Source organism: Nicotiana tabacum, chromosome 21 (genome assembly GCF_000715075.1).
Source record: "Nicotiana tabacum cultivar K326 chromosome 21, ASM71507v2, whole genome shotgun sequence".
Taxonomy (NCBI): domain Eukaryota; kingdom Viridiplantae; phylum Streptophyta; class Magnoliopsida; order Solanales; family Solanaceae; genus Nicotiana; species Nicotiana tabacum.
Genome location: NC_134100.1, coordinates 5,635,369 through 5,707,457, shown reverse-complemented (window position 1 = coordinate 5,707,457; position 72,089 = coordinate 5,635,369). Strand labels below are relative to the sequence as shown.

General features: G+C 37.7%; 2 protein-coding genes across 3 annotated transcripts; one reads left to right on the top strand and one right to left on the bottom strand.

The window, feature by feature from the left end:
• The first annotated feature begins 25,493 nt into the window (after window positions 1-25,493).
• Window positions 25,494-32,273, top strand: LOC107803682 (sphingosine kinase 2). Of its 2 annotated transcripts, none has more exons than XM_075242010.1 (10): window positions 25,494-25,940; window positions 26,862-26,984; window positions 27,089-27,193; window positions 28,515-28,583; window positions 30,084-30,170; window positions 30,284-30,361; window positions 30,536-30,606; window positions 30,989-31,258; window positions 31,390-31,512; window positions 31,940-32,273. In XM_075242010.1, exons 1-10 carry the CDS (start codon window positions 25,619-25,621, stop codon window positions 32,135-32,137), a joined length of 1,446 nt encoding a protein of 481 aa, XP_075098111.1. In that variant the 5' UTR covers window positions 25,494-25,618; the 3' UTR covers window positions 32,138-32,273. The 2 variants fall into 2 exon arrangements, with proteins under 2 accessions (XP_075098111.1, XP_075098112.1); XM_075242011.1 differs by having other exon boundaries at window positions 25,604-26,276.
• Window positions 32,274-41,432: 9,159 nt separating this feature from the next.
• Window positions 41,433-43,091, bottom strand: LOC107803683 (uncharacterized). Its single transcript, XM_016627452.2, has 2 exons — window positions 42,388-43,091; window positions 41,433-42,057 (listed from the first exon to the last, which is right to left on the bottom strand). The coding sequence occupies exons 1-2, from the start codon at window positions 42,965-42,967 to the stop codon at window positions 41,753-41,755; spliced, it is 885 nt and encodes a 294-aa protein (XP_016482938.1). The 5' UTR covers window positions 42,968-43,091; the 3' UTR covers window positions 41,433-41,752.
• Window positions 43,092-72,089: the final 28,998 nt, after the last annotated feature.

Here is a 72,089-nt window from a genome sequence, read left to right as displayed (position 1 = left end):
TCCTCATTCTCCAGGTGGACGCCAGATTTCTTCAATTCTTCATCCTCATTCTCCAGGTGGACGCCTGACTTCTTCTTTTCTTTGTCCTCATTCTCCAGGTGGACGCCTGACTTCTTCTTTTCTCATCCTCATTTTCCAGGTGGACGCCTGAATTCTTTAATTCTTCATCCTCATTCTCCAGGGGGACGCCTGACTTCTTTAATTCTTCATCCTCATTCTTCAGGTGGACGCCTGACTTCTTCAATTCTCATCCTCATTCTCCAGGTGGACGCCTGACTTCTTTAATTCTTCTTCATCCTCATTCTCCAGGTGGACGCCTGACTTTTTTAATTCTTCATCCTCATTCTCCAGGTGGACGCCTGACTTCTTCTTTTCTTCATCCTCATTCTCCAGGTGGACGCCTGACTTCTTCTTTTCTCATCCTCATTCTCCAGGTGGACGCCTGACTTCTTTAATTCTCATCCTCATTCTCCAGGTGGACGCCTGACTTCTTTAATTCTTCATCCTCATTCTCCAGGTGGACGCCTGACTTCTTTAATTCTCATCCTCATTCTCCAGGTGGACGCCTGACTTCTTCTTTTCTTTGTCCTCATTCTCCAGGTGGACGCCTGACTTCTTTAATTCTCATCCTCATTCTCCAGGTGGACGCCTGACTTCTTTAATTCTTCATCCTCGTTCTCCAGGTGGACGCCTGACTTCTTCTTTTCTTTGTCCTCATTCTCCAGGTGGACGCCTGACTTCTTCTTTTCTCATCCTCATTCTCCAGGTGGACGCCTGACTTCTTCTTTTCTCATCCTCATTCTCCAGGTGGACGCCTGACTTCTTTAATTCTTCATCCTCATTCTCCAGGTGGACGCCTAACTTCTTCTTTTCTTTGTCCTCATTCTCCAGGTGGACGCCTGACTTCTTTAATTCTTCATCCTCGTTCTCCAGGTGGACGCCTGACTTCTTCTTTTCTTTGTCCTCATTCTCCAGGTGGACGCCTGACTTCTTCTTTTCTCATCCTCATTTTCCAGGTGGACGCCTGACTTCTTTAATTCTCATCCTCATTCTCCAGGTGGACGCCTGACTTCTTTAATTCTTATCCTCATTCTCCAGGTGGACGCCTGACTTCTTCTTTTCTCATCCTCATTCTCCAGGTGGACGCCTGACTTCTTCTTTCTTCATCCTCATTCTCCAGGTGGACGCCTGACTTCTTCTTTTCTTCATCCTCATTCTCCAGGTGGATGCCTGACTTCTTTTAATTCTCATCCTCATTCTCCAGGTGGACGCCTGACTTCTTTAATTCTCATCCTCATTCTCCAGGTGGATGTTTGACTTCTTTAATTTTCATCCTCATTCTCCAGGTGGACGCCTGACTTCTTTAATTCTTTGTCCTCATTCTTCAGGTGGACGCCTGACTTCTTCTTTTCTTTGTCCTCATTTTCCAGGTGGACGCCTGACTTCTTCTATTCTTACCAGGTATTTCCTGACACAAATATTGTATTTGCCCCTGTTTTAAATCAAAGAAAACTTCGTTAGTTTAAAGCAGGGTGGTTGACTGGGGTATTCTTGCCGATGGTGATGCTTCTCTTCGTCTCTCTTTATTGCCTTGGAATGGTTGAAAAGACTGTTTTGTCCTTGTAATTGATCCTTGACTATAGGATTCCCCTCTGTATATTTTCCTTCAAACCCTTTTAACTGTAATCATATGTCCCTTCTGACTTTGCTGATCCACTTTTGATTTCACCTTTCTTACACCCATATCTTTTATCTTCCACCTTTCATGGACGTATTTTGTAACCTTGAATCTTGGTAGTATACCTTGACATTCCTTCTTATTTGTTTGGAATAAAACTTATCTCAAAGCTTTTAGAAAAGTAAGATTATTAGTGACGAAACACGCTGATTTCGACAATTACAGAATGAAAAGAACAATCCAAGTTTGGATGACTGTTGGAGAAAGAATAAAAACTTATCTGATTGGAGTTACTGGCACCAATGATCAGGGTATGCATTTCGGATTAATCAACCCAGTCTTTTAATCAATCTCCTTTCAATTGTCTCATTTTTGTTTTCGCCAAAATTTCCGCAATCCAACTTCATTTTTCATTTCACAGGCCTGTTGGACTTTCAATATCTCAAAGAGTTTTCATCGATAAACTTTCCTCATTTTTTCACTTCCTTTTCGCCTTATGGTTCCTACGAAGGTTTTCACCAATAAGACTCTCTCATTTTACTTTTCTCTCAACTTCCGTCGCCTTATGGTGCCCGTGTGGGTTTTCACCTATAAGACTCTCTCATTTTTACTTTCTTTTTTTGTTTATACCAGAGTGTTATGAACCATCTTCATTTGCTTGACTCAACATTTTTCTAAGATTGATCGAAAGGTCTTTTTGGTATGGGGTTAGAAATGGAAAAGGTATTAAAAGCTAAATAGCTTTGGTATGGGTTTAAAATTACAACTCTTGGAATCTTTCTTATTTCCAATACAATTCCTGCCCCAGTCTCTTGATTGGGGTCTCTTAATGTTTCTTTTCGTGCACATTGTATATGTCGTGCACCCTATGACCGAGCCGTGAGGCGCCTACGTATCCTTCTTTGAGGAATCAGGTCAAACGTAGTTCACTTAATAATAGTGATGTTTTTTTTTTATATATTTTTTAGGAAAGAAACAAGTATGGCTCAAAGGGGAAACAAAGGGTATAATGTTTGGATAGCAGAATAAATTGCCTTTGTCATTCCAATCTTCGAAATAATGGTAAATACAAACATTCAAAAAGTTATGCGTAATATCTCTTTACCGCGTCAGAATTGATCGCCATGTCTCTGCATTTGCCTTCAATATCTGTTAAGCATAGTGCGCCATTCGACAATACTCTGGTCACAATGAATGGTCCTTGCCAATTCGGGGCAAATTTGCCTTTTGCTTCAACCTGATGTGGAAGAATACGTTTCAGCACATGCTGACCTACTTCAAACTTCCGAGGACGCACCTTTTTGTTGTATGCTCTTTCTATTCTTCTTTGATATAATTGACCATGGCATACTGCGGTCAATCATTTTTCATCAATCAAGTTTAACTGTTCTAGACGGGTTTTGACCCATTCATCATCATCAATCTTTGCTTCGGCGATGATCCGAAGGGAAGGAAATCTCAACTTCTGCAGGAATTACTGCTTCCGTGCCATATACCAACAAATAAGGAGTTGCTCCTACTGAAGTGCGAACAGTAGTGCGGTATCCCAATAATGCAAATGGTAATTTTTCATGCCATTGTTTTGAACCTTCTACCATTTTCCGAAGTATCTTCTTTATGTTTTTGTTGGCTGCTTCTACTGCTCCATTCGCCTTGGGCCGATATGGGGTAGAGTTGCGATGTGTAATCTTAAACTGTTGACATACTTCCTTCATTAAGTTGCTGTTAAGATTAGCACCGTTATCTGTGATGATCACCTTCGGGATTCCGAATCGACATATGATATTTGAGTGGACAAAATCGACCACAGCTTTCTTGGTCACTGATTTGAATGTCTTGGCCTCAACCCATTTGGTAAAATAATCAATAGCTACCAGAATGAACCTATGCCCATTGGATGCTGCCGGCTCAATTGGTCCAATCACATCCATGCCCCAGGCAACGAAGGGCCATGGTGCCGACATTGTGTGCAACTCGGATGGTGGAGAATGAATCAAATCTCCATGTATTTGGCATTGATGACACTTGCGCACAAAACTGATACAATCTCGCTCCATGGTAAGCCAATAGTAACCGGCTCGGAGGATTTTCTTTGCCAACACATATCCACTCATGTGGGGTCTGCAAATTCCTGAATGTACTTCGGACATGACAGTTGTAGCTTGTCTGGCATCTATGCATCTTAATAATCCAAGATCTGGTGTTCTTTGATACAAAACTCCTCCGCTTAAGAAGAATCCATTTGCCAATCGCCTAATGGTCCTCTTTTGATCTCCTATGGCTTGTGCGGGATATATCCCTATCCTGATATACTCCTTGATGTCGTGGAACCATGGTTCACCATCAAATTCTTCTTCAACCATATTGCAATAAGCGTGCTGATCGCGGACTTGAATATGTATCGGATCTACATAAGCTTTGTCCGGATGGTGCAACATTGATGCCAGGGTAGCCAATGTGTCGGCAACCTCATTATGGATTCTTGGAATATGTTGGAATTCTACTGATTGAAACCGCTGACAGAGATCATGTAGACATTGTCGGTATGGTATGAGCTTCAAGTCTCGGGTTTCCCATTCTCCTTGAATTTGATGTACCAAAAGATCCGAATCTCCCATGACTAAGATTTCTCGGATACCCATGTCTGCGGCTAGACTTAACCCCAAAATGCAAGCTTCGTATTCAGCCATATTATTGGTGCAATAAAATCGTAATTGAGCCGTAACAGGATAGTGATGCCCTGTTTCAGAAATGATTACAGCTCCTATCCCGACTCCTTTCATGTTAGCGGCTCCATCAAAGAAAAGTTTCCAGCCAGGCTTTTCAATTCGCTCCACCTCATCGATATGCATTGTTTCTTCATCAGGAAAATAAGTTTTCAACGGCTCATATTCCTCATCGACCGGGTTTTCGGCTAAATGATCGGCCAGTGCTTGAGCCTTCATTGCAGTTCGAGTCACATAGATGATGTCAAATTCTGTGAAGCAATATCTGCCACTTTGCAAGTCTTCCCGTTGGCATAGACTTTTGAAAAATGTATTTCAATGGATCCAACCGAGAAATGAGGTAAGTAGTGTAGGATGACAAATAGTGTTTCAATTTTTGAGCTACCCATGTTAGGGCGCAACATGTCTTTTCCAGATGAGTATACTTAACCTCATAAGCTGTGAACTTCTTGCTAAGGTAGTAGATGGCCTGTTCTTTTCTGCCAGTGAGGTCATGTTGCCCCAATACACAACCAAATGAATTTTCCAAAACCGTCAAATAAAGAATCAAAGGTCTTCCTGGCTCTGGCGGGACCAACACGGGTGGGTTTGACAAGTACCCTTTTATTTTATCGAACGCTCCTTGACACTCATCGGTCCATTTGACCGCAATATCCTTTTTTAACAATTTGAAAATTGGCTCACAGTGTTGTTGTGAGCTGAGCAATAAACCTGCTGATGTAATTTAATCTTCCCAACAAACTCATTACTTCTGTTTTGTTTCTTGGAGATGGTAGTTCTTGGATGGCTTTGATCTTTGATGGGTCTAGCTCGATGCCTCATCGACTGACTATGAATCCCAGCAACTTTCCAGATGGAACTCCAAATGCGCACTTGGCAGGGTTAAGCTTGAGGTTGTACCTGCGAAGTCTTAAGAAGAACTTCCTCAAATCCCCAACGTGGTCGGCCTGATGCTTTGATTTTATGATCACATCGTCCACGTATACCTCAATCTCCTTGTGTATCATATCATGAAACACTGTGGTCATTGCTCTCATATAGGTTGCTCCGGCGTTCTTTAAACCGAATGGCATTACCCGGTAGCAATAAGTTCCCCATGGTGTGATGAATGCCGTCTTTTCTGCATCTTCTTCATCCATTAGAATTTGATGATACCTGGCATAACAATCCACGAAAGACCCTATATCATGCTTGGCACAATTGTCGATCAAAATATGGATATTGGGTAATGGGAAATTATCCTTTGGACTTGCTTTGTTGAGATTGCGATAGTCGACGCATACTCTAATTTTGCCGTCTTTCTTTGGCACAGGAACGACATTAGCTAACCAAACAGGATATCGAGTGACTCGAATGACCTTTGCTTCCAATTGTTTGGTGATTTCTTCCTTAATTCTCACACTCATGTCGGGCTTGAATTTTCTCAACCTCTGCTTGACAGGAGGCACCGTTGGATCGGTGGGCAATTTGTGAACCACTAAATCAGTGCTCAGTCCCGGCATGTCGTCATACGACCATGCAAAAACATCTTTGAATTCTATGAGTGCTTTAATTAACTCCTCTCGGATCTTTGGTTCCAGATGGACACTTATTTTGGTTTCTCGAATATTACTCGTATCCCCTATACTGATGTCCTCGGTATCACTTAAGTTAGGTTTGACTTTTTCCTCAAAGTGAATTAACTCTTTACTAATCTCTTCAAAAACCTTATCTTCATCATATTCTGATTCATAATCACAATATATTTCTTGAATTATTACTTCGGAACCAGATTGATTTTTAAGACTGGGCTGAGGATTCCTCATGCATGCCATATCACTAGAGCCAGCGTAAAAGGAACAAGACTCCTTTCGAATTGGGAGAGGAGTGGCTTTCCAATTACTGAGCTTTGTTTCTGGCCCAACGAATTGAACTTCTGCGTTGCTACACCCTTCTCCGCTTTCCAACATATTCACATCACTAAACAATTTCTCGAATCTTTCAATTAATTCCTCCTCAGGATTGACCTGGGATTTAGGAATTGTTGTTATCGGGCGATTTTTAGCATCGGTCTTGACAAAAGACTTTGACAGATGTGGGACTAGTTTTGGAAGAACCCATGCTTGGTGTTTCAGCTTCCTAGCCCTTATCACGTCATTGGCAGTGGGTATGAACCCCAAACCGAATGTTCCCCAGTTCTTGGGGAGAGATACTGGTTGTATAATTCCTTGCAAAGATAAGCCCAGACCTTTGCCGGGTATAAAGCCATTCTTTAACATTTCATAAGCTACCATGACTGATGCAGAGGATATCTTTGGATTTGGAAGGTATTTCCCCTCTAGAATTTTCTCTATCGACACTGTGTCGGTCACTTGGTATACCCATGGTCCCTGGTCATTTTCTATTCCCTCGACCGGTACAATGGTACTGCTGCGAGCATTTAAACTTTCTTCCCCATGCACAACTATTTCTTGATGATCCCATTCAAACTTGACAACCTGATGTAGTGTTGACGGGACTGCTTTAGCAGCATGGATCCATGGTCGGCCCAACAACAAGTTATAAGAGACAGTTATGTCCAACACTTGGAATTCCATTGTGAATTCAACTGGCCCTATAGTTAACTCCAACACTATGTCGCCAAATGAATCTCTGCTTCCACCGTCAAACCCCCGTACGCAGATACTATTCTTCTGGATCCTCTCCTCTTTAATTTTTAATTTGTTTAAAGTGGAGAGAGGGCATATGTTTTCACTTGACCCATTGTCAACCAATACCCAAGTTACTACGGAGTTTTCACATTTCACGGTGAGGTAAAGAGCTCTGTTGTGCTCGGTACCTTCCACAGGTAATTCATCATCAACAAATGTAATTTTGTTTGTCTCAAAGATTCTGTTGGCTATTTTTCCCAAATGATTTACAGAGATCTTTTCAGGAACATGAGCCTCATTCAGGATTTTCATCAAAGCCAGACGGTGCTCCTCTGAATGGATCAGTAATGACAATAATGAAATTTGAGCGGGGGTCTTCTTTAATTGATCCACAACAGAATAATCATGGAGTTTCATTTTTCTTAAAAACTCTTCCACCTCTTCTTCCGTCACAGCTCTCTTTGTTGGCATTGGATTGTTTTTAGTTTTTCTTAAACCTTCGGGAGTAAAACATCTTCCCGAACGAGTCAAGCCTTGCACCTCACACACTTCTTCCTTGATTTCTTTGCCCTTGTACATTACAGTCACCCGTTCATAGTTCCATGGGATGGCTTTGTTGTTGATGACCGGCAGCTGGATTATAGGTGCAATAATAACCCGATCTGTACGGGCTCCTTCCATGAATACAATGGGTTTGTTAGCAACCTCTGGTACTATCACTTTCGGCCTTTCTTGTTTTGCGGCAACTTTGCTCGATGATCCCTCATCGACTATCATAGATGGTTCATCACCATTTCTGTTCTGCTTAGATACCGGCTTCTCCTCCGTTAACTGCTTATCTGGCTTGGTTTCATGAGACTTGATCATCATGACAGTTTGTGACGACTTCTTTGTCTCCCCATCAGCTTGTATGATTTCTATCATATTAGCCTCTTGATGGGCTGGCATTGGATTTCTATTGATATTTGGGGCTTCGGGGGTTTGAACCTCGATTTTATTAGTATTAATCAGCTCTTGTATTACATTTTTCAAATGCCAGCATTTCTCCGTATCATGGCCTGGTGCACCGGAGCAATATTCACAGCTAATGGTGTAATCCAGATTCTTTGGAGGAGGATTGGGTAGCTTGGATTGTATTGGTCTCAGCATGTCTAGCTGTCTCAGCCTGCGGAACAGACTAGTGTAAGACTCTCCCAATGGAGTGTAAGTTTTCTTTTTCTGTTCCCTTTCTCCCCTGAATGCTGGCCTAGGCCTGAAACCTGGTCCGGGATAGGCTCGTGGGTAAGTATTTGGTGTGACAGGAGCACACCAATTGGTGTGAACAGGTGGCTGATTGTATGCTTGAGCATGGTTAATGGAAAAATGAGGCTCTGAAGGGTGATAGTAGTGTTGGGATGAATCATGGTGGTAAGCTGATTGGCGAGGTCGTTGTTGATTATAGTAAAGCGGTGAACCTCTGGGTCCCGACCAAATTCCTGAATCAACTACTGCTGCTTCCTCCCTCTTCTTTCTTCCGATTCCTCCTACCCCGCCTTGAATAGCTTGAGTAGTTGCCTTAATTGCTGAATAGCTCATGATTTTATTTGTCTTGAGGCCTTCTTCCACCATACCTCCCATCTTTACTACTTCGTTGAATGATTTCCCAACCGCTGAAACCAAGTGGGCATAGTAAGTCGGTTCCAAGGCTTGGAGGAAGTAGTCTACCATTTCGCTCTCCTTCATAGGAGGATCCACTCTTGCTGCCTGTTCTCTCCACCGAAAACCATACTCTCTGAAACTTTCATTGTGTTTCTTCTCAAATTTTGTCAAAGATAATCGATCTGGGATGATTTCCAGATTGTATTGGAAATGGTATGCGAATGCCTGTGCTAGGTCATCCCAGGTGTACCATCTCCCATGGTCCTGGCGTGTATACCACTCCAAAGCTGATCCGCTTAAACTTTGACTGAAGTAAGCCATCAATAATTCATCCTTTCCCCCAGCTCCTCGCATCTTGCTACAGAAACCCCTTAAGTGGGCTACTGGGTCGCCGTGCCCGTTGTATAGGTCAAATTTGGGCATCTTGAAGCCAACTGGTAATTGTACATTGGGGAATAAGCACAAATCTTTGTATGCTACACTGACTTGCCCACCTAATCCTCGCATGTCTCTGAATAATTGTTCTAAACTCTTGACCTTCTTGAACATCTCTTCTTGCTCAGCATTTTTGACTGGCTTGTTAATTTCGGTTGGGAGATCAAAACGAGGAGTAATAGAATGAATTTCGGAGGCTTTGAGGGTGGGCTCCGGGGGGTAGTATTGGTTGTCTTGGGCCTGGAATGTAGGCTCACTAGGAGATTTGTGGAATGTAGCAGGGGGAGGTGCTACGAAAACAGGAGTCATAGGTGGAGGAAAATATGGAACGGGTTTTGGAGGTGGAGACTGCGGTGTCTGAGTGGTGGTGCCTCGGTAGTGCTGGTAAATGGGGAAATTTGGGGATAATTCAGTGGTGATATTATCCTGAGTTTGGGTCATTGATGGAGCAAGGTTATTTGGGTGAGATGGGGGTAATTGTCCTGCAGACCAGGCTTGGTATATCTCAGCCATTTGTTGTTTGAGTTTAAACATCTCTTCTTTCATTTTCCCGACATCCATCTCCTCTAGCTCCATACCTGTGTCAACATCTGGGATAGACATACTTTCGGGTATTGGTCCTTTTGATCTTGTGTGATAGTGATAATATGCCAGTATACTCTTTAGAGAAACTAACTGCTTGAATTCTGGAAATGAACAAACTTGTTAGTTTTGAGAGTTTAACACATATATAATCACACGTTGAGATGCAATGCTCCTAGACAAATAATCCCTTTCTATTATGCATTTGCTCGGCTGCTTGTGTCGTCCCAGCTTTCTTGAAATTTTTATTGTTATTCACTTTTATTTATTATATATATCTTTTATCATGGTGGTCGAATCTTAGAGATTGCCTACGTATCATGCCCTTACATGAATCAGACCTTGCGTAGTTCGGACTAAAGGCAATCACTTTTATTCATTACACAAAGATGGAATTACATTTGAAAACTTTAAGAAAATGGCTTGAAACACACACACTTAAATCAAAATAAAAGATACAATTCTTAACATCTCACAACGTGCCCCACTTTCCACTTGTGTTGTATATTATTAGACTATTTGCTCAATGTGGGGCTTGACCTGGATGACCCCCCAGCGTACGATACATCATTTCCAATTCCAATGCTAGATGACGGGCAAGAGTGGGTGCATGTTCTGTAAACCTTTCGTAGTCCATTCCCTGACAGTTTACGTAACTCTGAGAAGTGTAGACCGCCAAGTCGTGGATTTGTGCCCTGAAATCTTGGAGACATTGGTCTTGCTTCTGCAATTGCTGCTGACGAGTGGTGGCTATATCTCTAACACGATTTTCCCGATCTAGAGCTGATTCTGATAGAGCTCGGAGTCTGGCCTGCTCTAATCTTGCTTGCGCTCTTTCCCTATCGAGGTCTGCTTGTTGGTGTTCTCTGTTGCATCTTCTTGCCTCTTCTAGTTGTGCACGAAGCTGGTCTTCTGATTGCATCCAATAGTCTTTTTCCTTCTTGAATTGTGCCTTGTCTTTTTCAGATTGCCTATCTTGGCATTCCTTGTTAGATCTGGCTTCTTCGTTTAATTGTTGGATCCTTTCTTTTGCTTTGCTCAATGCCCTTTCGTTTTCCGCAAGAATGGAATCATAATCTTGCATTCTTTCAAAGAGATTGGCGATGGTTTTTTGATCCTTCCAGCTCCTCTTTGGCGTTTCAGAAACTCTTTTCATTTTTTGGAATCGGGCATGAAGACTTTCATTCTCACAAGCTAGACTCTTCTTCTCGCCTTCGACTTCTTGTGCTTGCAGATCTTTCTCCAAACTGAGGCTTCTTAGATTTTCTTTTAGGGCATGGATAGTTGCTTTGTACCCTTTTTCCTTTTCTCCCCAGATCAACCGCTCTTGGATTTTATCATTGAAGTTTTGAACATGGGGTCTTTTTGTTGGCCTTCTTAGCTCAGGCTCTGGTACATCATCCACGCGAGACCGTTTTTCAAACCACCTTGCATATCCAGGATTTATCTCACCCTTTGTAGCGTCTGGGACTTGAGTATCACTTTTCAAGTATCGGCACCCATTCCACATCTGCTGAAGTAGAGCCTCGGGAATAGTGGCTTCTGGGTGTAATTCGATTACTTGCACACTCAAATCTTCATCATCAGGAACTATTTGATATCTCCCTAATTGCCTTAGGACTCTCATTGGTGCATACGGCTGAATGATTCTCAATCCCAACAGTAGTAGATAACTAATTGAGGTTGACATGTGTATTACTTCCCTCATCGGGAGCCATCCCAGAGTCCATTCAATTTGATTTGCCGTTAAAGCCTTTAGATGAGATACCCATGCTTCTATCCCTTCTGGAGCCTGATAATTTTTTGTTCTTTCCTCATAGCTCTCGATGCAATTATCATTGTTTGACCCATACTGTATGATCTTGGGCTGTTGTTGGAGATGTTCCATCACCCACATTTGCAACAAAATTTTGCATCCTTCGAAGACTTTTGCTCCTGATTTACATAAAGTCAAAGCCCGATAAATATCTGATAGAATGATGGGGATAAGGGTGTGATTTTCTTTGGTGGTGAGGATTTGCACAACTTTCGCGGTGCGAATATCAATTGTTCGCTCTTTGTTTGGGAAGACCATGACTCCTAGAAAAGCCACCATGAAGGCAAAGCGACGGTGAATCTGCCAAGTGTCTTTGTTTTGCTTGTTGGTAAGGCCTTTCTCATGAATTTCGAACCCATCTGACTTTCCGAACCTTGAATACAAAAAGTTGAAGGAACAACATCCATTGATGACATTGTTTTTCCTGATTTGACTGCTGATGTTCAGAAGACCGAAGAATCGATGTACCGAAGGAGCCTTTGTGAATATCAAGCTTTGATTTCTTAGACTTCCGCCAAAACCAGCATATCCAGCTATCTCCTCTAATGTAGGAGTAAGCTCGAAGTCAGAGAAACGAAAAACATTGTGAACAGGGTCCCAAAAAGTTACTAACGCCACAATCAGATCATCACGGGGTTTAACTTTCATAATGTCCGTGAGATTTCCCAAATGCTTGACGACCCATTTTTGACCATCTTCGCCTATATCATACCACCACATTTGAAGCTGAAATAGAAATTCTTCTTTACTCGTGGATGAGGGGCTTTGTGTGGTGCTCATTTTGTATCTGAAATTTAATTTTAATAAAGTCAAAATTTATTTTGAAAATTTATACTAAAAAAATCATTTTCGAATTTTTTTTATTTATTAAATACCTTTATTTCAAGATTTAAAACTATTTTTCTTTTTTTGAAATTTTTAAAACAACCCATTTTATTCCTCTCTTCTCACCATGATTTCATTTAAGCTGGTCAACAAGCATGTTCGAGGCAAATGAATGCACAAGTAGCAAGTAGGATGCATCAGGATGGTCTTTTTGTTTCGGGTTCACCTGTCCTAGACAGACCCAACCCCTGTGTTGAGTCTCCAAGGCCAAATGTATATGATGCAAATAGACGTTCCTACTAGGGATCCGGTACATGGCTGAGTTATTCTAAGTGTAAAACCTGAGGTTGATTGTTCTAAACCTGGCTTACCCAAACGGACAGTTTGAGCCGAAGCGGGGGCAACGTACCGGGAGCACGAAAGTCTGCCCGGCCTAGTTACTTGTCCCAACTCCGTCTTATTTGGTATGACTTTAACAGAAAGGTGGGTCACGCACACGTGTACACCATAAATTCAGAAGACTCAGAAAGAAGGGGGTTTCGTAGCAGTTGTATATATTCATAATTCTAATAATATTAAAGCGGTAAAAAAAACATTTAGCATATTAGCATATAAACAGTTGAAAATCATATAAATAAATAAAGCCAATTAACACAGATATTTTAAGCTCGAATTCTTTAAACCCTGAACAAGAGATTCTGGGTTTTGTCCCCAGCAGAGTCGCCAGAGCTTTCGCACCTCCTTTTCACCGCGCCCGCGGGACACGTGGGGGAGTTTTCTCCAATTGAAAAACAGTCGAAACGGGATTTACTTAATTATTTCAGAGTCGCCACCTGGGATTTTTAAGGCGTCCCAAGTCACCTATTTTAATCCCTGAATCGAGGAGAATATGACTCTGTTTATTATTCTGCGAACCAGAAATCCTGAGTAAGGAATTCTGTTAATTCGGAAGAAGGTGTTAGGCATTTCCGAATTCCGTGGTTCTAGCACGGTCGCTTAACTGTTTTTTATTATTGGCCTAATTATCTTGCTTTTATTAAATACATTTTTTGCTACGTGATTTTTCTATCGCTTCTACTTATTGTGATTAAGGACCCTTCTTTGAATCGAATTACGCGTACGTATATTCGTGTTATAAATTTAAAAATGCGGAATTGTGTCACGCGTACGTGTACACAATAACTTTTGATAAATTATTTATTAAGCAATCATTTTTTTTTGTGTCGAATCAAGAATATTTATTTTTCTTAAATAGTGAACTGCACATCTCGGGTTTTTATGAAATTACTTTAACGTCCTCTAAGAAATCCCTTATATTAAATATTCGCTCGAAATTGCGCGTACGCATAATTCGAATTGCTTTTATTGGTATAATCAGATTACGCGAACGTATCCCTAATTACACCAAATATTCTTAATGGTATTATGAATTTTTCCACAAATTGTTTGTTATATCTACACATTTTATATGAAAATACTGAGAAATTCATATTCAAGGGATGTCATTAAATTCTTTTAAAAGAAATTCACAATTTATTAAATGTTGCCCGTCGATTATAATTTCCGGATATAAATTATATTCATTCCAACTATTCAAATTCAAAGAACAAAACAAAAATATGATTAATACTATTTTTAACAAATATAACATATTCAAATTCAAAGAACAGAATAAAAATATGATTAATACTATTTTTAACAAATATAACATATATATATATATATGCCAAAGAATGAATTGTATATGAAACTGAAAATGAATTATAAAGGAAAGAATATTTTTCAAGAACTTTTATTATTTTTATTTAGTGCAAGTTCTATTCATAATTACCATTGATATAAAGTTTTGCAATTTGTGTTCGTACATCTCATCTTATTCTCATATACTTGTTTTAATCTTCATAGACGAAATTAATTTAATCAATTATGCCTATGATTGAGTTAGGATAGATATATATATAATCAAACCAATTTGATTCTCAATCTATGTGAATTATTACTAACTATTAACTTTCACATTATAACATTCCTAAGCCATTTGTTATTTTAAGAAAGAGAACAAATCTACCTAATTAACTTAATAAAGTGATATTGCATATAACATTATTCACCATATTTTGATATTTGCAAGCATAGCAGAGGATACTAATGCAACTTCCGACTATTGATGTTAATCATAATCACTATTACACCATATATGAATAAAATGCAGCCAATCATCATCTAGCCTTAAACAACAATTAACTAATTGATAAAATAAACTAATAGCATATTTTTCTTGATATTTCCATATTATGTTATGCCTAGCTAACAATACCATAAAGTGTAAATAAAAGCCAACTTTCTGTCATGCTTCCTATTTACACCATTCAAAGATAACTAAACTCATGAAATTTTGACATGGAAAACATTATTACAAAGTTTTATATGAATTTCAAAACAAGACAATTAACTTGTAGCCATCAAGTCGAACTCACTACTGGTTAACCAACATGAAACCAAAGCTGAAATTTTCAACTAAAGAACTCAAATGAGTAGAAGACAGTATTACAATTCAAACTCTATTTATTTGTCATGTTGAATCTCTTTCCAACATAAAATTTAAAAGACATGTACCTGAAAATGAAGGTAGGAAGAGTAAATTTCAGCAGTAGCAGCAATAACAAATTCAGCAGAATATACCAATGTTCAACAGATTTGGTCAACAAAACAAGGCCCGAGGAACTCAGAAACACAGTACAAGACTTCTTTAAAGTTTCAGATTTTTAAACTGAACAATATGTCTGATTCTAAGACTTTAGAAAAGGAAAACTGAAAAGTTCTTAATTTCAAAAATCAGCCTTAATACTAGTGTCTGATGTAGAATTCTTTTTACTATTTCTGATTTTTCTTTCTTTCCTTCTATCCTCTATCTGATTCTGTTCTTCTCAATTTTTCAGATTTCTATTTCTGATTTTTCTCAATGTATCTCTCTCAATCTTTTTCTGAAAAGCTCTTAAATCAGATTTTTTTCTCTTTCAAATTCTGAGTCCCTCCTTAATCAGTCCCAATCCCCTCTATCTTATACAGGTCTGTCCTCCCCTTTATCTTTTAAAAAAAACAGAAAATTTCCATTAAAAATTTGTTTTCCACTTTAAATCTCATTAAGCTAACTTTTCCCTGATTTTCAGCAACCCATTACCCTTTGTTTCCCATTACCCCATTAAATTAAAAGCCACTAACACTCCACTATCAGCACACTACTATCCTCACTGTTTCATTACCAGTAGTACCCCTGAAAGCTTACTGTTATTACTGCCCTCAAGGAAATCAGAATCTGATACAAAATAGATTTTAAAAATTGTTCAACATCGATTATCCTTCTGAATTAAACAGCTATAACCAATCCTATCAAGTTCTGGACTGAATCTTGACTGAGAATGCACTTTTCTAACACAATGGTATCTAACCAACATTTGTGAAATTGAAATTAAACCTAATATCATAACAAATTATACTGAATTCAACATAGCAAGTCAAACTGAATTTCAGCATTGAACTAAGATCAAACATAACCAGGAGCATTGTCAATATACTGACAATGCCCTGTTTAGAAAACAACATATACAACATACATTTGAATTCACTGATTCGCAAACAAACATGATTTAATTGACGAGTATTAATCAGTTGATTATTTACAACATTTGTCCACAATCAGTCTAAAACAAAAAAAAACAGACTGTTTCAATCAGCATTATCATAAATGAGAATTCATAATATAACTAATCGATGAACTTAATCGAGTCGATTACTTACATTGTGAATAATCACAACCAACAGAAACAGTTTCATATTTTGATCATATAGACGAGTATGACACAGTATAACAACAAAAGATGGGAAAATTACAGACTAATGAAACAAACATAAAATACACGTAAAATACACAAAAGAAAAATAGAAAAAATACCTCTGAATCTTCAACGATGTTCACATTTCTTTTAAAAACAATAATAATAAAGCGGTTAAAAAGTTAAAATTGGCACATCAATTCACAATTGTATTAAAATCAGATAAATAAGCCGAATATGACAGTTGAGCGACCGTGCTAGAACCACGGAACTCGGGAATGCCTAACACCTTCTCCCGGGTTAACAGAATTCCTTATCCGGATTTCTGGTACGCAGACTGTAATATGGAGTCATTCTTTTCATCGATTTGGGATTAAAATTGGTGACTTGGGACACCCTAAATCTCCCAAGTGGCGACTCTGAAATAAATAAACCAATCCCATTTCGATTGTCCTTTAATTGGAAAAAACTCCCTTGTACCCTCGCGGGTACGGAAAAAGGAGGTGTGACATATTCCATCTCACATTTCATGCCTCTCTTTATACTATTACATATGAAGGTTACAAAATGATTATCTTAAACATGACATTAACAATTGAGATCATGGGGAGAGGTTATGGAGGTGTGTGAGTTACAATCATAATAGTGATGAATAGTGAGAGGTTATTCACATCATGGGTGAAAATAGTGGGAGTAGTGGACATCCACATTAACTATAGGTTTTACAACACTCCCGCTTGGATGTCCAAAAATAGATAATATACCTCGTTACCTTACTAAGAAAAAATCATGTGGGAAACAATATTAGTGAAGAAAAAAGAGTACACATATCTGTAATATGCTTTATTTGCTGCCTCGTTAAAAGCCTTACCAGGAAAACCCAGTGAGACAAAACCTAGACTAAGGAAAAAAGAGTACATCACGTATCTTACTCCCCCTCATGAAAACATCACTTTATTTCTTGAAGACGACGCATTCCAATCTTCTGTCTCAACTTCTCAAATGTTGAGGTTGGTAATGCCTTAGTGAACATATCAGCCAAATTTTCACATGAACGAATCTATTGAACATTAATTTCACCATTTTGTTGAAGATCATACGTAAAAAAGAACTTTGGTGAAATGTGCTTTGTTCTGTCTCCTTTGATGTATCCTCCTTTCAGTGGAGCAATGCAAGCATCATTGTCTTCATATAGTGTAGTTGGATTATCTATTTTCATAGGAAAACCACACATTTCCTGAATATGCTGAGTCATTGATCTCAACCCAATACATTCCCGACTAGCCTCATGAATGACTATTATCTCAGCATGATTTGAAGATGTGGCAGATATTGTTTGTTTCATTGAACGCCATGATATAGTTGTACCTCCATATGTAAACAAATAGCATGTTTGAGATCGGGCTTTATGTGGATCAGACAAATAACCTGCATCGGCATAGCCAATCATTTCTGACTTGAATTCATTAGAATAAAATAATCTCATATCTATAGTTCCTCAAAGATATCTAAATATATGCTTAACACCATTACAATGTCTTCTTGTTGGGGAGGAGCTCAATCTTGCTAATAAGCTTACTGCAAAAGCAATATCTGGTCGAGTATTGTTGGCAAGATACATCAGTGCCCCAATTGCACTAAGATATGGAGTTTCATCACCAACGAGCTCTTCATCATTTTCTTGAGGCCGAAATGGATCTTTATTTATGTCAAACGATCTCACAACCATTGGGGTACTCAATGAGTGTGCATTATCCATGTAAAATCGCTTTAAAACCTTTGGACAAAAATTCTATTTGGTACATGCTCAATGTGGAGGCCGAGATAAAATTTTGTCTTACCAAGATCTTTCATTTCAAATTCTTTCTTCAAGCACTCTACAGCCTTTGGAAGCTCTTTAGAAGTGCCAATTGTAACACCTCAAAATTTTAATAATATTTGCATTCTTGATTGGGCATTTTTATAATGAGGAGATATTTTACTTTGCACTTCCTAAACGTGAAATTGACAATATATGAAAATTTCTTACTTTAGGTTGTGTTAATATTGACAAAGAAGCTTCATGGTGTTGCTATGTATAACACTTAATATTATTTTGATGAATTGTTATTAAATATATTATATAATTAAGTTTTTGGGCTACCAACCTTTTGTATTTATCTAAAGATATTAGTAATTTGGGCAGTCACATTTTTTCATACTTATCCAAAGTTTAGATATAACTTTGGAAGACTTGCCTTTCCATATCCTTCTCTCTTGTTTCATTCTTGCAAGACAAAGAAACAAAACCACCTACCCTCTCTTCTTCTTAGCCTCTAAACATTTCATGAAACCACCATAAATTTCTAGTAAATCAATCAGCAAAATTCGTTTTTTTGGTGAAGATCAAGTTGCTCCACTCTTTTGTGGTAAATTTCTAAACTCGTTTTTATACTAGACAACTATTAGTATTTTCTACATATCCTTTTGTATGGAGCTCCTATTTAAGTGATCCAGGACTTTCTGGAAAGATATTTCATAGATATATAACTCTTATGAAGGAAACAAAATCTAGTTTTGCTGGTATTTACCCGAAAAGGGATCAGAAAGTACAGGGCAGGTGTTGCCCATATTTTCAGTTTTAGAAATACTCCATGTACTACTGTTAGTAATATTAGCATAACTTTATGTACAAAATAGATGTTGGGGTTATGAAAGATGTTATTAAACTCTAAGACATAGATCTACAACTTTTATGAAGATTATACAGTCTAGTTTGTCCGTTTAGATCTTCAAAATTAAGCCACAACACGAAACAATGATACTGTCCAGAATTTCTATTTCAAACATTTTTGGGTAATTTTCACCAATATCATGTTTAGTTTGACATGTTAAATTACTGAATTTATTTAGATATTTGATTATGTATTTAAGGTATATAAACCCTTGAAAAATCAAAGGAAAAGTGTTTGAGGAAGTGGACGGATTTGGTTATTTTACGGCGTAGACGATTCGAACGTCCCCAAGTTGTGATTGAATTGTTTTGTGGTAAAACACCAAGGTTTGTATATAAATTTTGTACTCTTTTTGCTTGCTGAAATATTTTGAAATAACCTAATATTTATTTATCTTATCTTCAATTTATATTGTTATATTCGTATTATATCAAGTATTGTCAGATATTTGCTAAATCGCCTATTCGTACGAATTGTTTGATCATTTTGCATTCTTGTTGGGGCTTTGTCCTTCTTGTGGCAGTGACTTTGTCATTCATCTTGGCATGCCTCTTGATTTGGATCTTTTGCCATCTTGACTTTGGATTTGTAGTTCGTCTTAAATTATGGAACTTGTCCGCGTTAAGTGCGAACTAGGAAGCCATTTTTAATATGGTTCTTGATTCTCTTGACTATTGGGTTTTGACCCTACTTGATTTGGGGCTTCAGTCCATCTTGATATCTGATTATGCTTAGTGTGATGGCATGACATACATATTGGGCGAAATATGGATATCTGGTAAACTCTCTTGGATTGATTGTATACACTTTCTCAACTCTTGAACATTGTTATTGATATTTGGAAACACTTCAAAGTTTGATATTTGATATGTTTGATATATTTGTTTACTTATTTTAAACTATGTTAAATTGAGCTAACAAAAGGGGAATTGGAGAATTTAATGACTCTAAGCCTAAAGTTTATACGCCACTAAGCTTTATGCTTAGCGATAGTTGTTTTCTATCGTAGGTAATGTACAGGATGAAATCTAAAGACGGTCATTATGAAGTAATCTTTTAGGAGCACTTATGGAGATCACATTTGCATATGCACCTTGGTTTTGCATAGTTTTGGGACTTATGGAGATCACATTTGCATATGCACCTTGGTTTTGTATAGTTTTGGGACATGTACATGATATATATATGTCACACTTATGTATGTTATTTGGAGGCTTGTTGGATCTTAAGACCAAAATCTTGTAACTTGAATTTAGTAACTTGTTTTGCTGTTTTAGGGTGTGTTAATAACTCAAGTCTTGTAATATGCTGAATTTACACTTTGTCTTGTAAATATGTACAAAGGAGAAAACTAGTTTCCTTTTTATATACCTGATAGTTTGAAATTTATGTACAATACAAACTTGCAGTGATGTTGAATGAAAGTATAAATTTGTTAGAAAGTTGCTTTAATCTGTTGATTGTTCAAGAAGGGTTATATCACCTTATGTTGATATTTTGACATTGTATTTCATTTAAAATAAAATTATGAAGTGTATTTTTTTTTAAAAAAAATATTGCACTTTGAACCTTTTCGCATGGGCCTATGTCCGCCACTAAATTATTCTGAATATTTTTAACTAATATCTTTTTAATATTTTATAAGTAGTAAATTAGATTTGTTTCCTAAGTAGCACCCTCCCAAAGGGGTTGCTACATCAATGATATTCAAGTCATCAACATACACAACTATGATGACAAATTCAGATCCAGACCTTTTAATAAAGACACAAGGGCAAATAGGGTCATTTTTGTATCCTTAATTTAGCAAATACTCGCTAAGACTATTGTACCATATCCTCCCTGATTGCTTCAATCTGTATAAGGATTTTTGAAGCTTTATTGAACAAGTTTCACTTGAACTTTTATGTGCTTCGGGAACTTTAAATCCTTCAGGGATTTTCATAAAAATTTCATTGTCCAGTAAGCCATATAAGTAGGTTGTGACAACATCTATCAACCGTATATCAAACTTTTCATGGACTGCTAGATTTATTAGATACCTGAAGATAATTGCATCTACCACATGAGAATATGTCTCCATATAATCAATGTCAGGCCTTTGCGAAGACCCTTGTGCCATAAGTCGTGCTTTATATCTTACGACTTCACATTTCTCATTTCATTTTCGCACAAAAACCCATTTGTTCCCCACTGGCTTGACACCTTAAGTCGTTTGGACTATTGGTCCGAAAACTTCACGTTTTTCGAGTGAAGCCAATTTTGCTTGAATTGCATTTTTCTATTTTGGCCAATTATTTCTCTGTCTATATTCATCGACAAATTTTGGCTCAAGATCCTCATCTTGTTGTATTACTTCAATTGCAACATTATATGCAAAATTATTTTCAACAATAACATTATTCCGGTTCCACCTTTTTTCCGTAGAGACATAACTTATTGAAATCTCTTCATTTTCATCATTTTCAGGTACTAGAACCTCCGGTGAGGTCTTATTAATTATTATGTCTTTATGCTCCTCTTGAGCAATTGCCTCCATGTTATGATCAATTTGATCATTTGCTCCTTTCCTTTTTCGGGGATTCTTATCCTTGGAACCGATTTTGTCTACCACGTTTAAGGCGTGGCCTATACTTATTTGCATTATCATACTATCCATCTGGGACATCAACTCGAATTGGAGCATTTACAACTGGAATATGCGATTTAGTAACCCATGAAAGGTTAATAAATGCATCTGGCAATTGATTTGCAACATTTTGCATATAAATGATCTTTTGAACTTCTTGTTCACATTGATTTGTACGAGGATCCAAATGAGATAGAGATAATACGTTCCAATCTATCTCTTTTTCCAGTTGTTTATTTTCTCTCCCTAATGTTGGAAAAACCGATTCATCAAAATGACAATCAACAAATCTGGATGTAAACAAATCTACTGACATAGGTTCTAGATATCTAATAATATAAGGAGATTCATAACCAACATATACTCCCAACCTTCTTTGGGGACCCATCATTATGCATTGTGGTGGAGCAATTAGAACATATACCGCACATCCAAAAATTCTTAGATGAGAAATATTTGGCTCCTGACCAAAAGCCAACTGTAGTGCGGAGACTTTATGATAACTGGTTGGCCTTATGCGCACAAGTGCCGCTGCATGCAAAATAGCATGTTCCCATACTGAAAGGGGAAGTTTTGTCCTCATTAGCAATGGTCTAGCTATTAGTTGGAGGCGTTTAATCAATGATTCTGCTAGACCATTTTGAGTATGAACATGAGCAACCGGATGCTCAACTTTTATTTCAGTGGCCATGCAATACTATGTAAAGGCCTAAGATGTAAATTCACCAGCATTATCAAGACGAATTGTCTTAATTACCTAATCTGGAAATTGTGTTCTTAACCTTATTATTTGGGCCAACAATCTGGCAAATGCCATATTACGAGTTGACGATAAGCACACATGTGACCATTTTGTAGATGCGTCTATCAAGACCATAAAATACTTCAATGGTCCATATGGAGGGTGTATTAGGTCCACATATATCACCCTCTATACGTTTCAGAAATGCAGGGGATTCAATCCCAACTTTAGCTGCTGATGGTTTAATAACCAATTTTCCTTGAGAACAAGCATCACAAGAGAATTCCTTAAATTGAAGAATCTTCTTCTTCTTCTATGTGTGCCTATTTGAATTCTCTATTATTCTGCGCATCATGTTAGAACCGGATGACCCAACCGGTCATGCCAAATGATAAAATTATTAGACGTAGTAAACTGTTTGTTTGCTATGGCATGTGATTCAACCACACCAATGTTTGTGTGGTACAACCCAGAAGAAAATGCAGGTAATTTTTTGTGCACATATTTTTTTCCCACTTTTATTGTAGTAATATAAATGTATTCAACCTTTCCTTCGTTTGATGTCTCAACATGGTAGCCATTTTGGCGAATAGCTTTGAAACTCAACAAGTTTCATTGAGATTTACTACAATATAATGCACTATCAATAGTTAATATTGTTCTTCCAGGTAGTAATAAGGCCGCTCTTCCAGAGTCTTCAATTAACTTTGTACTACCAGATAATTGTATTAACATAGGCCTTTTTCATAACCAAATAAGAGAAAAATTTCTTTTCTCTTTATATTGTGTAAGTTGTAGCACTATCAAAAATGCATAAATCTTCATTACTCATCTTGGATCCAATTGAAGACTGGAGAATTTTAATTTCTTCATAAAAAAAATAAAAGTACATCATGAGAAATACGGAAAAACTAACATCACCAACGACAACATAAGACAACTTAAGTACTACTTGAAAATAAAAACAACTTTAGACGAGATAAAAACATTGAAAATAAAAATAACAACATAATTGCATTCCCCAGTAAAATGATCAAACTTTAGTTTTGATCTCCAAAGAAATCTTCAACTTCCAAATGAGTAAGTTCATCGAGGTCTTGAAAATCATCATCATTCAAAGCAAGATTTGCCTCTGCTTTGTCATCATTTTTGTTTGAAGGCCCTGCCTCAAAATTATTTTTAAAGGTCAAGTGAGACTCCACTGGAACAGTAGCAGAAGATGCTCCAACATTATTTGTCTTTCTTTTGACGAAGTTTTGATAAAGTCTGACAAAATACTCAGGTGCACGACATTCAATTTTCCAATGACCTTTCATGCCACAGCGGTGGCAGTTACCGCTTTTGCCTCTTGAAGGATTGTTTTGAGAACCCATATTGTTCTCTCGTTTGCCATGACCACTACGATGACGACTATTATATCGTCTTACCATTGCCATGCCCACATACATTCATATGGGTATGATTATTATTCTGTCTTTTTCCAGACTTATCACGTCTAGCTGCCATATTCGCTTTAGGAATCGGAGTTGACCCTGTGGGATGAGCTTCAAGATTTTTCATCCAAAGGTATTATGTTGCTCAGCCACCAAAAGGCATGAGATCAATTCAGAATACTTTTTAAAACCCCTTTCACGGTATTGCTGCTGTAATACCATATTTGAGGCATGAAAAGTCGTAAGAGTCTTTTCCAACAAATCCTCATCATTCATAACATCCCCACATAATTTCAATTGGGAAGTGAGTTATACTCACTTACGGTCTTAAAATCTTGCAGTCGTAGGTGCATCTATTCATATCGAGCCTTTGGCAATACCGTATCCTTAAGGTGATCATACCTTTCCTTCAGGCCAGTCCACAATTCAAGTGGATCTTTCACTGTCAAATATTCAACTTTCAAACCTTCATCCAAATGATGACGAAGGAAAATCATGGCCTTCGCTTTGTCTTTGCTTGATGCCTCATTACCCTGGGTAATGGTGTTACCAAGGTCTTTAACGGCTAAGTGAAACTCAGCATCGAGAATCGATGATAGATCATTCTTTCCAGAAATGTCAAGTGCTACAAACTCAAGCTTTGACAAATTTGACATAGTAAAAATTATCAAAGAAAATAAATGAATTAAAAATAGTAAAAGGAAATAAACGAAAATATTATCATCAAAGGTCAATCTGATCATATCCCATAAAAATAATAACATCAATTGACCAGTTAATCACCATAAAAATGCATGAATTAGTTATCCCGCAATAATAAATATAAACATATAATTCTTCAAAATAAACAAAAATATTTTTTTCCCCGAAAGCCATTAGTCGTAATGAAAGAAATCGGGAAGTCATTTGATAGTATTAAAATAGTAAGAAAAACTATTTCAACTAATCTTAACTATTCTGACGAACATGTCAAGTATTGGCATTAAACATAATGCACTCAGTATAATTGTCATATTTCCCTTTTACGAGACAACACATAATTCTAATTGAGTCAATCCAAAAGAAGTAGATTGCACATAAAAGAAATGCGTAGCAACAATTTGATAATTTGGACACTGGGTTGTAGGTATATACCTTTGCAAGTGGAATTCAATCTTGAGGTTAGAGAGGTCGTGCTGATAACATATTAAGAAATGTAGCTCAAAGTAACAATATAAACTAAGAAGATAAGTAGACTAAGAGAAGAAGAGATAACTTTCTTATTTCATCAAGTGTATTCCATCTCACATTTCATGCCTTTTATACTATTACATATGAATGTTACAAAATGATGTCTTAAACATGACATTAACAATTGAGATCACGGGGGAAAGATCATGGGAAGAGGTCATGGAGATACGAGAGTTACAATCATAATAGTGATTAGTATTGGGAGGTTATTCACATCATGAGTGAAAATAGTGGGAGTAGTGGACATCCACGTTAAGTGAGAAGTTTTATTTTGTGTCTCATACAACTGACTCTAGTTGTATAAGACTCCTTTTTGTCTCACAAATTTGTGGATCCCGATCTTACACTTCTGGGTTTACAGAAATTTGGGTCCACAAAACTAACTAGTGTCAGTTGTACGAGACACATTAACTATAGGTTTTACAACATATACATATTTTTTCCGTTTATTATTTTGATAAAGTGTCATTTTCCAAAAAAGAATCCACCTCTGCTGGTCGCACTAATGGACCTTCATGGGTCATGTCAACGAATCTTAAAAAACATACTATAGCAGTCACCTTACAAAGCGTACAAAAAACAACCTCTGGCGTGCAATACGAGAGAAGCTTCGTCTAAACCCGTCTCTTGTTCCACACTAAAGCCGGCCCTATCATCATATATATAATGCTTCACCAACAGAGACGGAGACTAATTCACGGCAAAATATGGGTCACAAAGAGGCCGGTTCTTCTCCGGTTCTATCGGACCGGGTTCGGATTAACGGGGTTGTGACTCCGGTAACTTTAACGGCGGAAGGGAAACTCCGATGGCGGGAATATTGCTTGTCGATTAAGAAAGAGGTTCTCGGGTTTTTAATTAAAGGTTCTAAGATTAAAATCAGAGCTGTTAAGGAGAACGGAGGTGGAATTTCCTGCGGCGGGAACACGGGAGCTACGGTGAGGAGAAGGAGTTTTAGTTTTGAGCCGTTGACTGAGGATTCTCTTCGGCTTTGGAGTCAAAAACTTCAGGAGTTCATTGATTCACTTGGTAAGTTTTTTTTTAAAAAAAAAGTTTTTTAGAATGTTTAAGATGATCGTCTTGTATTTTAGTGTTGCAGGTTTATTTCAGTTGCTAGTGTAAAGCTTTTTACGCCCTTATTGTGAGGTGATCAACAACAACATGTACTAACTCTTATAATAAGAGTTTAAGTTGTTTGCATTTTTTACGCTCTCAGTATGAGACTGGCCCGGATGCCACGGTTATAAAAAAAAAATTGACTTACACCAATGGAGCCTTGGCGTAACTGGTAAAGTTGCCGCATGTGACTATGACTAAGAGGTCACGGGTTCGAGCCGTGGAAACAATCTCTTATAGAAATGCATGGTAAGACTTAATACAACAGACCCTTGTTGTCCGGTCTTTCCCCGACCCCATACTAGTGCACCGTGCTGCCTTTTAATATAAGTTGACTTACACAAAAGGTTCATTGCAAGACTGAAAAGGGAAGTTGAAAAGTTGTTTCTCCATTATCACTTTGTTGTTAGACATAATCAGAGGAGGATTCAAAATTTAAGGCTCAATTTTTAATATTCTCAACATTGAACTCAATGTACTTAAAATAATGGGTTCATATCTAATATTTGTTAAGATGTTAGTAGGTTTTTACATATATATATATATATATATATATATATATATTCTGTGTCGAAAGTTATGGGTTCAGTTATGGGTTCAGATGAACTCGTAGCTATAGGACTACATCCGCCCCTGGACATAGAGTGATCTTTTTAGCTAAGTTGCTTTCTCTCAGAAGAAAGAAGCATTTCAGGCATGCTTCATTATGGTTCTAGTTTAAAGTGATCAATTCTGTAAAATAGTTATTCTCCTTATCATGGTTCCCTTTGTAATATTTTATGCTTCCATGAATCTTTATGATGATATTGGGTACCTGACTTCATGGAATTTTAGGTCGGCCAAAGAGACTATTTGTATTTGTGAATCCTTATGGAGGAAAGAAATCTGCATCAAAGATTTTTATTGACAGTGTAAAGCCACTACTTGATGATGCACATATTGACTACACAGTGCAAGGTTAGCAGAGCTGAATCGTCTTGCTATCTGCGTTCTAGTTATTGTTTGTTAAATTATTTTTCTGTCTTTAGTCTAGATTTTTACTCTTTAACTTTGATCCTTAGAAACTAAATATCAACTACATGCAAAGGAAGTTGCTAAATCATTGGATATTCTGAGATATGATGGAGTTGTTTGTGTCAGTGGTGACGGCATTTTGGTTGAGGTAGGTTTGTCCTTCCTATTTTCATCTATTATTCTTTTAATGGTTGGTTAGGCCTATTGTTGTGTGTTCTTACAACAACAAAAACAACAAACCCAGTGTAGTCCCACAATTGGCGTCTGGGGAGGATGAAGTATACGCAGACCTTACCCCCGCCTCTAAAAGGCAGAGAGGCTGTTTCCTGTAGGCCCTTGGCTCAGGGAGGAAAAAGGGAAGGAGCAATAACAAGCACACCAATCGTACAACCAAAGCGAAAATACCAAACTAACACTAAGTAATGCAAACAGAAAACCTAAACAAGGCAGCAATAAGAAATAAGGGCAATCTAGGGCTTCTTTCATCATATACTTGACGAAGAAATGACTTTAATTGTTTGAGGATTGGCTAGTTATGCTCTCTAGTTATAAAGCTCAGTAGATTCTTTATTTAAAATACCATTCCCAGTGAAATATATCAAAGATGAAAGTATCATGGATACATTTAACACTTGTCCTTTCCAGTCATAACAGTTCTTAAGGCATTGATTGATTAACTGAGATTTCAAATTCGGGGCTCAAAAGTTATCCCAAAAAAATAAATGGGGCTCAAAACCTCTAAATTTGTCAATTAAGAGAAGGATATTACTGGATATTTAAGCAAATGGATGTGCAAGGTTTTTACAGGTTCAAAATGAAAGAGGAAAAGGCTAAGAGGATTTTCAGTTTTGCTTCCTGTATCAAGTATCCTGAAGCTATTTACTAGGGAACTTAACAAAAGAATTGGTGAATCTAAGTAAATAACTTTCACAGCGAAAAACAATCAAAAGATCAATTTTAGGGCACATGTATACGGCTATATAGTTTTTGTGTTTTATATGCGTAGTAACATTTGGGATGCACAAAATCGAAATATAACTAGTTAACGGTTAATCATGAAGGAACATGATTTGCTCAAGCTTCTTTTCACTGAAATATTTGAGAGATGAGACTTGGAACACCTTTAAGTTTGCTCCAGACGACATTTATGTCGTGAGTTCAAATGATTGAAACGGCCTCTTGTAGAAATGTAGGGTAAGGCTGCGTACGCTAGACCCTTGTGGTCCGGCCCTTCCCCGGACCCGGCGCATAGCGGGAGCTTAGTGCACCGGGCTGCCCTTTAGTTCAAATGATTGAAACAGTTACAAAGCTCAAACATCTGACCTCACTCAATCCTGCATTGCAGGAGGCGTTTGCTCCGTGACACTGTTTCACGGGTTTTCGGCTTTTATGTTCTGAGTTAATGGATCATAAACATACCCGTGATCCTCATGGTCACTTTCTTGTTTTTATTTTTCAATTTTTAGTAGGTAGTTAATGGACTACTTGAAAGGGAGGATTGGGACTCTGCAATAAAGATGCCTCTGGGAGTAATACCTGCAGGTTTGTCTCCTCTTTATTGCTATTTTCCTTTTGATAAGCACTGAGCTTGTTTTGTATATTTCAATTAGCTTTATAGGTGAAGATGTATGTATTTTGATATGTCGCGTAAACATCTTGTTTACATGTTTATACTGATAATTGCTAAACTGCTGGATTATTGCTCAAGTATAATTTTCTGACTAGTAGAAAATGGTATGAGGTGCTGACAAACATTTCGATTACCTGTAGATGTAGGATAGACATTCAGCACATGACGTATCTGCAACTTTTCTATTCTCCTTTTCCTGCTAAATGCATACGTATAGGATGCAGTCATGCACTTGTAAATTGTGATAAGCAAACATGATCATAAAAGAGCATAACTCCTGTCTGTCACCATGTGAGAGACCTATTAACCGACTCTGAGTAAGAGGACCCTCGAAGAAGGAAAGGGACCCTGACAAACTGATGAAACAAACATAAATGAAAATGGGGTGCACCTTAAGGACATTTAAGGATAAGTCAGACACTAGGCAACTTGTTCTAGTAAGAAAATGTCGAGGTACACAAGCTGGTCCGACACCACCATCATAAAAAAAAAAACTAGTGTCAACTAAACAATCATTCCACTTCAATGACATTTAAGGATAACTGAGATTCTATGCAACTTGTTCCAGCAAGAAAATGGTAGAGCCAACCAAAAAATCATATAAAGAGACTGAGAATGGATCAACCTTAAGCTTTAATCTGTTATTTCATTGTTTTAGTTTATGTGGTGACTGGTGAGAAACACAGGTTTTATCTCAATCACACCATGACTGCTATTGTTTAGTAGCGTTAGCTGAATTAAATCAGATTTGCCCCCTATTATCGCAGAACTACCGTCCTCCTTAATTGGGGAAATGGAATGGGATTTTTGTCAACAGAATAAGGAGTACAATTGCCTAGATATTGTAGGCTTTATGGGCAACTGTTGGCCCCCCTGCATTTGAATAACTTTTACCACTGGAATTCGACATTTTTTACTTTGGCATCAGGCCTAGTTTCTTTATTTGTCATAAGTTGCTAATGCCTTGGAAACCACATTCGAGAAAGATAATGCAATTGATATCTAGAGTTTTATAATGTGCTTAGTGATGGTTTTCAAAAGTATGTATAGTAGAATTAAATTTTGCAATCATAATATAGACAGTAATCTGTATACATATAATAGATGCACTGAATGTGCAACCAACAATATTTAAGCAAGGTCTATACTCTCAGCAAAAGGAACCCACCAAGGTAACTTGTCTTAAGTTCTGCAACACAGTATGTCTAATCTTGGTAAACTAGTTTTAACTGTATGAAGATATTTGGCTTCTAACTTGTGAACCCAGCAACCTCTTTATCTTAAGACTATAGCATTGTCTGTTGGTTGAAGTTTTACAGTGTGATGTGCATGGTCATTAGTTAAATCAAAAGCTTGGTACGTAGAAACCCTTTCGCTATTGTTATAATTGTCTGTCATATATGTTAATACAGGCACTGGAAACGGCATGGCGAAGTCTCTTCTAGATGCCGTTGGTCAATCTTGTACTGCATCCAATGCAACACTTGCTATTATTAGAGGTGGAGAATACTAAGCTTTTGAAAAAAAAACTGTGGTTTCTGCATGGTGAAGTTCTAATTACTCTTACTCAATAAGGGTAAGAAACTTTCTTTCTTTGCTTGGTTTCTTGCAGGGCACAAGCAATCACTAGATGTAGCTACTGTTTCACAGGGGCAGAACAGGTTTTTCAGTGTGCTGATGCTCGCCTGGGGTATTAAATCTTTCATTTATTCCTGTAGTTTCACTGAATAATTTGTGTTTTCACATGGTCCACTATTTAAGTACTTAACAAATTAGTATAGACATTTAAGCTTTATCTGACTCGTCTTGTTTTTCAGGTCTTATAGCTGATATTGATGTTGACTGAAGATTTCTTGATTTCCAGGTCTTATAGCTGATATTGATATCGAGTCTGAAAAGTATAGATGGATGGGTAGTGCTCGAATAGATTATTATGTACGTTTTCCAATCTGTTTTCTTTGAGTTATGTGATTATTTTTTATGTTTAGATATGTCACAAAATTGGATTTCGTCAGTCTTGCTTGCGAGATATTCGTTGTTCTCTCTCTCTCTCTCTCCCCTTTTTCTTTGGAAGGCGTGGTCTCACCAATAGAATATCTCAAATTCAGAAATTTGATCAGCTCTGTCTTGTTTATAATGTACATAAACGATTCTTCTGGATAACCTAGCAATCCACCCTTCTTCCCTCCAAAAACTATTATGCATCTTCAGTTAACAGCATGATTAGTGGTTCTAAACAATAGAAGCTAGCTGAGTTATTGCCTTTAAACCATCATCATTATGCTCCTTAATTTCTGGTCTGATACTATTGGTGCAGGCAATACAGCGAATATTCCGCCTTAGGAGGTACAATGGTTGTATAAAATTTGTGGCTGCACCAGGTTACGAAACTTTTGGAGAACCAATTGATGTGGAAGGTGAAACTATTGATGATGTAAAATCGAATTTCGTTCAGCACAAGGGATATTGTGGTCCCACTTTTCACATGAAGGATTTCAACCGTAAGATTGAGGGGCCTTTTGTATCAATCTGGCTTCATAATGTACCTTGGGGAGGTGAAGATGCTCTTGCAGCACCTGATGCCAAGGTTCGTCGTTGTTTCTTTGCACGCAACTTGATTATTACCTCTTTTGAATTTACTATTTCCAACTGTGCAGCTTTTAGAACTATACTCGGTAGAATGGCAATCTTAATTCCTTCTCTTGGGCTCATTTGCAGTTTTCAGATGGTTACTTGGACTTGGTTGTGATAAAGGACTGCCCAAAACTAACATTGCTATCGTTGATGACCGAGTTAAACAAAGGTGGCCATGTCAGATCACCATATGTCTTGTATTTCAAGGTAGAGTTTTTTAACCTTTAAGTTAGCTCCATCGCGCTCTTCCTCGAACCCTGCCTGACCGCGGGATGCTTTGGACACCGCGCTGCCTTTATATTTATTTTTTTTCCCTATAAGTTAGCTCCATCATGCAAACTCTCCATCTCTTTAAGCATACTCTTTTTAACTACTACATTTCTTATTACTTATAAAGGATATCCTGTGTTGCTCGGACTCTCCAAAAATGTCGCCACGTGCGTGTCAGATCCTCCAAAAGTAGTGCATTTTTTGAAGGATCTGACACGGGTGTGCAGCATTTTGGAACGTCCGCTTAACATAGAGAATATCAGTATTGTTTGTTCATTTTTGTTGGAAGTTCCTAAACCTTAAATTTGCATATGCATTGATCTGAATGTAAATAAGGCATCTGATTGTTGTAAAACAACCACAGGTTAAAGCTTTTGTTCTGGAGCCGGGTTCACGGTTAGATGATCCATCCAAAGAAGGGATTATAGATGTAGACGGCGAGGTCCTTGCCAGAGGTAAAGGAACTTATAAATCAGATCAGAAGACATTGATGACATATAACAAGCTCCATATAAGAGTAGATCAAGGGTTGGCTACTGTATTTTCTCCTACAATTCCTTAAATTTTTGCGTTTTTTTTTCCTTAAATTTTTGCATTTTGTTTTTCTGAAGGAGAAATTTATTTGGTTCATTGGATAAACAATCATGTATATACGATGACCAAAAAAGGGTAAATATAAAAAAGGATAAAGTATTAAGGTTGTGAATTCTTTTATTATGCATATGCTAAATTTTTTGGAGAACAAAACCAACACACACAAGCTGAAATATTGGCATTATTACATGGTTAGCCCTTGGTATTGTGAATATCGTTATAAACGTTTGGAAGGAACCTTGGTACATTGTACGCTTTGTGACTGAATTTTAGGAAAATTTTCACAATATGGTGGATCACAATTTTTTTTAAAAAATTAAAAGTGTAATACCAACGATTGTGGTACAAAAAATAAGGGGAACTTTCGCAAAGCACTACAATGTAGAGCATAATTATCATACATAATTATAGTTTGCCTAATTACCATTCATAACTGTTGTTCAATTGCTACTAGCTTATATTACTTGTATTTAAATGTGCGATGAATGCAAGCGCAATGAATACAACTTGTATCAGCTGTATTCATTCGCGCAACTGTATTTGATGCAAGCGAATACAATCTGTATCAACCGTATTCGTTTGCGCAACAAATACAATCAAGACGAAATACAAGAGTATATACAAAGGATGCAACCAAGACCCCTGCTTACTAAGTGGATGCTCTAGCCAACTGAGTTACGAGAGCTTGTTGCTCTCTTGTTTCAGTTCAAAACAATTAATCTTTTATTTCAATACTGTCGGTGGATTTGCTATAAATTCAAATATAGTTACAGATGGTAACTTTTTTAAAAGTATAGCTACGAATAGTAAATACAATATATATGTTTGCTGCGTAAATTTTCCAAAAAATAATAGCACAGTTGTGGTATAAATGATTCCGGAACTACTAACCCCGGAAATAAAAATTATACCAAACATGAAATAATACAATCTCATTTTTTCTTGCATCTCTCTCTCTCTCTCTCTCTCTCTCTCTCTCTCTCTTTTTTTTTTTTTTTTTTTTTTGGGTCTTTCTTACCATTTCTGACTCTGCCACTATTTGTATTCCCCTTAATTTTCTTTCTCACATCCAGACTGCACTAAAGAAGAGTTAGGAAAGGAGAAAGAAAGAACAAATTGGCAGCTTGCATAATTAGTGTTTGCTTTAGTTTTTCTGTTTTGGAAAGGATTGAGGTGATCCAATTGTTAGGAGGATAAGAAACAAATGTTTTTGGTGTGCTAGAAATTTTGACTTGAAAATCGACATACTATTAGAAGGTTGAAGTTCGAAGACTCATCCAAATTCACCGACAATTTTTGAACTCATAAAACGTACAACAACAACAATAAATAACAACCCAGTAAAATCCTATTAGTAGGGTCTGGGGAGGGTAGTGTGTGTGCAGAACTTACCCCTATCCCAAAGGAATAGAGAAGTTGTTTCCGAAATACCTTCGGCTCAAGAAAACAAAAAGACAAAAGAAGATAATATTAGTATTACCACAAAAATTATAGAAAAAATAGGAATAACATGAAAGCCAGAAAGATGCAAAACAAAAACGTAAACTTATGTAAAACGTGTGGAAATAAAATTAGTTAGATAGAGTACTTGTTTTCGGCTTCTCCTTATCCATACTTGTCTCTGAATCATATTCTTTGTATTTTCTCAAAAGGAAATAATTTATTTCATTTTAACAATTAGTTGTGCTGTATTAGTTGATTTCCTTAAGAGTGTCAAGACGAAATACTAAAATTAAGAGTTTTAAGTTATGTACATGAATAATACTTAATTTTTAATGTTACTAAATTAAGTTAATAATAACTTGCGACAATAGGTAGCGGTTCCTAAAAAATCTGAGATGAGAAATTTGAAAAATAAAATGATTTATTTGATATAACCAATTAAACTCCGTTAATAATATAAAATATTTTTTATATAATCGATGTGTACCACTTAAATTCTTTTAAAAATATTAAAGAAAAAGGGAGTTGGGATCGAGTGAAGATAGATAAGATAGTGTTTCGAGTGACAAATCTGCGGATATTGATCAACTTTTTCTTTCGAAAATTAATAGACAAATGTATCAACTGGATAAAAATATAGGAGCAAAAGTGATCCTAACATTGTTGATGATTGCAGATTATTAATATTATTTAAGCTCGATACTCAACCTTAATGTGTGCTCAAACAAACATACATAAGATTTAGCAAGATTTTTAAATTTAAAAGTTCTATATTTATGTCCGTTAATAAATGCAGAGTTATTTGATTTCCGTCAGTATATTTGTTCTTTTAGTAGATACTTGCAATCTGTACATACTCGTGCTTTATACGACCACTTGAAACATACATGTACTTTGCACGACCACTTGGAATCTATATGTATTCATCACTTGAAACCCTTATTATGCATGATCACCTGAAACATACCCGTACTCTGCGCGGCATTTGGGACCTAATTATGCTATGCACGCCCACTTGGAGATCCCCCGACGACATAACATATAGCCCATCTTCCATTAAGATAATAAACGGAAGATACAAACTTTCAACAAATATAATAGTATTAGCATTGTTTATAATCAATTTTTCAAGATCTGCTTATTTCGAACGTACAGCAAGCTATATATGGGTCGAAATATGACCAAACAGGAATCTGTGGGAAGAGGAATGACAGTCATTTGGGCCGAAGTCATATTCGTATAACGCTATAGCGACAAGCACCTCCGCCACGACCGAGGTCGTGTACTCAGAATCCTTGTACAGTGAATTGGTTGTTACAGTATTTCAGAGGGTTCAATCTGTAACACAGTTAAGGGACTTAGGCACTCTGGCTCATGACCGTTGTGTTAAGGAGAATACTTAGTATAGATACTAGGTGAGAGAACTAAGTAGGGGTGGGTGGGTGGGCGGATTCTCACAAATCACACACTTCTTTACTAACATGGGGAGTGAATAGGAGAACTCATCTCAAAGATGAGAGAAGATTCAGAGCTTTCTATTCATCTTCTGTAGCCATCGTTATGGAATAAGTAAAGAGATACCCCGTGGTCATTAACGGTGAATTCTTTATTTATTCTTTATTTTACATTATAGATTAACGATGTCAAGAATGAATATAAGTTCATCATATACATTAAATCTTTTTCCATTATCTTAATGATTTCATGAGCTTAACCTTACACAACTCTTCTTATTTATCATTCATTAATCTATAGTCAATTATCTTTGGCTAGGATTTACCCCTTATCCATTTATTTAAATTGATTTAACTAAAAAGAGTTTTAACACCTTTTCGGTCAAACAATTTGGCGCCGTCTGTGGGGATTTTCTAGCCAAAGCCTTAGTTCCCTCTAGATCCCAACATAGTCTTAGCTCTATCTCCCATTTGGTGTAGTTTCACCCTTTCATTACGAATGTCGACTTGCCAAACCGGTCGGTAAACCCCCGAAACCGCCAAACCTACCAAGGGTAAATCCTTACGCGAAACTGAAGTTGTACCTAGTGTGCACATGAAAGTTGCGCTGCGCCAAAGCAACAGCCCCGAGGCATTGTGAACATGAGCCGTCATAAGGGGTCTACAACTACGTATACCAAATGTGTCCGTAATCCCATTTCCAGGTTAGTACCTAATGCCTCCTACATCCTGCGCATATCGCCTTCCCTCCTACTACATGAGACGATGCTTGTTGTGTAATTTGCTGACTAAGATATTCCTCATCTGTATGTTTGTGGTATGACTTATATTTTTGCCATCTTTGCACGACCGAGACTGACAAACTAGGACTCAAACTCGAAACCCTAGTAGTAGAAAGGATCGTCCACCCATGAAATGCCAAAGCTCAACCAGTGACGAGGCCGAGCGTAAAGCCGAAGCCAATATCAGGCCAGAAACTAGTATCAGAATACAGAACAAGGCGAGCCGCCCTGCAGCGCGATCCCTAGTTCATTGCCAGACGAGGGAAACGTGGCCAATCCCCCTCTTTCATCATCTAAACAGTCGACCAAGGTAACATATTATTCCATGTACTTCTAACCCGCTATTCCTTCTTAAAAAAAGAGAGAAGTGGAACAGAGAACAAGGATGCCCTCCCAAATTGAACAAAGGCTAGCCGACATACAAGCTCTGAATTCCTCCTTACGGCGAGCAGCAAATCGGGAAAACCCTCCATACCGTATCATACTACAAATAACAGGCAAACGGCTCAGAGCAAGCCGACATCATTAAGAAACAATCTCCATAGCATGCAACTGGGCGATGAGCCCATGGAACGTATAATATCCCCAATACAGGCAGCACATGAACACAAAAAGCTTTCCTGTATGCTCGCCTTGGCAATGCTATGCCGATTCGGACGACTAAATACTATGAGTCACGACCGAACTTCGTTCAAATCAATCGAGCCCCAAGGTGCCCAGAAGTCCAAGAAATAAGTTCATCCTTTCCAGGCCGAGCAATAAAGGGACTAGATAGACTGGGGCTCACCTCGACATATGCATAAACGATGCAGCAACGAGTAATATTCTCCAATAAAAACAAGGCAGTATGCCACATTCTTACCACTCCACCGATCCCACACACCGCCAAACACAAGTAAAATTCGATCTCATCTGAATCAACAAGTTAAAGTTCGACCTCGCTCGAAGTTACACCCTAACGGCCCGCAGCCATTGCCAAGCAAAAGTAAAATTCGACTTTGTTCGAATCAATAAGTTAAAGTTCGACCTCGCTCAAACTCATAATGGGTTACAACTCGACCTCGCTTGAATTTACACCCTAACGGCCCCCGGCCATCGCCAATGGAAAGTAAAATTCGACCTCGTTCGAATCAACAAATTAAAGTTCGCTCGAATTTACACTATAACGGCCCCTGGCCATCACCAAGCGAAAGTAAAATCGACCTCGTTCGAATCAACAAGTTAAAATTCGACCTTGCTCGAACTCATAACGGGTTACAACTCAACCTCGCTCGAATTTACACCCTTACGGCCCCCGACCATCGCCAAACGAAAGTAAAATTCCACCTCGTTTGATTCAAGAAGTCAAAGTTCGACCTCGCTCGAACTAATAACAGGTTACAACTCAACCTCGCTCGAATTTACACCCTAACGGCCCCCGACCATCGCCAAAAATTCGACTTTCATTCAAGCTAATAAAGTTCAACCTCGCTCAAACTAACAAAATAAGGTTCGACCACATTAAACTAACGAAATGAGACCTGACCTCACTCGAATCAGCAAGCTAAATTCGACCTCATTCGAATTCCCAACTAAAATTAGGGACTCATCACGGGAAAATCTGAAGACCTTTTTCAGAAATGGATGAGAACGAGAGTCTGAGATATGCAACCAAAGTCAAACCAACTATCTTATTTAGATATATACACATACACGACAACGTCTTACAAAAGGCCGAAAGCGTGCCTCCCTAAACAGAAAAACAAGCAACAACAAATATATCACTCGACCTCATCTCTACCGCCGTCCTCGTCAACATTGTCATTATTAGAATAGAGCCCATCTTCAATCTCAGCACCCCCACCGGCCTCCGATGTCGCAGGGTCATAACTGCAGGCAAGACGAGCCTCGTGTGTCTTAATCCGAGCATCTTCAAAAGCGGCCTCAGGAACGCTCCCCGCCACCCACAAACCCTTATATATATCTCGTTGGGCCTTAGCATAGACCCATAGCTCGTACAAATGGCGGGGGACAGCAACAGAGGCTGATTCCTGAGAGGGGGCCTGAGCCAACAGCTACGCCTTCTCGACCTCGAGAGCCACAACTTGGTCTCCCAGGTTCGAGGTATCCCGCTCAAGCTCACCGATCCGCTCCTCGAGCCTTGCCTCCCTCAGTATGGTTGTCTCCCTCTCGGCTTCCCACTCAGACCTGAGGATACAAATAGTGTCTTCCAGCGCCGCTGCCCTCGCCAAAGCCGCCACTCGGGCCCCCTCGGCCACCTTCTTTTCTAGCTCAGCCACTTTCTCTGTCCACTTTGCACTTAGATCGACAACTCTAGTGGCAGTCTACTTAAGCTCGGCTCGCAAGGATAATACCTTCGCCTGAAGATCCTCGCATTCCGCCGCAACCCTTTTGCCCACCTCGAGCTCCTCGTCTTTGGCCCTAAGCAGCCCCTCAAGCTCGCTACATCTGCGGATAGACCGCATCAGATCCTCGTCCTTCATCTCCAACTCCTTCTTGAGGGATTGAGTACTATTGCCGCCCTAAGCTGCACGTGCATCTCACGGCACCTGTTGTGATACCGGCGGTACTTCGTGGCCATTTTCAGAAAGATGTCGGCCCGTCTCTCAGCCCGACAAGCACTCTCGATCTCCAACATGTAAGTCTGAGGAAAAAAGGAAGAATCAACAAATGTAAATGGCACAAAACAAAGAAAATAGCAAAAGGAAACTCACCCTAAAGGCCATCTCTGCCACGCCACGCAACAAACCGGAATCACTGATCTCTCGAAGAGATCTGCTTTCGGAGGCAGAGCACAGAAGGTCAAATTGGGGTACCAAGTCCACCGTGTCCTCCAGCAGGTTAAAATCTGATGGAATTTCGAGCACACGGGAAGGGCCTTCTACCCTCACATCGACTCTGGTAAAACCTTCCTCGAACATCCTCATGTCCTCATGATCGATATCAGAATCAAATTCATATTCATCTACTATAACGCACTTCAACCTCTCAGTAGCCGAATAGGGGATGTGGGCCTGCCAAGACATCGATGGACCGCTCGGAACAATCGCGGCAGCCTCCGAACTCTGTCCCCCTGCCATGGCAGCTTTTTCCATGCCCGAAATGGGTATCACCTCCACGCCCAGACTGGCATCACCGCCGGCTTCAGACACCGTCGAAATAGGGTCGGCCCTCGAGGGCGTTTCAATAAAAGACGTCCTCTCTGACATTAACCTCTACCTATTTGACGGGGCCTCTTCGCCACCACCATGAGAAGGTTCGTCTACCAAACGGAATGTGGAGACCGGAATGTCTGACCGAAGAGCAACCTCTGAATAAACGGGCTCGGGCGTGGACGCTGTCCGTAGAACAACCAGACTTTGTACGCCCTCATCCACAATTACCCTTGGTACAAGCGGGGCAGAAGAAGCCCGCTGACGAAAAGCAAGGACATGAGCCCTCGCCCTTCTCGCTCCTCTCCGACCTGCCAATGAAAGAAATTTCACCAAACGAATACGTAAGGTAAAGAAAAAGACGGAGAAAAGAACAAAGCAACTAAGGCCGAAATAAGCCGACTCACCAGTGGAAGGTTTGCGCCCAAACCTCTTATGGAAAGGCGCCCATTCGCAAATCCCCATCTTGTGGGGCAGAATCAAGCTCCCCTATTTGCGAATATTAGCAACTTGTGGAGGAGGTACTCTCTCGGCTGCGGAAACAGAAAACACTCGACGAAATCACTAAAAGGAGACGACCAACAACCATTTTCAAAAAATATATAATATAATAAAAGGAAAGGAAGACCTATGGGCGAAATTCCATGCCTCAGGAAACCCCGCAGGGTTCGTTACCACGTGTTCTGTTCGTACATAGAAGAAGTTCTCCCAAAAGCGACGATTGGACTTGTCATCTATCTTTACCACCAAACCCTTGGTTCCTCGGTGACGAAGGTGAATCATCGTGCCCCTATAAAAATGGGGGGCGAAGAGGTGAAGCATGTTTTGTAGAGTAATTCCTCGATCGGCCAGCTCCACGTACTTGATGAGCATAAGGAAGAGCTTATACACGTACGGAGAGATTTGAGCTAGACACACCTCATAGAAACGACAAAAATCCACCGCCAAGGAAGGAAGGGGAAGCGTGTATCCGATGACAAATGGATAGGCGTAAAATGCACAGTAGCCCGGGCGGTGTATATGCACTATGTCACAACCCGCCGTTCAATATGATCAGAGATTCGATCTCCATTTGGCTTTAAATGTCGTGAGCGCTGTAACATCCATAATAGAAATAACAGGTTCAAACTCATCCTTGGCAGGGTTCTTGAAGTCAGTCCTTGCCTTCCCTGGGCGAGGAACCACTTTATCCACGGTTGGAAACTTCTCATCCTCTACCGCAACTACATCCTCTTCATGTGGAGGCATGTCAATTTACGGCGCAAGGGCTCCAACAACTCTCTCTGGGTCAGAGGATGCACTAGCCATCTCTTCTTTGATTGCGAAAATTGGGAACGATAAAGGAAAAAGGTAGCGAACCACAAAAACTTTTAACAGAGGGAAATGTGAAACTGAAGGGGAAGAAGAAAAGTTGCGAAAGTCTCTCTTGAGCGATTGGGAAGCGCATCATTCAAATATAGGATTTCCCCCTATTTATAGGGATATAAGTACCCTGAGCAGGAAAATCAAACGCCGCCATTTTGAAAACGGAAAGGGCACAAGAAACGATGCAAATCATAGAAAACATGCGCCATAATGATGCATGAGGAGTTTTAATGACATTCTGAACTGACGTAACAGTCTGATGCAGCTCTCGAAACGTCACGTCGCTACCTCGCCACGAGGTACTCACCCATCGCCCAAAGCGCTCAGATTTCTCACAACTTTCGAATCGACAGATTCCGCCCATCGAGCTCGCCAAAAAACGACCATAATAGGCGGAGGGACTAACTATATGGGTTGAAATCTGACCAAATAGGAATATGCAGGAAGAGGAACGGTAGTCATTTGGGCCGAAGTTGTATTTGTATAACGCTATAGCAACAAGCACCTTGGCCACGACCGAGGTCGTGTACTCAGAATGCTTGTACGGTGAATTGATTGTTACAGCATTTCAGAGGGTCAATCTGTAACACAGTTAAGAGACTTACGCACTCTGGCTAATGACCGTTGTTTAAAGGAGAATACTTAGTATATATACTAGGTGAGAGAACAACAGGGGGGAGGAGGTTATCACAAATCACACACTTCTTCACTAACAAAGGAGGTGAATAGGAGAACCCATCTCAAAGATGAGAGAAGGTTCAGAGCTTTGCTATTCCTCTTCTGTAGCCATCGTTATGGAATAAATAAAGAGATACCCCGTGGTCATTAGTGATGAATTCTTTCTTTATTCTTTATTTTACATTATGGATTAACAATGTCAAGAATGAATGTAAGCTCATCATATACATTAGATCTTTTTCCATTATCTTAATGAGTTCATGAGCTTAACCTTACACAACTCTTCTTATTTTTCATTAATTTAGAGTCAATTATTTTTTTTACCCTTTATCCATTCATTTAAATTGATTTAACTAAAAAGAGTTTAACACTTTTTGAACCAAGCTATTGCATGAAATTCTAACCGAATAATTAATGAGACCCATACTTACAATAATTATATGTAAATCCATAATTGCATACGTGCACCTTTCTCTACTATTTTAACTAGTACACAGTATTATCTCATTTCTCGTTTATCCTAAACTTTAAACAATAAAAGAACATTTTACACTTCTATATACAACTTTAGCTCCTTTTCACTGCCTATACCTCTATTCAAACCCCACCAGTTCTTGCCAAAAAATTTTAAAAATACCTTTTGTCGAAAAAATAAAATTAAAAAACTCCTTTTTTAACCCAAAAAAATGGGAAATTGCTAAAATTAACTTTAAATCCCACGATTAATCATCTCCATATACTGCTGTAATGACTGTTCTCTCTGTAACCTCATTTCTTCATTAAACTTAGTTATAAACGCTTCTACTCGCCGGTTCAACTCGTCCTGACTCGGCGACGGTTCAAGTACGGTTTTCCTCTTGTTTTCAATTTGAACCGGAGATTGACTTCCATGATTCTGCTGCCACGTGTTCAGGTGCCTCGTGAGCGGCACGTGACGACCCTCTGTTATCTTCTTCCATGTACTCTCTAATGTCTCATGTCTCTTCACTCTTGCTACCCTCAGCGATTTCACCCCTGTAATTCCGAATATTTACAGAATTAACCTTAAAAGTGTTTGAACTCACATACAAAAGAAAAAGGATATTTTTAAAATATACTCATGACTTAAACATGCTAATATAATAATAAAGAGAATTATTCAAATATAAAAATATATATGATTCATTTGTACGGATGAGAAAATAATATAACATAAACTGGAAGAATATAGAAGAGTAATAAATAGGAGTATAAATTTTTTAGAACTATAAATTTGTAGCCGTTTTAAAAATAACAGCAATAAAATATATATTTTTGGTATAATATAATATACATATTTAATGAGAAATGTATAGTATTTGTTACCTTCAGGATTCATTCTCGTAAGCGGTTTCCGGTGACCGAACCGGGAAGAAACCAGCGGTTTCTCCGTCGCTAGCTGTTGAAGAAGCTCCGTTTCCACTTCAGGCAACGACGTAACAACGGAATTCGAAATCACAACCTGATCATCATTTTCAACTTCAACCACCTGCTGCGGTTCAATATTTACCGGTTCAGCCTTCACCTCAAACACCTCCGATTCATCCACCGGTTCAGGCGATAACTCAGACATCTCCGGTTCACTCATGTTAACGTTAGGCTGGGAAATTACTATCAAATCTGAGAGCGGAGTTGATCTGGCAGAAATCAACGGCTGTGATTCACCGCTAGAATGTTCCCTACGGTGTGATCGAGAAGTAGCGGCGATGATGATGATTATACAGTTGAGTACAACGTAAAGGTAAGGAGGCTTGAGCCAACTGGAAATAAAGCTACTCCAAATCGTAGGGAATTCATATAAAACCAATGGAACAGAGGATTTTACGAGCATAGCTGAAGATACAGCGCCAATTGAAATCAACAGAACTTTCATTGATAACATTAAACTGCTCGTTGATGGTGCCATTTTTGTAAATTCTTGGCTATGTTGTGTAATTTTGTAAGCTGAAATAGTTGTTATTTTTTGAGAATTGAGAGTAAAGAAGAGGAGGAGAAGATGGAAGTACGGACCGCAGAGATAAGTGTTGGAAGAGAGGAGTATAAATAAAAGATGGAGGGCTGAGGACGCGTGTTTGTGGGATAGGATGAAATCTGAGCCGTTCGATTAGGTAAAAGAAAGTAGGCAAGACGAGTTTTGCTTCTTTTCTTTTTTTCCTTTTTTGGGGTTTTAGTTTTCCAAGTGGTATGTATATAACCCAATGTTCGCAAGTTTATTTGAATTCATAACTTTTGAAGTATAAATATATATATATATATAAATTATTAAAATTTAACAAATTTTATAATTAAACTCATAATTTTAATAGTATAATAAATTTTATACTAAAAATTTTAAGAGTCGAACTCATTGAATTTTTAAATTTTTTATCCGCTTATGTATATTTGGTACTTATTTTGGGACCCAACTAATTTAAAATCAACTTAATAAATTTCACTTTGAATATAAAGTGTTTCGATTAAAGATAACTTCATGTGTAGTACTCAGGGCTCATTTAGTGTGAATGATAAGGGATAATTAATTACGGGATTAAATTTGAGATATATTTATTCTATTTTTGGTTGAAATAAAATGATAAATCGTAATATAACTAATTTTGAAATTAATTATTCCAAAATTAACTAATTCATTAATCATAAAATAATTTGTTTCCAACCAGACGATACCTTGGAAGGGGATTAAAAGTAGTACTTATCACCTTCTCATAACGTTTGAGTTTGAGTTTGACTTTGAACTGAGAGGGAGTAGAGTTGCCACGAAGCAATTATGGTAGCTGATTAACGATAATTATTACTTGTATGTTACTTCATGCATGGAATTTGGTGTACTAATTTTTTTATTACTAATATAGCTTACCTACTGTATCAAATTATGACACATAATTATCATTTAGATGATATGATACTATTATAAAGCCTGTACATTGTTGTAAGAGTAAAATTTGCATATACTTTTAAGTATTTCTAATTTATTAAAATGTGACTTATATAGTCTTATTTGGTTTTAAATAAGAAAAAAGCAAGTATAGTAGTTGATTAAGGATAAGTTTTACTTATATGTTAGTTCATGCATGGATTTTAGTGTATTTTCTTATTAAGCTAATATATAGCTTAACTATTATATTGTATCCAATCATGATATATAATTGCCTTTTTGATAATATGATAGTATGAAACATCACTAATACGTAAAAACAAATCTACACGCATATATGTACCTGTTAATGAATTGAACAATTATTATATTTTTAATTTTTAATTTTTTTCAAACTTTAAGCTTTTCGTTATACTTTCATGACATGATAGTATAGCCATACAAATTAAATCTTATATAATGTTCAAACTTACTAGTTTTAAAGTGTTTTTTTTTTAATTTAAATTTTCGTGAGCAGTCAAAAGGGAGTATGTCTTTCTTTTATAGAAGAATTAATAACTATTTTACGTAGCCTATTTTTGACTTTGTGAACTTTTTCGTTCAAGCTAATTTTTGTCTGGGGGAAATAATCTTCTATATTCACTTATAATTTAAATAGAGTAAAATGATCATATAAAAATTACATTTATTTTACTTATTGATCTCCTTTATTGCCTTAATTATTTCTTCTCGAAAAAAAGTCATACAAGTAAAATAATATTGGTGAAGACTAAAAATCAAATTTCCCTTTTTCTTTTGAGTGAAGTTAGGCAGATAGTGACAATATGCATATAACTCCAGAAGATTTCTTTGTGCGTACTTATGTGGAACAATAACAATTTCTAAAGATAAGAAATGGGAGATGTTGGGTTTATTAAGTCTTTAGAGTGAAAACGATGTTGTGATACTTCTCTGTCAAATAAGATTTGAACTTTTATTGTTGAGCTATATTTATTTATATTTTCTGACTAAGTCAAAACGAATATTATTGTGTTTTGTCATTAATTAGTTATATTATATCAATTGAAAAAGAATTATTAGAAGAAATCGATAATAAAAATTTAATAACTTCGCATCTCAAAAGGCAAATAAATAAACTAAGAAATATAGACAAAATTTTTTACTTTTTTTTTCTGAGATCACTCATGTAGTTTAGCTTTAGACCACAAATATTATTAAACCGACCATGAGTATGTAATACGTGGAAGTAGTTACATGTACAGTTTATTAAAGTAAATAATAATTCTCTTAACACAAACGTTGTTTTCCCCAATCATTCATTGAGTTGAAAAAGTTATTGAATCCTAAGTGATCAGCATAATGACAATTACTCCACTATTTTTACTGAATTTTCTGATTAAAAAAATTAAGGAGAACTTTTAGTTTAATTAAGCATGACATAGCCAAAACAAAACAGTTATGACATCTAGGGGAATAATTATGGTTGCTGAAATTATTACTTTAGACAAAAACTGAAAAGTTGTCCAAGAAAAAGAACGATTCACATTGACGTCAAGAATATGAAAAGCTTATAACTCTGTTTAAACTTTAACGTGCAAATATTGTATGTATCTTCTAATAGATTAGTTATTTCATTTTTTCTTTATTTGCATGAGAAGTTGAGGACCTTGACTCTTAGGGAAGAGATTTTTCCTAGTTGGTTCGTGGTGTTATTTGTTGAACATATGTTCTCTTTGATTTGATGCGTTAATTACAGGATAAAAAGATACTCCTTCGGTTCACTTTAACCTCACATTTGTACTAAAAATAAATTTTTATTTTTATTTGTCAATTTACCCATATCAAGAAAAAACAAAATTTTTTCCCGTTATACCCACAATATTTATTGCTCATTTCAAATCATTTTCTCAAATCCAATAATAATGCATCAATTAATATGTGTACCATAGTAAATTATGCGCTTCATTTATTATTTTTTAAGGAGCGTAAAAAGTCAAAACGTGCCAAGTGTGAACGAAGGGAATATTAGAGTGAAAATATATACTCTCTTTGTCTCGATTTATGTGATACGTTTTACTTTTCAAGATTCAATTTTTTTAATTTTGATTGTGCATTTGAACATAAAATCTTCTAACCTTTCGAAATAAAATTTACAATACTTCGTTTGAAAACTACGTAAAAGATACTATAAGTCACAATAATAAATAGTTTAGAATATTTAAAAGACATATAAAAAGATTACAATCAAAATATAATTTGTTGAATCTCAAAATTCGAGCACGATCACATAAATTGGGAGAAAGAAGTATTAATTGACAATAATAGTTTGAATTACAGTATGTTGGGAGAAAGAAGTACTTCCTCCCGTCCACTTTAATTGATCTTTTGGTTATTTTTATACATATTAAGGAATTCATCTTTTAGCATTAATTAACAATAAAATTGACCATATTAACCTGAATTTGTTCTTTGGGAATATAACAAATATCTTTACATCAAGAGCAACTTTGAAAAATTGAAGTTAATTCATTTTTGATATCTGAAAAAATTAAATATTATTGTATATGGGTAAAACCAGGGTTAATAAACACCCCGATTTTCTGGAGGGGCAAAAGAAACAAGGACATAACTACATGAAATCGGAGCTAGGAACCTCTCATACTAAGGTCCGAGGAAAGCGCTTACCACCGATGCCATCGAGACGACGCCTCCCGAATCTGGTTCGAGCTCCAAGACCTCAAAAAATATTAGCAAATAGTTGTACACAACTATCGGAGGGTCATGATATTCGCGCTCAATCGTATATCACGTCGTGGATCTTGGCCTGTATTGGCAGCCGATAAGTGATTAAAGAAAAAGAAGATTTTTAGAACCTTTTTTTAGAGTTATGCTAGGGATGAAACTCTCCTACTATATAAAGTGAGTGAGTTTCATTCAAGAAGAACGCTGTAACACGCATATTAAGGCAATATAAACTTGTTTTATTTGCTTCTAAGTTATTTCAACGTTCTTATTTTGCTCATAGTTCTTCACATATAATTTGGCTCTGAACCCAAAGCAGAACAACTGTTAAGCTTAGGTCCGAGACCGGAGTCAATACCACAACTGGTTTGGTTACTTATTTCACTTTTAATCCGCATATCCTTAAATCTTGTATAAATTCAATTGTTATCTAATTTTAAGGGTAAACAATTATGAACCAAAAAAAGATTTAAAAAATCAATTAAAGTGGATAAGAAAGAGTATTAATTAATGATAATAGTTTGAAATAACAAATGCAGAACTACTATAGAGACTGAGGAGAGAGAAGCTCTCATCCATCACTACAAATAAACCAATGGAAAGTCCACCCAAATTACCTAACATACCACCGGAACCACCGGATCTGTCATGGAAGAAGACACACCCCAATCCCATTCTTACAAGGAAATGCTCCTAGATAAGCAAGATACAACACAAGCTGACTACTTCGCTTCAGAACTAGAATCCACAAGAACGCAACAAAAAGGAAAGGAAACAACACGTCCAATCCTACTATCTCAAGAGGATAAAAACATATTATATGAACCATGGTGTTACTCAGTCATCATAAAGCTTTTTGGAAAGTGTATGCCACATTATCTCCTTCGATCTAAATTAATTGAGTTATGGAACCCATCCGAACAGTTAATCTTGATTGACCTAGGATGAGACTTTTACATAGTCAAATTTGATGAAGAGAAAAATCTAGTGAAAGCCATACAAAAAGGGCCATGGTTTATCTCTGGCAGTTTCCTCTCAGTCAGAATATGGGAACCCAAATTCGTTCCACAAGAAGCGACACTATCCTTCATTGCAATCTGGATATGACTACCTCAACTATCCACTGAATTCTATGACAAAGAGGTCCTAGAAAAAGTAGGCAGAAAACTGGGGAAGCTTCTAAAAATTGATATGTGCACCTCCGCCACTCTCAGAGGTAGATACGCAAGAATATGTATCCAGGTACCCTTGAAAACACTAGTTGCTACATCAGTTACAATAGGGAACCATAAACAACTGGTGGTCTATGAAGGAGAAAACATACTGTGCACTGGGTGTGGAAGGATAGGGCATACTACAAGAGGATGCTCGCACAGACAAAAACAACATCAAACAACAAATATGCAAGACAACCCGGAGTGCTCAAATACAAAGCCAAACGGTGATTCAAGCCAAACACTTAATGCGGAAGAAGAGGAATGGAAAGTTGTTTCTTTCCCCAGAAAGCGTAAAAAAGAGAACAACACGCAACATAATGAAGCAATGGACAAGAGTAGAAAGAATAAAATAGCAGCAAAACCAAATGGTATCAAAGACAAAATGTTCGATGCTACATCCAGTAAGTTCCTTGAAACTCAAACTTTCCGATACACCTCTAAATCTAACCCTCTACAGGATATGGACCAAGCCCAACCCATAAATACAAAGGTACAACAATCAGAAAAACGTACTACAAATGGGCAACCCACAAGAGAAAGGCCCAATACAAGTGTAAAAAGGAAAACGAACCCAGGTCCTACACAGCAACACACAAATAATGGAAAGGGGCCCATACCACAAGCAAAAACCAAATTGAACCCCACACACAGTAACCCAAACCCAATTGACACTACCCCACGTCCAAAGTCAACTAAGCCCAAAAGCCAAGAGGAAAGCGAAAAATTTCAGACGGGGCTATCTCCCTTTTCTGAAAAACTAGACTCCATGGTAGACCCCAATTATGACTCCTACAACACTACGTCTCCTCTACCAACACCAACTGGAGAAAACCCCTTCATGAAAGTTCAAGAGCCAAAACTGAGCAATCAAGAAATCCTAAGTGATTTAACACAAGCCATCAACTCAACCGGATATCACAATAATACCATTCTCAGTGTATCAGTCACATACTTTAAAATATTAAGCATGTTTGTCGATCCAAGTCCACAACCCCCAAAAACAGTTGATTGCCCCAATAACCCACCCTTTATTACTAATCCAAAAACGGGCAGACAAAAGAAACCCAAAAATGGAACTCAATACCAACCCCCCAATCTTCCTAACCTCCATACCACCACCACCGGACCACTTACCAGCGTTGTGGCTGGAATTAGCCCTCCACAGCCAAGCCCTATGCTACAATTTTCAGTTAGTAGATCAACCGATCTCTCTAATCATACAAAACCCAGCTCATCTGGCAAGGGTAACTACAGAAGCCCTAAATAGGGGTTTGGGGATGCTTGGAGCACAATTATGGCAGGCAGTCATGGCCCAAAGCCACCCAACTCACATGCAACAGAACATCGACTCATCTGTCCACGACAAGATGCAACAGATATTCAACAACATGCCTTTCTTCCCAGATCCATCAGTAGAGGACCCCTATGCAACCCCTCAGTTCAAGATACTCCAACATGAACCATCTCAGAAAACTTCATCTTCAGTGCAAGAGATCCATCAACAACCACCTCAGGAGAAACAACACCAATCGCCTCTAGGGAACATCTCTAAAGGAATATCAACAACCCTGGAGCTACTGAGGAATCACGAGGTGCTAATGAACCAGGAAGCAACCCCAATCGGCAACCTAGTGAGGGTGGACTCACTATGGCTGGAAGCAATAAGAGCGGCGGAGTTCAGCGTGGAACACAACGAGACTTTGATACTCCTTTGCCTAAAGAACCTAGTCCGTTGTGGAATGGACTTCTCCTCTCACCAGACTCAAGGTACATTCTAACCCCTTCTGACCTTAACCCCAGTTATGAGACCCTAACAATCTCAACACAGGGGAAGAGAAGCGATGCAACCCTAGGGCAGGGACAAGGCATCAACGAGCAACAACCCTCCAACACTGAACCCTCTAATAAATTTCAAAATATGGAATGTTAGAGGGGCAAACAGTGCAGAGTTCAAGAGGCATTTCTCTGACATGGTCAAAATGCACAAGCTCGTGATGTTGGTTCTCTTGGAGACCAAAATGGCTGACCATAAAAAGCTAACTGAAGAGCTTTAATACGATATGTACATCCAATTCCCTGCTGTAGGCCACTCTGAAGGTATAGTCATAATGTGGAGGGAATCTTCCCTCCAAGTTGATGAAGTGGATGTAAACTCTCAGGGTATCCATGCCATGGTTAAGGTATTACCATTAAACCCCCCTTGGTTTTTTCTGCGATTTATGCTAGCAACTACATTGAGGATAGAAAAGCCCTCTGGGAGATCTTAATTGATATCTCCAATAATCACAGAGGGAATTTGTTTGTAGGTGGAGACTTCAATAAAGTCCTGAAAGCAAGAGACAAGTTTGGGGGAAACCCTATAAACACCCACAAGACTAACTCATTTTGGAATTGTATCAACAATTATCACCTTGTAGACCTAGGGTTTAAAGGTAGTAAATATACTTGGTAAAATAAGAGGTACAAAAACAGGTCCTGTCTAATCCTAGAAAGAATTGACAGGTGTTTTACAAATAACCAATGGGTAAATGAATACCCTAAAGCTAACATCACTCACCTCCCCAGGACCCGCTCTGACCACTGCCCCATGCTCATCAATCTAAGCAATACAAACTTGACTCCTCTCAATAAACCCTTTAGGTTTGAATCAATGTGGTACAACCACCCTCTGTTTCAAAACTTAATTAGGGAATCTTTTTAGCCTAATTCTTCCTTAATCTCTTCCACCATTTTGTTCAAAGAAAATGCACTCAAGTGGAATAAACATACATTTGTAAATATCTATCACAAAAAGAAGAGGTTGCTTGCAAGGATAGTGGGGATTCAAAAATTCCATCATTATCCTTTTAACACCCCCATGCAAACCCTTGAGAGCACCCTCATTGAGGAGCTTAGTGTTATCCTAAAGAATGAAGAGGATTTTTGGAAAATGAAGTCTAGAATAAACTGGCTCTCAGATGGAGATGCTGACACAAAATTTTTCCACACTTCTACTCTAAATAGAAGAAGGAGGAACAAAATCCTCTTCCCTCAAAGATGACTCAGGACAGTGGATGTTTGAGCCTGGAGAAATCAAGCAATCAATCTCAAAGTTCTTCCAAGAACTTTACACTATATCCCTCCTCTAGTCCCAGAATGACTTGTTCTCTTCTGAAATCCAGGGGCAATGCCTCTCCCAGATTCAACAAACAACAATTGGGATGGCTCTCAGGGACAGTGAAATTAAAAGTGCTATGTTCTCTTTCAAGCCCTTCAAAGCACCTGTACCTGATGGCCTTCATCCTTTCTTCTATCAAAAATACTGGGACATAGTGGGTAATGATGTCACTCAATTCTGCAAAAATTGTTTCTCCATATCAATAATAAATCCAGTCATGAATGAAACCCTCCTGTGCTTCATACCGAAATTCCCTCAAGCCTCTGATCAAAAACTACAGGCCCATAGGCTTATGCAATACTGCCTACAAGACAGTGACAAAAATCATTGTCAACAGAATCAAGCATTACCTCCCTCACATCATTACGCCTAGCCAGTCTAGCTTCCCCTCCAATAGGAAAGCCTCAGACAATGCCATCATAGTCCAAGAATACATCTCTCACTTTGGGAAAATGAGAGGCAAATACTCTAACATGATTCTGAAGATTGATTTGGAAAAGGCTTTTGACAGACTAGAATGGTCTTTTATCAAGCAAACCCTTCATGCCTTCAAATTCCCAAACACAATCACCAAACTCATCATGTCATGTGTCAGCTCCTCCACCATCTTTGTAATTGTTAATGGTGAGCAAACTAACCCCTTCATGCCTACTAGGGGCATCAAACAAGGTGATCTACTCTCCCCTTACTTGTTTATCCTGTGTATGGAAAGACTCTCCAGAGACATTGACAAAAATGTCCCCCAGGGTGAGTGGCACCCCATTAGCATTAGCAGAAGTGGCCCTAAGATATCTCACCTATTCTTTGCTGATGATGTAACTCTTTTTGCAACAGCTAACCAAGCCAGTTGCAACACAATCATGAGTACTCTCAATTTTTTTAACTTGACATCTGGGCAAAAGATCAACCTTACCAAGTCTAAAGTCTATTTCAGTGCTAATTGCCAATCTCACCAAATGGAACTCATCTCAAGCACTCTTGTCATAAGAGCCTCAACAAACTTTGGAAAATACATGGGCTTCCCAATCTTCCATAAAAGACCAACTCACAGTGATTTCCAATTTATCATTGACAATTTTCACTCTAAAATGGTTGGATGGAAAACAAGTATGCTAAACATGACTGGGAGAACCACCTTGGCAAAAGCATCTCTGAACATCATCCCAAATCATGTAATGCAATACATCAAATTGCCTACAAAAACAACCAAGGAGATTGATAAAATACAGAGGAACTTCATCTGGGGCACTACTGCCACTACAAAGAAGATGCACTTGGTATCCTAGGATACAGTCACTATGCCTAAGGATAGGGGGGCTGGGGATTCAGAAATCTGAATTGAAAAACAAAGCACTTAACTCAAGTCTTGCGTGGAGGCTATATTAAAATCCCTCAACCCTCTGGGCAAAAACTCTAATTGTAAAACACTGCAATTGGAGGAGACCTCCTAAAAAAGCTAAGTCATACACCTGGCAATGCATTCTAAAAGGGTGGGAAATATGCATGAAAGCAAAAAGATGGGTAGTGCATTTGGAAAATAGAGTCAGCTTTTTCAATGATCCTTGGATAAATAACCTCCCAGCTATAAGGTCTCTCATAGAAGGACCTCCGACAAGAGAAGACATGACCAAAACTGTAGCTTCTGCTCATCATAATGAAACTTGGGATCTCTCAACATTCTCTCTTACCATCCCTCAAAATATCCAAAACTCCATCCACAACACCTTCATCCTACCAAACCCAATTAAGGAAGATAGAATAATCTGGGGAGCCACCTCAAATGAAATTTATTCCACAAAATCTGCTTACTCACTCCTGGATACTCTTCAACACCAAAAAGAGGAAATCATGACCCACAATGTTTCGTGGATCTGGGAACTAAAAGTTCCCAAAAAGATTCAATCATTTTATTGGCTACTATTCCATGAGAGGCTCCCCATTGGAGCTTTTCTCCGCCATGTTGGGATACAAACAAACCCAATGTGCAGCTTTTGCAATCAGGCAAATGAGACATCAACACACATCTTCTTTGAATGCACTAACTCCAAACTCTTCTGGCAAGCAATCCTCTCACAAAGCACAAACTACAACATTGCTCCTATACCATCATTCACTCCTAGGGATTGGCCAACCACATAAGCATTCCTTAAGAAAGAACACTACAACAACATCATTATATGGGAAGAGCTACTACCATACTGCTTCTGACAAATATGGCTTACAAGGAACAACAATCTCTTCAATAAAAGGAAAGAAAGGGTAGATTCAAAATATGCTATAGCTAAGGCAATTGAATATGTCACCATTATGTTAAATAAAGAACCCAAAACAAAAAAATATCTGGGTAAAATGGGAGCTACCAAAAATTAACACTTACAAGCTCAATACTGATGGAGCTGCAGTAGGAAATAGTGGAAGGGGCGGACTGGGAGGAGTATTCAGAAATGCAACTTGCGAAAATTGGGTACTCGGCTATATGGGTTCCATCCAGTATACCACTAACACTCATGCAGAATTGCTAGCCATTCTGAAAGGGCTGCTACTTGCAGAAAAAGACAGTTTACACCATTGGAAATAAACACTGATTCAACAGAGGTAATTAGAATGTTAATCAATGGGAACCTCCCTTTTGACTCACTTATTCATGAATGCAGGTCAATCGTCCAAAGACTAGGCGCTGTGGTGGTAAGCACAACTACAGGGAGACCAACAAAGTTGCTGATCTACTGGCCAAGGAGAGCACCAATAAGAATTTTTTTGAAGATATTTTTGTAACAATAGTTCCTCCGGTGTTTGTCAAGCATGTATTTTGGGCAGACATTGCAGGAACTATTTTTTAAAAAGACAAATTATGGACCGTAATATTACTAATGATAGCCATGTAGTGGGGGATTTGATATATCCACCCGCAAACAATTCGTCTGTAAACCCTAACGGATAACATATTTTATAAGATGCATCGAGTTTAACCAAAAAGAATAATATAATAGTTTGAAATATAATATGTTCGAGAATCGACATGTTGGGACTTAGTGAAATATTTAAATCAGATGCGTACGCACACCCCGTAAAACAATAACAACAATAACAACCCAGTATAATCTCATTTAGTGAGGTCTGGGAAGGGTAGTGTATACGCAGACCTTATCCCTACCCTGGGTAGAGAGGCTGTTTCCAAATAGACCCCCGACATTCTTCCCTCCAAAAATTTCTCACCTTGCTCTTAGGGAGACTCGAACGCATACCCCGTAAAAGTATTATTTAAATGTACGTCAAGTGGGCGGAAGCTGTGTACCATGGTTTAGAAGCCCGGTCCTATGGCTGCGCCGATGTTATATGGACCGACTTGTGGTTGGCTGCTTCCTTGCCGACAATTTGTTTTTTCCTACATTGGTCAAACAAAATTGGAGTACTAGTTTCACCTTTCTCCCAATATTGACATAATTTGGCTGAATGTAATATTTAAAAAATTATAGATTTTCTTGACTCATATGATAAACATGGATAAAAAGGCAACATGATGTATTACGTGTTCAAGGTTCGGGGAAAGACGATTATGATATATATAATCTATTCTAATATAAATACTAGTAGTTGCTTCTACGACTCAAATACATAACATATATATCATACGAAAATAATTTTACAAATACTCTAAGGCTCCCCTGCCTTTACAAATACTCTGCGTGAACAATATTACTCCCCCGGTTTATAATAAGTGGCTTTTGGCCTTTGACACACCCCTTAAGAAAATACTAACTCCTAGAGGAAAAAAATTGACTAAATTATTTAATTAAAATTTGCATATTGTTAATTAACTTGACATATTCGAATTTGTAAATAAGGGCAAATTTTGAAAAAATAAAATTAATTCCTTCCTGATTATATAAAATGACACTTATTTTGGAGCAAAATAAAAAAGCCAAATGTCACTTATTATGAACAGGAGAGAGAAATGTTCATGGTTCAATTTGGTTCAGACTTTTACCTTAAAAAAATCAAATCCATTATTTTTAGATTAAAAAGTTGTATTATATTTCATTAGCTAGAGTTTATAAATGTTTGGTAGGACAAAAAATGTTTTCTTTGATAAAATGTTTTTTTTCCTTTACTTAATTGTTGAAAATGATTTTCCAAGGAAAAACAAACATAAAAGAGGAAAAAGACTTTTCTTTACAAATACTCAACTAATATCACTTGTTTTAGTCAACATTTACACACTATTGTCAACTTTTAAGTGACAAAAGTACTTCCGACACGTTTCCTTCGTACTCCGCCATCAACCTTGGACATATATATATATATATATACATTTTTCTTGTAGTATTTCCATTATATGTTGTACTTTGTGCCCTATAGGCCATTTTGCATGTGAATTTTGTATTACACCTTCTCTTTTATACCATCGTTCTTCTATTTCTCTTCCTAAGACTCCTGGTAGTTTATTAAATAACTTTTTACTTAGATCTTTGATCAAAAGCATTTCCACTAATAGTACAATAATAAAAATAATTATTTAAATTTTTTTTTATATGAAACCAACTGCTTATACTTAATTCTTTTAATTTTATTAAAGCGTTCTTTTGTAATACTACTACTCCACTATTTGGATCTTCGCCTGTGATCAAGCTATGTATTTATTTGTAAAATTATAAGGATTTGGTCCCATTGCTATTAACATTTGAAAATCTTGTGGAAATTCTGATTTATAGGCTTCCCATAAGCTTTGAACGATGGTATAAAAGAGAAGGTGTAATACAAAAATCCACATGCAATCTATAGGGCACAAAGTACAACATATAATGGAAATACTACAAGAAAAATGTACCAATTTACAGATACAAAAACAACTAAAACAGAACAATATGAGTTTCTGTAGATCAACTGTGCATACAACACAAAGTTATGACAAAATGAATATAGAAAGAAGAAATATAGAAAATATAAACCTCAATACAACAAGGGATACAACAGAAAAAATTATTATCTTAGAAAATCATCAGCCAGAAAACCCTAGGCTTAAAATTACTGTCAATTAATAAACAAGTATTTTACATGTACAACATGAGACCAACAGTTTCCAAGACTGAAGACAAAGGGAAGGGCATTCAAGCCTCACCCTCAGACAGATGCTTGCAGACAGTATTAAGTAATCTTCATTTTAAGCCACATCCTTTGGGAGAACAGACCAATATGGAAAGAATAAATTTTGGAAAACATAATTTAATATTTTTTCCACCATCAAACATGTCATTTAGAGTCCTACCAGAATGTGTCATAGACAGACCGCAACAATGTTTAATTGATAACTTATGGATAACATATAATAAGAAAGACACTAAATATTTTATAGCGTCTCTTAATGCCTTAGGACAATATTTTACTGATAAAAACCAAGACAAAAGATTTAAGTATTATGTGGTTATACATGGTAAGACAAATGGTATTTTTCAGACATGGTTAGAAGTACTAGATTCCATTAAGGATATAGAGAAACCACTTTTCAAAGGTTTTAATGATTTTACTAAAACATTAGATTATGCAAGAGGAATACTAAGACCAAACTACTATATCTCTCCAGCACTCAGACAAAACCCAGAAAAAACCCCTCAATACAACATCCGAAAAGACAATGACAAGATAATATTCTGTGATCATTGTTCATCAATGACAGAAGCCTTTAAACGAATAAACCAGAAAAATGAAACCCTGGCACAAGAGAAGACAAAACTTATGGAGCAGGTAAAGGTATTAGAACACAGGGTACAAGCGTTGAGATTTGAATTATCCCAGACTCAAGTTATTTCTCAACAAGATACAGAGATGAACAGTCCAAAACATGTTTCTCCATCTCAAACAAAAATGGATGAGAAGGGTATGCATTCCCCAATGAATGCAACAAGATCCACTGTATCGGATAATGATATAGCTAGTCTGGTTGAAATGGTAATCGGTAAAGACACATCAAATCCGTTTATGGCTGTCACTTTGCCAAAAAGTGAAGATGAAGGTTCATCGAGAAGAAGACTACCCAGAACATTAACACAGGGAGAAGCGTTAAAAAGAAGAGTATAATTTCAAAAAATAAAAAAAAATGAAAAAATAGAAAATATAATCAAACAAACATTAGAAAACGTTTTTCAAGAAAAGGAAGAACAAGACAAACACATGGTTAAGAATCCAAATCCAAGTCCAAGTCCAAATCCAGAAAGGACCCAAAGTTCATGAGAAGATGATAACTATGAAGACAACCTAAATTATCAAGATGCTCAAGATCCATATGAAGATAAGTCAGAAATGAGTTTCGATTCAATAGCTATACATAATTTAGACACCTAAAAACAAAGTCCCAGTTAAACAGCAATTAAAGAGCACCAGGCTGGTATTCAGAACAATAATGTTAGCATACCAATGAGAAAAACAAGAAGGTAAAGAAGATGTGACAGGAAGAAATGCTAGCTATGCTAAAAGACAAAAATGACAAGTGACATAAAGTAGAGAAGATGTGACAAGAGGTAATGGTAGTTGTGCTAAAAGACAAGTTAAAATTTTGTGTGGAAGAAAAAGTTACAAACACGGGAGGAATCTCCGACCAAGCCATGTGAAGATGGGGCCCAATAAATTACCCTGCAAGGTTGGACAAGATAGATTTCAGAAGAGTTTGGAATCCATTTTTCAAATCCGTTCCAAAATTTAGCTATAAAAAGGAGAAGAAAGCAGAAGAAAATCAAGATCGAAGAAGAAGAAAAACACTCTGAAGAAAACCCATCCAACCAACCTTTTCATCATCAACCTCCTTCCAAAACACTTTGTAAAATATTTCCTTATGAATACTTTAGTAGTTCCTCCTCTAGGCTTGTAAAATAAATAAGGCCTTATGCTTATGTGTGATCGTTTTTAATTTCCAAAGCTCAGTAGACTTTTTCGGGTTTCCCGAAAGGGTAATCTCTCTCCTATAAGCATGTAAGTTACTCATCTTTATCTAAATTATGTTCTTGCTAGATATTACCCCTGTTTATTTTAAATTTTTTTGTTATTCTGTATAGTTTTATGTTTCATGTTCATATGATCGATTATTAGATATCACTCTAAGTATATGGTTAGCTTCCCAATTTCTTAACAATTATGATGGATTAACCTGTAAATTCCTAGAAGAAACTGGTTAAGTAAAACCTGAAAACAATTAAGAAGGGTATAAGTGTTTAACCATGGCCGGGGTGAGGTTAAAGAAATAAGAGTTAAGAAAAGTGTTAAAATCTTTAAAAGATTGGGAAGAAGAGATGAACAAAGTTGATTAAAAAAACGAGTAGTAAAGGGGTAATCTCTGTTCATAATTTAGATAATATGGTAACTATACAAGTTTATAGAATAAAAGAAAGAGAGTACCGAGTCGGATCTTCACAACATAAGAGTTTAATAGAAAAAAATAATTTCATTGTTAATGTCCAACAATCGTAATAACTATACAAATCCAGAAAGCTTTGCTAGGAGCCTTACTAAAAGTTTGGAAGAATTTATAATAGACATTGAAATCGGATTTTATTCGATAGATTTGGCCGTACATTTTGTATATCTACAATACAATAGTAGTATCTGTTCAGATATCTATAGAAAACAACTACATCTGATATTATTAATATTATCATACCATCAGTCATGTCATCTATACCATCTATGAAGACGATTTTAACTGCGACTAGAAGATGATTTTAACTGCGACTTTAACTACCTCTCTTATATTGGTATCAGAGCAAGAAGATTTTCGGACCAACCAGTTTATGAAACAACTTATTTTTGCTAAATACATCAGTTACCATCACCATCTAATATATATATTAGTCGTAAAATTATTAAAAATAGCATAGAATATAAAGAAATGTTAGAGTTACAACTAAGTCTCTTTGAATCAGATATTTTAAATAAAGAAGATTTTCTTCTTGAAATAGAAAGAATTAATATTCAAATACAACAAGAAAAGGATTATATCCAAACCACGAGGAATAAGATAAAATATATCCCACTAGGATAACATATATGTTGAGACAACATCCTTTAACTAAAGAAATAGCTTGTAACTATTGGATTTTAAGTAGGGATATACAAAGAAAAAGAAAATTAAAGAACATACTACGAAAGACTAGGGCTTTATTAATATCAACTTTAGAATTAGCTAAACAAATAAAAGAATCGGAGTTAAAAACAAACATAGAACCAAGTTATATAGTAAAACGTAGTATTAGCTCAGAAACCATATCAGCTTTAGAGTGGGAAATACAATATATAGAAGGAGAAATATATTTAGAAAATCAAAGAATAAAATTCTTTAAGAACCGAAAAATTTGGATACTATTAGGTTAAAAAATAGATAAACTAAAGAACACCTAGAATATTTAGATTTAAAAATATATCCAGAAAAGAAGTATAGAATATGAAAAGATAATATGGTAATTAAGTGTAATTTTAGTAGTGGAGAACATATATTACATACCGAAGATAATCAATACAATACTTTAGTAGATATAATAATCAACTTTGGGGAAAAAACCCAAGAAAATAATAAAAACATAATAAGAACACTAGAACTAGTAGAAGTATTACAAACGAAACAAAGAAAGACTTTAGAAAAATTAGAACAAAATTTGGATTTCCTAAAATCACAAGAACTAGAAATAGACAGAAAAATATAATTTCTGAACAATAAGTTTAATCTAGAAGTAATACCTAAGAAAGACGAAATAGAAAAATTAATTAAGACTATTACAGAAAAGCCTAAAGAATTAGAAATACAAACAACCAGATTAGTGGAAAAAATAACACACCAAGTAGAAGTATTAAAAAGTGAGATAAATACCTTAAAAGAAAAGATAGACACAATAAAAGAAATCGCTCTTTCATGAGTGAGTTACAACTAGAACTAGATCCACTATATGAAGAGGCATTAAAGTTCACAGAAAGAATTCAACCTAATCCAGAAGGACTGACTAGTTATACTCCCCAGGGGAAAGCAGATCAAACAATAATAAAACAGAATAATACTATAATAGTATTACTTTTAGAAATTAATAAAAAGCTAGATAAAATTATTAAAGAAAAGAAGATAAAGACTGAAATCCCAAAAGTAGATGACCTAATAGAACAATTAAAAAGAGTTGAAATAACACCGCAAAAAGATAAAATTAAAATAAGAAAATCACAAAAATGGACCTTTTTCCAGGTGGGTCAAGAACAACAAACCAAGAAAGATCACGAATAAGTTTTTCAGATAATAGAATAGGTAATAACATGTTAGCTAGAATTCTAACAAGAAAAAGACTAGAAGAAAATAAAAAATTAGACGAAATAATAGATATAGACAAAGATATACAAATCTTTCAACAAAATCAACTAAGGTTACTCAATCCGAGAATACTATATAATACATGATATTTTTCAAATAACTCTCAACTATATAAACATTATAGAGAAGAGCAATTATCAGCTATAGGAAATAAAGTTGCAACATTAAATTTAATTAATCCAGAATCAGTACGGCAAATTTAAAAATTATAAAAAGAATTTAATGCATATGAGATTAATAGTAATCGAATTAAAAGGACTAACTAGAAAGAATTTAGGAACTAAAGTACTAATAGTAGTATATGATGATAGATGGTCAGATCAAAAGAAATCTATAATAGGTTTAACAGAAGTAGACATGACAAATAATGGAGGAGTATTTTATATTAGCCCAGATTTCATGATAAATCTAGCAGAATTTGGAAAAAATATCAAAATAGAAATACAGACTAAAGGATATGAAGAAATGAATAATGGAAATAATTTACTGATATGTGTAGGTTTCATTGGAAAAATGGCAAATAGTAATACAAAATTTAAAATTAAGGTAGACGATGTAGTCGAAATAATGAGAAATAAAGGGATAAAATTAATAAAACCTATTAAGATAAACCCAAAAGAATATGCTGGATTAGAATGAAATCTAGAAGATTTCGCAATGCCAAAAATATTCAAACCAGAATCTCATTTAATGTATACAAACTCTAAAGGAGAAACATCAATTAGGTTTACCAATTATAATTATTCTACCCAAAAAGAAATAGATGATGCAACTAAAAGTATGATGGAAGATAATGATACTGAATTTATGAATATTGAAACAATACAAGACGAATTCGAAGTAGACATAGCATTAGAAGAAGCAAGAAGGCTAGTTAAAGAAAATAAAAATAAGACTTTCCAATGTAAAGGGTGTAAACTTGGAAAATTAACTTTAAGCAATGTAGAAGAGCATTTTAAGAAATGTGAATTAAGAACAGATAATTGGGGATATAGAAAAGAAAATATTTCACAGAAAAAATCAGATAAATTCGATAATTTTTTTGAAGAGATACAAGATAGTTATGAAGAAACATAGACAAAATCTCTAATAAGTTTAAAAGAATTAATGGAATCAACTAGTTCTAACCCAAACTAATTTCAGAGAACAACTTACCAAAGTACCATAGATACTAGCACATGAAATGTACCTAGAAAAAGAGTATATATAATAGATCAAGAAACAGAAATAGAAAATGTAAAACCATCACGAAAAAGAATGCCAATAGAAGAACCTATAAGACTATAAGAAGAAGGAAGTGTGTATATATATATAATTGTATCCTTAATTAAATATTGAACAGTGATCTAAACCTGATTTTCCAACATAATACATATTTTTACAAAAGAATATTTTCATGGATAACATTTTTCGCTATTCCAAATGTACCTTGAATAGACTATCGCAACTCTCAATATTATTCTGGATGCGAATTTAAGCTCCATAGTCTTTCAATCAAATTAGGTATTTATGTGCATATTTTCTAGAGTTGATGTAATATTCAGGAAAGGTTAAATATTGCACTTGGTTGAATATTGTGTTATTTATCCAAAAGTGTCACCACCCGAATTTTCCAGCTTTGGAGTCGTGATGACGCCTAACATTGAATCCGCTAGGCAAGCCAACGTTACAGAATATCTTACCTTTTTCCTTTATCTTTCAAATGTTTAAGACTTAACAAAATGAACCAACAAAAATAAATCCGGAAGAAAACAGTTTAAAAGCTTAACTTTATACAATAACGAAAAAAACCGAAATGAAATCCACCCAGAACTGGTGTCACAACTCTCGAACCGTCTATGAATACTACAAATAATGGTTTGAACGAAAAGTTTACATCTGTCTTAAAAGTAGATAAAACATAAATGAAATAGGATAGAAGGGGACGTCAGGGCCTGCAGACGCCTGCAGGACTACCTTGAGTCTGCGGGAAGCAGTGATAGCAACCAACCTCATGATCATCCACTAGCTCCAAAATCTGCACAAAAAGTGTAAAGTGCAGTATTAGTACAACCGACGCCATGTATTGGTATGTGCCGAGCCTAACCTCAACGAAGTAGTGACGAGGCTACGGTGGGGCATACAACATATACAACCTACAACAGTTTATACTAAACAGAAAGGAAATACAAAATATAATGAAGCAATAACTAGCATTAAATAAATCTGGAACCCAACTGTTCTACTAGTATTCAGCTATAACCAATCCTTAGGAATGTTTCAACAGCACAATAATGGACCTCAACAGATATGAACACTTAACAACAACTGATGCGGTGCGCATCCCGATCCCATCACATCAACAACAGTAGGATCAATATTCACCCTTATTCCTCCTTGTTGTGGCGTGCACCCCGATCCCACCTGTCCACCCTTATTACTTCTCAACACATATCACCCTTATTCCTCCTGTTGCAGCGCGCAACCCGATCCCACCTATCCACCCTTATTATTCCTTGTTGCGGCGCACAACCCGATCCTACCAGACAATCACATTGTTTTCACCCTTTTTCCTCCTGTTGCGGTGTGCAACCCGATCCCAATATATATATCAGCACCAATCACAAATGATTTCACAGGTAAATTCAATTTCCCCAATATACTTATACCACAATCCACACAATGGAATATTACTATGATTAGGAAATTCCACCGGTGTAAACTACTCAGCGAGACCAACCAAGGTATGCCATAAGGCACCAACAAGCCAATATAGGCCAACAGTGTAATAAAACGAAACCATGAAGCAATTAAATACTTTAATAAAGAGAACAACAGTTAATAAGAAGCAATTAGACATGGAAATATATATGAGCAAGTAGCAATTTAAGACATGGAAGCAACTATGAGCAAATAGCAATTAAGGCAAGAATAGTATAATAGGAAACGGGGAAGGGAACAAGCTAAATATAGTGATTTGGTGGCGCATAGGTACTCGTCGTCACACCTATATGCCACACGCATGGGATTTCACATAGCAAATACGTTGGGGATTCCTATTCCCTCAAGTCAAAGTTAGACCAAACACTTACCTCAAGCCAACGGGTAATTCAACACTCAATCACCGCTTTACTTCTCTATTCCACCACCAATTCACTCGTATCTAGTCATAATCAAATTAATAACATCAATAAATGCTAAATAACTCAACTCCAATGCATAATTATAGGTTTTATAATATTTTCCCCAAAAAGTCAAAAACTCAACCTCGAACCCGCTTGGTCCAAACTCAAAATTCGGACCAAAACGCGATTACCCATTCACCCTGAGCCCGGATATATAATTGATTTTGGAATACGACCCCAAATCGAGGTCTAAATCCTCAATTTATAAAAATCCCTAATTCTACCCAAACCCCCAATTTTTATCATAGAAATCTTAGATTTTTTGTTGGCAATTCATGAAATATAATGGGAAAGTGAAAGAAATTGGATTAGGATCACTTACCAAAGTTTTGAGAAAGATTTGGTCTTGGGAGGATCGCCTCTAAGGTTTTGGGATTTGAGAGATGTGAAAAATGGGTGAAAATCCCGTCCAAGTTTCATTTTGAACAGTTGTATATATCGCATTTGCGATCACAGGTTCGCAATTGCGAACTCACAAATGCGACCAAAGCTTCGCAACTGCGAAGCCTGGCTGATCTGCTGCCTTCGCAAATGCGAAAAAATATTTGCAATTGCGGCCACTATTCATGTCGCATTTGCGACGTTGAACTTCGCAAATGCGAAGTCTGCAAACCTGCAATACCAGCAATTTTCCTTAAGGTTCAAAACACTCTGCGGCCTATCCAAAACTCACCCGAGCCCTCGGAGCTCCAAACTAAACATGCACACAAGTCTAAAAACATCATACGGACTTACTCGTAATCAAATCTCCAAAATAATATCTTAAACAACGAATTTAGCAACCAAACTAATGAAATTTTCAAGATAGTTTAAAATTTCTAACATTTCAACCGAAGGTCCGAATCACGTCAAATCACCTCTGTTTTTTACTAAATTTCACAAATAGGATATAAATACCATAACGGACCTGTACCGGGTTCCGTAACCAAAATGCGGTCCTGATACCACCAAGATCAAATCTATTTAAATTTCCAAAAGCCATTACATTTTCATTTAAACAATTTTTTTCAAAAATTTATTTTTCCGGCTAGGGACCTCGGATTTCAATTCCGGGCATACGTCCGAGTCCCATATTTCACTACAGACCCTCCGGGACCATCAGAATACGAGTCCAGGTCTGTTTACCAAAAAGATTAACCGAAGTCAACTAAAATCATCTTTTAAGCCAAAAATTATTATTTCTTAAACTTTTCACACAAAAGCTTCCCGGTGTCGCGTCCGGGCTGTGCATGCAAATCGAAGAGAGATAAAAGAAGGTTTTCAAGGCCTCAAAACACGAAAGCGAATTCTAAAACAAAATATGACCTTTTGGGTCATCACATTCTCCACCTCTAAAACAACGGTTCGTCCTCGAACGAACATAGAAAAGTACTTGAGTCAGTGAAAAGATGGGGATATCGGCTCCGCATATCGGACTCGGACTCCCAAGTAGATGCCTCAACAGGTTGACCTCTCCACTGCACACGAAACGAAGGATAACTCTTTGATCTCAATTGATGAAACTACCGGTCTAGAATAGCTACCGGCTCCTCCTCGTAGGTCAAATCCTTGACCAACTGGACAGTGTTGAAGTCTAACACGTGGGATGGATCGTCGTGATACTTCCGAAGCATGGACACATGAAACACTGGATGCACTGCTGATAAACCTGGTGGCAACGCAAGCTCGTATACTACCTCTCCTACTCTGTGAAGGATCTCAAAAGGTCCGATTAACCTAGGGCTTAGCTTGCCTTTATTCTCAAATCTCATCACGCCCTTCATAGGCGACACCCGAATCAACACTCGCTCCCCGACCATGAATGCCACAACACGAACCTTACGGTCGACATAGCTCTTTTGCCTGAACTGAGCTATACGAAGCTTATCCTGAATGATCTTAACCTTGTCCAAGGCATCCTGTACTAAATCTGTACCCAATAACCGAGCCTCCCCCGGCTCAAACCACCCAACCGGCGATCTACTCCGTCTACCATATAATGCCTCATAAGGAGCCATCTGGATGCTCGACTGATAGCTGTTGTTGTAGGCAAACTCCGCTAATGACAAGAACTGATCCCAAGAACCTCCAAAGTCAATAACATAGGAGCGGAGCATATCTTCCAAGATATGAATTGTGCGCTTGGATTGTCCGTCTGTCTGAGGATGAAATGTTGTGCTCAAATCGACCCGCGTACCCAACTCACGCTGTATTGCCCTCCAGAAATGCGAGGTAAACTGTGTACCCCAATTAGAAATGATAGACATGGGCACACCATGGAGACGAACAATCTCCTGGATGTAGATCTCAGCTAACCTCTCTTAAGAATAGGAAACTGCCACAAGAATGAAATGCACTGACTTAGTCAGCCTATCCACAAAAACCCATACTGCATCGAACTTCCTCTGAGTCCATGGCCCAACAACGAAATCTATAATGATATGCTCCCATTTACACTCAGGAATCTCAATCTTATGAAGCAAACCACTAGGTTTTTAATGCTCGTACTTTACCTGCTGATAATTCAAACACCGAGCTACATATGCGACAATATCCTTCTTGATCCTCCTCCACCAATAATGCTGCAGCAAGTCCTGATACATCTTAACGACGCCCGTATGGATAGAATACCGGGAACTATAGGCCTCCTCTAGGATCAACTCACGAAGTCCATCCACATTAGGTACACAAACACGACCTTGCATACTCAAAACCCCATCATCTCCAACCGTAACCTACTTGCCACTACCGTGTCGCATTGTGTCCCTAAGGACAAACAAATGAGGGTCATCATACTTCCAATATCTGATACGCTCAAATAATGAAGACCTACCGACTGTACAAGCTAAAACATGGCTGGGCTCAGAAATATCCAACCTCACGAACTGATTGGCTAAAGCCTGAACATCCAAAGCAAGCGGTCTCTCACTGACTAGAATATATGCAAAGCTGCCCATACTGGCTGACTTCCTACTCAAAGCATCAACCACCATATTGGCCTTCCCGAGATGATATAAAATGGTAATATCATAGTCTTTCAATAGCTCCAACCAAGATGGCCACCACATTGGCCTTCTGCATGAACAAATACTGCAAACTCTTATGATCCGTGAACACCTCACTCGACACGCCATATAAATAATGCCTCCAAATCTTCAGTGCATGAACAATGACTGCTAGCTCCAAATCATGAATTGGATAATTATTCTCGTGGATCTTCAACTGATGTGAAACATATGCAATAACCTTTCCATTATGCATCAACACCGCACCAAGTCCAATACGAGATGCATTATAATATACTATATATGGCCCTAAACCTGCGGGCAATACCAACACCGACGCCGAAGTCAAAACTGTCTTGAGCTTCTGAAAGCTCGCCTCACACTCGTTCGACCACCTGAACTGGGCACCCTTCTAGGTCAACTTGGTTATTGGGGCTGCTATAGATGAAAACTCATCTACAAACCGACGGTAATAACCCGCCAAACCCAAGAAACTCCGGATCTCTGTAGCTGATGTAGGTCTAGGCTAGCCCTTGACTGCCTCAATCTTCTTAGGATCCACCTGAATACCCTCTGCTGATACAACGTGACCCAATAATGTAACTGAACTCAACCCAAACTCACATTTTGAAAACTTAGCATATAACTGGTTGTCTCTTAGAGTCTGGAGAATGACTCAAAAATGTAGCTCATGCTCCTCTCGGCTACGGGAGTAGATCAAGATATCATCAATGAAAATGATCATAAAGGAATCTAGGTAAGGCTTGAACACTTGGTTCATCAAATCCATAACTGTTGCTGGGGCATTTATCAACCCAAATGACATCACTAGGAACTCATAATGCCCATATCTAGTTTGAAAAGCTGTCTTAGGGATATCAGATACCCTAATCCTCAACTGATGATAGCCATATCTCAAATCAATCTTCGAAAACACTTTGGCACCTTGAAGCTGATCAAATAAATCATCAATCCTCGACAATGAATACTTGTTCTTGATGGTGACTTTGTTCAACTGCCGATAATCTGTACACATCCTCATCGATCCATCCTTCTTCTTAACAAAAAACATGGGTGCACCACAGGGCGAGACACTAGGTCTAATAAAGCCCTTATCAAGCAAATCTTGCAACTGCTCCTTCAACTCTTTCAACTCTGGCAGGGCCATGCGGTACAGAGGAATAGATATGGGCTGAGTGCCCGGAGCCACATCAATGTAGAAGTCAATATCCCTGTTGGGTGGCATCCCTGGCAGGTCTGTAGAAAATACCTCAGGAAACTCCCGAACAACTAGCACAGAATCCATAGAAGGAACCTCAGCACTAGAATCACAAACATAAGCCAAATAAGCCAAACACCCCTTCTCGACCATACGCCGAGCCTTTATATAAGAGATAACCTTGCTGGTAGAATGACCATGAGTCCCTCTCTACTCTAATCGAGACAACCTCGGCAAGGCTAAGGTCACAGTCTTGGCATGACAATCCAATATAGCATGATAAGGTGACATCAAATCCATCCCTAAAATAACATCGAAATAAACCATATCGAGAAGTAGGATATCTACACTAGTCTCAAGACCCCTAATAACAATTACACACGAGCGATAAATACGATCTACAACAATAGAATCCCCTACCAGTGCAGACACATATACGGGAGCACTCAAAGAATCACGCGACACAACCAAATATGAAGAAAAATAAGAAAACACATAGGAGTATGTAGACCCTGGATCAAATAGAACTGGAGCATCTCTACTGCAAACCGAAATAGTACCTGTGATAACAACATCGAAGGACTTAGCCTCAAGCCTAGATAGGAAAGTATAACATCGGGGTTGGGCCCTACCACTTTAAACTATATCTCTGGGACGACCTCCTGCTGGCTGGCCTCTACCTCTAGTGGCCTGGCCTCCACCTCTAATGACTTGACTTCCACCTCTAGCGGGCTGACCCCTACCTCTAGCTGGTTGGGCAGACGGTGTTAGAATTATGGCGCGAGAACCTTGCTACTGTGACTGAACACCCACTAATCTCGGATAAGCCCTCCAGATATGCCCATACTCACCACACTCAAAACATCCATCTGAATACTGCGGCTGAGAAAACTAAGACTGACCCTGACATGTTAGGTGACCATGATAATAGCTCTGAAGAGGAGCTGCCCTGATAGGAGGTGGCAGTGCACTATGAGCTGGCTATCCTGAAGGAGGTACATAAGGACCACGACCACCCCCTGAAGCTCCATGGGATGTCTGGAGTGCTGAATGAAATGACCTGGGAGGATGGCCCCTACCAAAAGTACCCCGACCTCTAGATGAGGTCCCACTGAATCCACCGGAATGTTGTGGCCTCTTGTCAGGCCCCTGACCATTCCCCTATGATAGGACCATCTCAACTTACCTGGCCACATTGGCTGCATCTTGGAAAGAAATCTCACTCCCTGTCTCCTTAGCCATCTGCAATTTGATAGGATGATCTAGTCCCTCAATAAAACTCCTCACCCTCTCTCTCGATGGGAAGTATAAGCAGAGAATGATAGGCCAAGTCAATAAATATGATCTCGTACTGAGTAACGATCATAGAACCCTGTTAGAGGAACTCAAACAGCGTCCGATAATCCTCTCTTTGAGTGATAGGGAGAAACTTCTCCAGAAATAGCTGAGAGACTGATCCCAAGTCAAAGCAAGCGAACTAGCTAGTCTAGCCAAACAATAATCCCTCCACCAATTCTTGGCAGAACCTGACAGACGAAAAGTAGCAAAGTCGACCCCATTGGTCTCCACTATCCCTATGTTCCGTAGAACCTCATGACAGCTGTACAAATAGTCATGGGCATCCTCTGAAGATGTACCGCCATAGATAGTAGTGAAAAGCTTGGTGAACTTGTCCAATCTCCACAAAGCATCAGAAGACATAGCTGCTCCATCACCGGTGTGAGCTACAATACTCGGCGGGACTACCCTAACTGGCTGAGCTGCTGGAGTCTGAAGCTGAGGAGCCATCTGCTCCGGAGTGTGAGTAGCGGGAGTCTTTGCTCCCCCCAGCTCGAGAGGCGGCTGGTGCTAGAAGAAGTATGCCAGTCTAAGTAACACTCTCCATAAGGCCCACTAGTCGGACCAAAGCATCCTGAAGTACCGGGTAGCTATGAACCCCTCCCCAACCTAAGCTGGCCCTGCTGGAACGGTCTGGGCCGGAACCTCATCATCAAACTCTACCTGAGGCTCCGACGCTGGTGCTGCTGCTCGAGCTCTAGCCTGAGCCTTGCCCCTGCCTCGGCCTCTAGCACGTCCTCGGCCTCGTCCTCTAGCACGGCCTCGGCCTCGTCCTCTACCTTGCATAGGAGCTGCCACTGGGGGCTCGGGTTGCTGATCAGCTGATGAAGTGGTACGTGTTCTCGCCATCTGCAAAAGAACAAAGTAGAATGTTCAATTAGTATTGAGAGATCAAACCGCACTACAGAGATGAATAGAAGTGAAATTGTTCCTAACTCTATAGCCTCTGGGGGATAAGCACCGATCCCTCAGACTCTACTAAGCTTGTTTGTGAATTGTGAGATCTAAGCAACCTAGAGTTTGATACCAACTTGTCACGACCCGAATTTTCCACCTTCGGGGCCGTGATGGCACCAAATATTGAACCTGCTAGGCAAGCTAATGTTACAAAATATCTTACCTTTTCCCTTTATCTTTCAAATGTTTAAGACTTAACAAAATGAACCAACGAAAATAAATGCGGAAGAAAATAGTTTAAAAGCTTAACTTTATACAATAACAAAAAAAAATGAAATGAAATTCACCCAGAACTGGTGTCACAACTCACGAACCGTCTATGAATACTACAAAAAAAGGTCTGAACAAAAAGTTTACATTTGTCTTGAAATTAGATAAAACAAAAATGAAATAGGATAGAAGGGGACGCCAGGGCCTGCGGACGCCTGCAAGACTACCTTGGGTCTCCGGGAAGTAGTGATAGCAACCAATCTTGCGATCAGCCACTAGCTCCAAAATCTCCATAGAAAGTGCAGAGTGGAGTATCAGTACAACCGACCCCATATACTGGTAAGTGCCGAGCCTAATCTCGACGAAGTAGTGACGAGGCTATGGCGGGGCATACAACATATACAACCTGCAGCAGTTTATACTAAACAGAAAGGAAATACAGAATATAATGAAGCAATAACTGACATTAAATAAATCTGGAACCCAACTGTTCTACTAGTATTCAACTATAACCAATCTTTATGGGTGTTTCAACAACACAATAATGGACCACAATAGATATGAACACTTAACAACAACTGATGCGGCGCGCATCCCGATCCCATCACATAAACAACAACAAGATCAATATTCACCCTTATTCCTTTTTGTTGCGGCATGCAAACCGATCCCACCTGTCCATCCTTATTACTCCTCAACACATATCACCCTTATTCTTCCTGTTGCGGCGCGCAACCCGATCCCACCTATCCACCCTTATTACTCTTTGTTGCGGCGTGCAACTCGATCCCACCGGACAATCACATTTTCACCATTTTTCCTCCTGTTGCGGCGTGCGACCCGATCCCAATATATATATCAGCACCAATCACAAATGAATAAAGACAAGAATTTCACAGGTAAATTCAATTTCCCCAATATACTTATACTGCAATCCACACAATGGAATATTACTATGATTAGAAAACTTCACCGATGTAAACTACTCAGCGAGACAAACCAAGGTATGCCATAAGACACCAACAAGCCAATATAGGCCAACAGTGTAATAAAACGAAACCATGAAACAATTAAATACTTCAATAAAGAGAACAACAGTTAATAAGAAGCGATTAGACCTGGAAACATATATGAGCAAGTAGCAATTTAAGACATGAAAGCAATTATGAGCAAATAACTGTGAGCACATGATTTTTGCCTTACGAAAACTACTCCAAAATAAATCAATAAATAAAATAAATTTTCTTTTACTGTGTAATTTCTGAATTTGCATGGTGTTAAATATTTGTTTTATGTCTGTAAATGTTTACTTTGTCATGATAAAATGAAAAATAAAATAAAATACATGTTGCATGCATATAGGATATAATTATGCATTTAAAAGATAATTTAAATAAAATCAAAAAAAAATATGCGTTAGTTCTATTTTAAATATTCCACAGTGTGATTAATGTTTTGTCCATGTGTTAAATAATTGTTATAAAGTAATTAATATTTTTGTGAAGTTAAAATTGTTTTATAATTAGAAATTTAAATTAGAAAAATGAAATAATTTGAAAAAAAAATAAAATAAAAATCGGACCTGGATTAAAATCCAGGCCCAAAACCAATTTTAACCCTCCACAGCCCAATCCAAACAAGCCTGTCCGGTCCAAGTTTAAATGAACCAAAACGACAACGTTTGGTCGTCCCTCATCAAGGGCCGTTGGATTAAATCCAACCAACGGCTGAGATCCCACGAACCTAACCCATAGCCATTACCCGACCCTTTTACCCGATCCAGCCTGACCCTGAACTGAGACCAAACGACAACGTTTGGTTAAGTAGATTG

Bases quoted from the DNA above. Each gene is read 5' to 3' on its own strand.
- LOC107803682 (XM_075242010.1), top strand. From the start codon at position 25,619: ATGGGTCACAAAGAGGCCGGTTCTTCTCCGGTTCTATCGGACCGGGTT. The intron at 30,607-30,988 runs GTACGTTTTCCA...CTATTGGTGCAG, and splicing joins GTGCTCGAATAGATTATTAT to GCAATACAGCGAATATTCCG. The intron at 31,259-31,389 runs GTTCGTCGTTGT...GCTCATTTGCAG, and splicing joins TTGCAGCACCTGATGCCAAG to TTTTCAGATGGTTACTTGGA.
- LOC107803683 (XM_016627452.2), bottom strand. From the start codon at position 42,967: ATGGCACCATCAACGAGCAGTTTAATGTTATCAATGAAAGTTCTGTTG. The intron at 42,058-42,387 runs GTAACAAATACT...TCGGAATTACAG, and splicing joins TACGAGAATGAATCCTGAAG to GGGTGAAATCGCTGAGGGTA.